The 72,089-nt window shown below is 37.9% G+C and overlaps 4 protein-coding genes across 6 annotated transcripts; 2 read left to right on the top strand and 2 right to left on the bottom strand.

Moving 5' to 3' along the window:
• Window positions 1–4,341: 4,341 nt before the first annotated feature.
• On the top strand, window positions 4,342–20,049 carry LOC105059630 (uncharacterized). 2 transcript variants are annotated; one of them, XM_010943003.2, is made up of 4 exons: window positions 4,342–4,552; window positions 8,745–8,866; window positions 10,603–10,663; window positions 16,586–20,049. In XM_010943003.2, the coding sequence occupies exon 4, from the start codon at window positions 16,642–16,644 to the stop codon at window positions 19,720–19,722; it is 3,081 nt and encodes a 1,026-aa protein (XP_010941305.2). In that variant the 5' UTR covers window positions 4,342–4,552; window positions 8,745–8,866; window positions 10,603–10,663; window positions 16,586–16,641; the 3' UTR covers window positions 19,723–20,049. The 2 variants fall into 2 exon arrangements, with proteins under 2 accessions (XP_010941305.2, XP_019711000.2); XM_019855441.2 differs by lacking the exon at window positions 8,745–8,866.
• Window positions 20,050–22,169: 2,120 nt separating this feature from the next.
• LOC105059629 (uncharacterized) lies at window positions 22,170–34,070 on the top strand. The gene is made up of 8 exons (XM_073249938.1): window positions 22,170–22,473; window positions 22,834–22,946; window positions 27,653–27,724; window positions 30,925–30,960; window positions 31,666–31,711; window positions 32,187–32,274; window positions 32,383–32,440; window positions 33,678–34,070. Exons 1-8 carry the CDS (start codon window positions 22,395–22,397, stop codon window positions 33,726–33,728), a joined length of 543 nt encoding a protein of 180 aa, XP_073106039.1. The 5' UTR covers window positions 22,170–22,394; the 3' UTR covers window positions 33,729–34,070.
• Window positions 34,071–40,527: 6,457 nt separating this feature from the next.
• Window positions 40,528–47,902, bottom strand: LOC105059628 (bifunctional protein FolD 4, chloroplastic). The gene is made up of 5 exons (XM_010943001.4): window positions 47,028–47,902; window positions 45,026–45,351; window positions 43,687–43,923; window positions 43,365–43,532; window positions 40,528–40,913 (listed from the first exon to the last, which is right to left on the bottom strand). The coding sequence occupies exons 1-5, from the start codon at window positions 47,206–47,208 to the stop codon at window positions 40,743–40,745; spliced, it is 1,083 nt and encodes a 360-aa protein (XP_010941303.1). The 5' UTR covers window positions 47,209–47,902; the 3' UTR covers window positions 40,528–40,742.
• A 1,255-nt stretch (window positions 47,903–49,157) lies between these two features.
• LOC105059627 (peptidyl-prolyl cis-trans isomerase CYP21-1) lies at window positions 49,158–59,305 on the bottom strand. Of its 2 annotated transcripts, none has more exons than XM_010942999.3 (7): window positions 59,082–59,305; window positions 58,218–58,296; window positions 56,776–56,823; window positions 53,458–53,481; window positions 53,112–53,294; window positions 49,557–49,632; window positions 49,158–49,480 (listed from the first exon to the last, which is right to left on the bottom strand). In XM_010942999.3, the coding sequence occupies exons 1-7, from the start codon at window positions 59,160–59,162 to the stop codon at window positions 49,318–49,320; spliced, it is 654 nt and encodes a 217-aa protein (XP_010941301.1). In that variant the 5' UTR covers window positions 59,163–59,305; the 3' UTR covers window positions 49,158–49,317. The 2 variants fall into 2 exon arrangements, with proteins under 2 accessions (XP_010941301.1, XP_010941302.1); XM_010943000.3 differs by having other exon boundaries at window positions 58,218–58,293; window positions 59,082–59,304.
• Window positions 59,306–72,089: the final 12,784 nt, after the last annotated feature.

Genomic DNA, 72,089 nt, shown 5'->3' with positions numbered 1-72,089 from the left:
CCTCCTAATAAACTAATGAGAAAAAAATAATTAAAAATTAGATTAACAGAAAAAAGAATATCCTAAGCCAATCTTCTTCCATAGAACTCCACTAATCCAATTGTTCTTTCAATCTTCTAAAATCCATTATATGTACTAGAACAAAAAAATTACCTTTCATATAAATTTCTGGAGCAAAATTATATGCTAGATATTTTTGAGTTGATAAAAGAAATTCACAAAATTTAGATTATTTTCTTTACATTTTAAACGATCCCACTGCGAAGTGGGGGTCCCATACCAGTCCTAACATGAATGAGCATCCGAAGTCTTGGATATGTTACATTCGTAAGTCCAAATAGTGGTCTTCCTTTGTTTTCTTAACTATAAAAAGCCATGTTTAGGCCACCAAACTTCCAACTTACCTACTCATAAATAATTTATTCCTAATAGAGTAAAGACTCTTCTTCACATAAAGAGGCTTATGCTAATGGGTATTTACTCTCCAAAAACCATGAGATATTATATCCTAAATGGGCACACCATGTGGCCATGCTCATTTCTACAAATTACATTCATCAAGCACTCATCTTGATGCATCATTACAGAAATGAGCACTATAATCAGATGCTCTTGTGATGGATGCTGTATCGAAAATAAGTTCACGAGTCGGATTAAAAACGAAAATTATCTTTGGAGTCAGTCAAGACTATAATTTCTCCAAAACTACAGCGCTGTGCCGGTTGCCATCGCACTTTGGACACAACTGTTGTTCAAAATTGGACGGTCACCCTTCGACGCCAAAAAGACTTGCCGTGGAGTCAGACTATTCATTGTATCGAGACGATCCTTCACATCATCCTTAAAGCCTCTTTACCATCAGCATATTCCTCCTCCTGATCCTGATCCGGTTTGGACCAAAGAAAGATTGTGGGTTAGGTGGAATCATTGTTGTGGACAGAAGGTATCCTCGCCGTTCCAGTGGGTGATTTCTATCAAGATATTTCAACAAATAGGCAACTTACAATTTTGAGTTCTTTTTTTTGATTCTCATATATATTCAGTTCTTGAAGTAATTTGAAAAGTGTTAAAATATTTAGATTTCCTAAATCAATGTGTAACAACTGGAAACATCAAGGTGGTGCTAAGAAGTATGATTTACCATGATTTTGGGCACCAAGTATATTTGATATATAGTGACTAAGAGAAAAATCACTTAAAATATCAAAAATTTAGAGTCACCTCCTTGTGTCCTATTTGTTAATTAGTTTTCATATAGTTAGCAATTTTGTGTTTAGTTCTTTTTGCACATAATAAGTGCTTTTTGACTTGCTTCATACATCAAAATAGAAGTAATTCCCCAACATAAAATGGAGATCAAAACCAATGAATGAGCACAAAATGGTAGTTAATCTAAGTCTTGATTTCCCCTCGAAAGATCGTTGATATGAGAATAAAATATCATGGCTTGTTTGTTATTTTTATTGGCTGGTCCAAGAGCTTTGACTATGGTATATGATTTTCTCAATATAAGGTTTGTGTCAATGTGAAATGTTTGTGATAATCTCAATCAAGTTACAAATCATGACTTAAACAAGAATCAACTTTGACTCGAATGCAACCGGTAAACTACCAGGAGTCTGGGACTTCGAGTGGGTTAGGTTAGGTTCGAGTCTAGGTCAAGTAGATTTAATGTGGACCGGATCCAAGATTTCGATCCCCAAAACCAACCCCATCAGTTTGGGGGGTCTAGCTCATATTAACCTCTTTTCAAGTGAAATTTGGATTTGGCTTAGGATAATGAGGCCAGCCATTTTCAACTATTTTCTATCTCTTCTTACTCTAATCAGGACCATTCACGTCAAGCCTAATTTGAGGTATAATTGAGCCAAGACCGATCAAGCTTGGATTTGATCAATCATGGTTTGAAAATAAACTTCATAGCTTAAATTGCAAGATTAAGCTTGATTTATTTAACATTATTTCAAGCTCAATTTAATTTCTTTTATGAGCAAAATACTGAAATTTGTGCTAATTTCAAGTCGAGCCAAACATGGGCCTACTTAACTAGCTCGATAATCCTAAATCAAGTTGAAATTAACTTAAGAATACATCAAGATTAGTTGGAAGATATTTTTTATTTAAAAGAATGCATCAATTAAAACTTCAATCTAGTGACCCATTATATATGAAACATTTAGAGTCTTATCAAGCCAAATTTGATTAAGTTGGGTCAACTTGTGACTTAAAATTAATTTTGAGCTGGTTTTGCTGGTTCAAGTTTACTTTGTTTAGCATCAAACCACGCTTGATTCAAGCTATTCTTGACTTGACCTTTAGCCAAGCTCAAGTTTTGTGGCTTACTTGACATCTCCATATCTAACTATTTGATATTCAAATTGAATGAGGCCGTTGTATACATATGCTTGGAAACTCATGATTGACCGGTGGTTTCTATTTTGAGCATGGGTTTAGTTCAAATTAGTCGGGTATTTGTTAGGTCACAGTTTAGTTAACCGGCATTCGCCCTTACAATCTATCCAACCACTCCTCGATCCAAACACTGAACCTAGACATGGTCTGTAGGGCGAATAAAAATCCAGACTATAGAGTTAACTTAGGTTGCCTAAACTTCTCATAGATATCCAATGGGACTTCAAAGTATATATGTGACGTGAAGTAGCAACTAACTTGATACCATATGGCTCTAATTAGTCGTATTCAGCTTGTGGTCGAGAATGAGTCTCGGTATACTGATAAGATTGTTTCATTGTAAGCATTCCGCATGTGGGTTAATATTGATAAATTTGATTCTTCCTAAGTCCCATCGTAATAGAAGTTTCATGCACTAAATTCAACCCTTTTCGTATTCCGTGGTGGTCGAAGTCTCCCGTGTATTGGGCCACTTGTTTGAAAGCCCTTGCAACTTTTGAAGTCCACTTAGAGCATAATGGTATCAAGTTAGCTGCTAATCTGCATCGAATCTATTCTTTGAACCCATTTTATTATATTTCCTAAAGACAAACTAGCAAGCCCAAGATATTGTTTTATTTAGATGAACAAAAACAATATTAAATGATTCCTCTTCTATGATTCTTATTAACATATATTAAAGTGGATGGCTTCAAACCATTTATAGCAGCCGAAGACAAGCCCGACCCAACCTAGACCCCATGGCATCGTTGGGTGCTAGCATGCAAGTACAATCTGTTGGACCTAGGACAGTTGGACGCGAGCACACCAGTCCACAACGGTATGATAAGCCCCAGGCGCACTTTAATGAGCCCACTGCACGGAAAGCGACGGTACGTACCCGTCTTAGGGGAGACAGCTGAGCGGGCCCCACCGACAGGAATTGACGGCTGACCGAATGGCGTACCCCACCCTCTCGTTCTGGCCGCCGGATCATCGACGCGACGCCCCCTCGCCCATCATTTTCCCGAATCCCGACGCCCCCCACCTCTCGACGTCCCAAGGAATATAATATACTATTATTCTCATCCGCTGGCACACCGAAACCAATCAAACTTACCCCCAGAGACCACTCCCTGCGCGGCCCAAATATCTTACCAAATGTTCCCATTCCTACGCCATCGTAGAATTTGCATGGTCTTAGCTATTGATTTTGCCGCACACAAAAAAGAAGAGTTAAAAAAAAATCTATCCATTTGTAAAATGACACATATTCCAGGATCCCTTAACATATTTGATCTTGAATCTAGGTAAAATATCTAATAAAAATAACTGCATATCATCGACATGCTTTTAGATCAAGGAGTATAATTTGGATCCCTAGATACATATTATTTTGGGGAATGTAATATTTTTTCTTTATAAGATCAGTATTTAAGAAGATTTATATGCAAAATTCACTGTGATATAACAAATTGGTGCAATTTGTGGGGTTTTGCTTCGGAATCGACCAATTGGGGCCCCAGGGGGTTTTGAATCGCCGAAGGGGAAAGAGGGCTAAAAGCGCGAGAGAACCTAACAAAACCGCCCGCTTTTGGGAGTACGGTCCACACTCTTTCTCTCGGTCACCGATTTTCGCAGGAGAGAACCCCGGTCGTCTACGTGGAGTATTCTCATTTGTCGAAACGACGTTTTGCTGTTGTCGACTGACATCGTCGTGGGTGGGGCCTTTTCTCTGAAAGCGCTGGTTGGAGTCAGTTCGCCCTCGTCAGAGCTCCCTGACCGGCTGCAGCCGGTCAGAGACCGGACTTGCCGTTCGTCGGGTTCCGTGCCGAGAGACTGTCACGCGACGTCTGGTCGTGGTGCACGTGCCGCCTGGTGGGCCCCAGAGTTGGAATAAAGTTATTATTATTAAAATTAATGTAAGGCCGAATGAGAGGAAGAGGTGGTACAGGGGAAGGGAGAGAAGAGAGAGGGGTCGCGCTCAGAGCCAGAGCGGGCGCTTAGAAAGCGAGGGTTCTGATAGGGAGGCGAAGGAGAGGGACGGCGAAGAAGGCGCGAGGGATAGGGGAGAGGGGAAGAGAGGGCGGTGGTCAAAAGCGGACTCCTCCGTCAAAGGAGCTTAGGGTTCCGGCTGCGCCGGCGACGATAATCTTCGTCGGTAACGCCCCGCTCCGTTCTGTCGAATTACTCTTTGATTTCTGCTTCTTTTGCTGTGTTTGTTCTTCCGATTTGGTCCGCGTGCTCTTCTTGTTTTCGCTCTGTGGAAAGGTCGGATTTTTTGCGATTTTTGTTGTGGTCTGATGGTTTCGGTTGGTTGATCGGTTTGTGTCATTGGCGCTGGGAGGAGTACGAGGCGTAGGGTTTGGATTTTGATCTTTCTCTAGCGGATTTGTCTTTGCTCCTTTCTTTGATTATTTTTAAGCTAATTTTTCGTGTTTTAATGGCTTCTCATCCTAGTTGAAGATTTTATTTTATTTTTTAAAAATTGTTTTGCTATCTGTCATTTGCCTTCAAATGGGTCCTTTTGGTGATCAGATGAAGTCTGGGTCTATGATTCAGAAGTCTTCTGCAGTTTTTTGTGGTTTCCAGTGCTGCTGTTTGATGTCTGCTTTGGTCTCGTTTTTGTGGTAGATGGATTTTTCTTGAAATGTTGGGGTAATGGATTTTTCTTGAAATGTGTAAGTAGGTTAAATTTTGATATTCTTTTTGCAATTTTTTAAGGGTCTCCAGTGAGGCTGTTTGATGTCTACTTTGTCTTATTGGTTTTCATTCTTGTGGTAGATGGATTTATCTTCAAATTGTGAGTATTATTTATTTTTTAAATCCAGAAGCAGATTGAATTTTGATGTCTGAGCATTTTTTTAGGGTTTTCAGTCATGCTGTCTGATGGCTACTTTATTTCATTGCTCTTGATTTTGTGTTGGGTGGATTATCCTGAAATGTGGCAATACTAGATCTTTTAAATCTAGGAGTATAGAGTGAACTTTAAATATCTATGGGCATTTTAGCTTCCCTCGATTGTTCCATTTATTGTCGATCATCTCCCTGAGATGAGGGCAAGGAACTTACTGTGACACGTGTCCTGAATTGCATGTCTGGTTCCAGAATCTTTTGTCATGAATGTGTGCATGTTGTCTGGGAAATGTTCAATATTTAATCATCGTGAAATTTGTCGGAATGTTAATTTGTGAAATTGTCGTTTTTTTGCTATGTCAAGTAACTTTAGTTACTTATATGTCAGTACTGCATGAACTCTTTAAGAATGATTAGGACTTTGCTCTGTATTTCAATAATTGATGTCTGGTTAAGTTCACACTGGCTGAGCTGATCTTCATAATTTGATGGCATTATGGTGGTATAATTATTGATCAAAGGTTGCTATTGAAATATCTAAGTCGTTATTGGTTAGGAGCAAAAAGGCTATAATCCCTTGTTTTCCAAGGCACAGGTCATCATTGCTTGGCCATTAATGATGCCTGTAACAGTAGGTAGAGCTGATTAGCAATTGTTCAGTTTGGGCTGTGCTATGATCACTGTCATATATATGTTGGATCACTTACCTTTTTTGCCCTTTTTTTTAATTTGTAGTGGTTTCCTTTTTTCTTCAATTGATGGTAGTATACTGCATCCTAATGTATCTTTGACTGTTTTTGGATATAGTTTTCATAATGCTGATGCTCATTATTGACTTAGGCTTGTCTATTGACTGTTGCTAAGTTCATTTTGTAAAAGTTTCTGTGCTAATGATGCCGCTTTCCATTTTCATGCTCTGCAGCACTCTTGTAACAATTGATTTAACTTGAGGATCATAGGTGCATAAATAATTTCAACAAGTTAATTAGCCTAACCTATCAAATCTCAAAGTTCTCACCATATTGGGAATCCTGTGCAGAGATCAGGCAGTCCCTTCAATGGGTTATTTGTCTAGTGTCTTTCACCTCCTTACGTGCCACTCTTGTTTTTGGTAAAGAGCTAGCCATTTTTTTAGACTAAAAAAATAGTACCAAAAGTTTGTTAGCGAGTTTGTTCATTTCATAATCAGTGTTAGCAGATACTTTGTTGGGCAGAACTAAATTTGAATGCCATGGTCCTTCTTAATAATGATGGTTACATTAAGGTAAAGCATAGAATTTCTTTTTCTTTGTCTTTATTTTTTCTAAGAATACTGAGAATTAAAGTATTTGTCCTGAAAAGGTAAACTTATTGTTTCCTATTTAAGAAGACTAAATTTATGTTTTAATACATGATTTTATTGAAGCTTGTGTTGACAATGGATATAGCACTAGGTCAGAGTGAGTGGAAAAGTGATTTGAAGCAATGATTTCGATGGGTAAAAGAAGATTTTTTTAAAATTCCATGTCTGGTTACTGTTGTTGTTAACATTATTATTGGGGATTGAATTTTAATGTAGAAAACTAGAAAAAAAATGCCATATCAATAAATTGAGGTTTCCAGTGAAGAAGTGATATGTAATTACTGAATCTAAACTACAATCTGCAACCTGATATATTACACCTGAATGTAGAGGCACTGGGGAGGATCTAAGTAACTAAATCCAATGATGTTATCTTAAAGAATGGATGTTGAAATGATAAACTATTTTTTTTCCTTTTTCTACAAAGGTAAAAAAAAAGAACCTGATGTGAAGTGCAGATTTTTGAATTCATGGATACAAGATAGGCAGACTAGCAAGAATTACCACTGAAAATCAGAATAAGTGGCAGAGAGCTAAGAAGGCAATAATGAGCTTACCTGTAGTGCTAATGTATCTGCATTTGGCAAGCACTTTGTAGTATGGGAAAAATGAAAATTTGAGTTAGATGGGTGCAATCACAAGCAGCTTTTCATAAAATTGTACTGTAAAATATATTCTGTGAACGTACTAAATTGATTAAAGATGTTGTTCTACACGAGCAAGTTGGGAGCAAAAGCTAAGAAATGCTTTTGTTCAGGTTTTTTCTGTTTTCCTTTTTTTTTGGCGAGGTATTTTTCCTTTTCTGTGTAGCTATAATTTATGTGAAGTTGCATCAGTATTGAGAATGGTGTGTATGGCGTATGATGAAATATTCTCATCCGTTTCCGTAAAAAACAAATCTTGTCATCAGTTGCATGTTTATATAATTCAAAATGGGTTGATGACCTAGTTTAACATCACATGGATTGATAATAAAATTCGATTCAAGGTTAGCACAAAACAATTCTTTTGACGATGGACATATGTGTTTAGATTGTAAAGAGCATAGGATCATGCATCTCTAAGTAGTTGTTCTCATTTTCCATGTTCACATTATATAATGAGTTGGTCTGTGTGTTATATTGGTCCTCATGATAGTGCTTCTGGTTGGGGAACAATACTTAACAGTTAGGGAAGTCACATATACCTGCAACCTCTTATGCTTATATTTGTGTGTTGGAGTAATATTATCTTCAGCATGCTAGGTATTGGATGAAGTTTGCAATAAACTGACTATATAATACTGCATTGTTGTGCATGAGGCAGCAAAAGTGGCCCATTTTCATTGTTTTGTCCGTTCACTAGTAGGGGCCATTGCTTGGTGCAACGGTAAAAGGCTTGGGCTGACAAATGCAATGGCATGGGTTCAAGTCCTGGGCAGCTAGGTCATGAAAAAAAATGCCAAAGGTTAGATCTGTCCCCGATTTGCCCCTTCCAGGATCCTCGATTGCTGGTACCATAACTGGGTGATGTGGTTTCTTCTCCTTGCTAGCATCTGATTCTGGGGTTGGGTCAAAACTGTACACTATTTTGGGTGGGAATTTGGTTTGCTGCTAAGCGTGATATATATCTTGCCATCGATCTTAATTTACTGCAATTTTACACTATGATGTCTTGAAGTACATTGAGGGCTATGTTAACTACTTTTGCTTGTATATCCGTCTTTGAGGGCTTGCAATCCATATGCCCATGTAAACAAGACCGACATACATTCTATGTAAAGCATACAATACCTCATTGGCCTTTACATTTCTTTGCCACTAGCCCAGAAAAAAGGATGGAGAGATAGAACAAATACGCATTTTTTATCTGCAGTTACAGATTGAGCACCATATACCTTCTGGAGAGCTTTTTTTTTTTACATATGCTAATAATAATCTTTTTGTTTGTGAGAGGAAATAAGAAATTAGGAAAGTGAATAATTCTTTTGGTTGTGAATGTGTTTCCTTCTTGATGTCACCAAGGTCCTACTTCTATTAATAGACAGTGTCGATTAATTTATCATGTTTGAGTAAGCAAATTCTTACACATTTAATCTGATGTTTTAATTTAAAATTCAGGGTGATAGTATTTAAATTCCTATTTTGACACCTGGGGGTCATCTGCTGCTATGCAGGTGTTGGCATTTGATGATAGGATAATGGTGCTAATATAAATTTCTGCAAAGTTGACTGCATGACACCATAATTTCTTGCAAACTTTGCAAGTTGCAAAAGAAACGCTACACTAAAATATCAGGTTTTTGCTCTTTTATTCTTGCATCATTTTATTTTATTTTTTTAAATTATTACGAGAAAACCTGAATTTTTTTTTTGAATTTTAAGCTGAAGTAAATTTGAGAAGCAAAAAAGAAATGCAATGTAGATGTGCTTTTATGTCTGCCATATTTCACTTTCACCTCCATATCACACTTTCCTCATATCTTTGAATGTTCTAAACTCTGCAACATGTACACATGCACATCCATCCATTAAATTTGAATTGTGAGAGATATATTCTGTATAAAAAAATATAACTCTTTTTAATTTTTATTTTTCTTATTTTCTAAGGGTGTCTCCATTCATTTGCTCGAGAAGCGAATATCATCAATGATCCAATTTTATCAGCTCATGCCATGTGATAACTTGCTATTTTTGCTTGCCAGTTTTTGGTTAGCTGATCTGCTGTCCTTTGCATGCGTTCTTCACTTCACCTGCCTATTGCTTGCCTTCTTAATAGGGCATCATGTTTAACATGAAGCTCTATCAGGCTATTCTGTTTGTATTCACAAACCTGCAAAATGAGTTTTGAAATAAAAAAGATGACTTACCCAGCTGTCCATGCAATCTCCTTTTCTTCCAAAAGTTAGATTTTGTTTCATAAACCCTGAAGACAAACAACAGTTGTTGTAGGTATGTTTATCTCTAACAACTTCTTTGACAATATTAATGCTACCTGGGCTCTCGCATCACCTCAGAGAATTCAAGTCACAAACGTATCCTCAAGTCAGATACATGTCAGACTTTTAGACATTCTTCAAATTGTTTAGTTATTGCACCATAATAACATTGGAAATAAGCTTTATTTCTTTTTGAGCTTGGACAAGGAAATTCATGTCTCTTGTATTCTTTAGCTAATTTGGAGTTTGAAGGAGGAACATGTGTCTAAACACCTTTACAAATAATATCTTCTGATTTTTCTACTATAATTTTTATTTTAAAACATTATATCTAACTTGTTAATTTTTTGCTGCATATCCTTGCATCTCCTTTTCCTTTTTTAAGTCAGACTCTCAGATACATGTCTGGATTTGGTTCTCCTCTCCATGTCCATGCAAACAATTGTTAACTGTGCAGTAGGTAGTGCTACTACAGTTGTTGCCTTGTAGATTTTTTTGCCCTTGTGATGTTGCAAAAATTGTAACACACTGCTAGTACTTAGTTTGACAGCCATGCTTCTATTTTAGTACATGTATTTGCTACGTATATGAGGATTTTCCTTCCCCTTTGTTATAGAGCTTTAGCAAGTTATAGAATATTTATAATATATAAATTAACTTGACATGTTATCTAGACTCCAAGTTATACTTTTAAGTACATGATGTGAGCTATTATGATCACTCATAATTGCAATTCTTATATTAATTTCCAGTGCAACATTGAGGAAATTATCGGAATATATTGTACGTAAACTCTGATTGATCAATTAATTGGAAGCTTGTCCTATCTGTTCAGTCACTCCACATATTGAACCACATTTTTAATTTGCGTTAATCAAATGAATAAAGTTAAAGATAGTAACTTGTTTCCATAGAAAAAGAGGAAAATGTATGATTAAATTGCTTGCATGTTTGGACTGCTGATCAATAAATGGTCAAATTAGAGGTGAATAACTCAATTCCTTAAGAAGAACAAATGTATAATTAAATTGCAAAAAAGGAAATTGGCTGGCTAGACCTGTTTGCATAGTTTTAATGGTATCTTTTACTTCTCCAGTTTCTACAGAAAAGAAGATTGGAGTCATTGGACGAAGTTTCTTTTCAAGTCTACCTAATGGGTTTGTTCTATCTTCTAAAATTCTATTTTTGAGATATTATCTCATGATTTTTTTTCAGTAATCAATTATTTAATTCTGAATATTAAAAGTACTTTATTTGCTTTCATCAAATAATCAAAATTTAAATTCTTGATTTTGTCAGATCCTACAAGTATCTCATATGTCAGTAGCATGCTTTTGACTTTTAGTTAACTCTTTTTAGGTGTATTGTCATGGTTACTAAGTTTGTTCTCATATAAAACATTAGGAAGACATTAATAACTTTATTGTTCTCTCACATGTGAAGAAATGCTATCTTAAAATGGGTGTTTTGCAGAGAAAAGGCATGTAATGAGGGTGGCAAAATTATTGGACTCCAATTTGAAAATTAGGAGACTTCAGGCCGAACCTATGCGAACAAGCAGTTTGGACCTTACCAAACTAAAACCAGTCAAGAATTAGAATGACTCGAGTGGTCTGGTCGGTTTGGCCCATTTAAAGCCTTCCGAGTGCCTCCATGCCCTCCGAGTCTCTCAAGCAAATCCTTGCTTGTCCTATTGCCATTGGCCTCCTCCATGACCCCTTCATCTTTGCCCACATCGTCGCAGCTGCCCCCCTCTGACCTCCCCCTCACCCACGCCTTCCATGCTGCCTCCCCTTACACCTCCACCTTTGCCTTTGCTGCCCTCATTCATACATACTTTGCCAGCCCTTCCCTATCCCTTACCCTCCATCTCTTCTTTGACATGCTCCACGTCAACCTCTATCCTTGCCATTTTTCCTTCTACTTTCCTCTCATTGCCTTCGCATGCACCCACACTGACCCCTCCCCTACCCGTGCGATCATCCCTACCACGGTCTCTCGCCCTACCCCGCCATCACCACCTCCCTCCTCCATGCCTAAGGCCCTCCCCCTCCCTCTTCTCCCTCCATCTCTCTCTCTCTCTCTCTCTCTTCCTCCCTATGCTTCTCTCTCTCTCTCCCACCCTCCCTCTCCCTGTTTCGGTTTGCCTGGGCATGATGCGGCGTGGACTCATAATATACCGAATTGGTCACCAGCCAATACAACCTTTAGTACTGGATTGACGAACCTTGCTTCAACTTAATTTTATTACCATCAAAATCATTGTTGTGGCTTGCACAATTACCTCCACAGTCATCACCCATACCATCGTCACCACCAAATTGTCATTCTGCAACCATATTAACTATTAAAATCACTATTGCTACTGATACCACCACTAGGATCATCATGGCTATCTTTGTCATCACGATGTTACGACGACTGTTGCTATTGATACCACCGCTAGGATCATCATGGCTACTTTTGTTATTGCCATGTTACCATGACTACAGCTATAATTACCATTGAGACCTTTATAGGTATTATAACATGCCATGCCACCATTAGTGTTGCTGCTGGATTTGTTATTATTATGAGCAAGATTTTACATCTTGGTAGAATGGGGGCATCCTGGCCATCCCATTTTGCTCCTATGAGAAAATGGAATCGGGATAGGGTCAGGACTTCGAAACCCATCCATGCAAGGAAAGAAGAAGAAAGACGGAAGAAAGAAAGAGAGAAGAAAAAGAAAGGAAGGAAAGAAGGAAGAAAGGAAAGAGAAAGAAGAAAAAAGGAAAAAAAGATAGAAAAGAAGGGAAGACGAAAAGAATAAAAAAGGAAAGAAAGGAAGGTGTAAGAAAAAGAAAGAAAAGAAAGAAAGAAAAAAAAGAAAGGAAGAAAGGAGAAAAAAGAAGAGGAGAGAGATGGAGGATATTTATCGGGATGCATGGCTGGGATGATTGTTGGGATGGGATGGGATAGGGAGCATCCCGTTCTATGGAGATACCAGAACATCTCCATTCCATGGGTTTAAAACCTAGGCTATGAGTATTATCATCATTGTTGGTGCCATCACTTTTATCATTGTTAGAGTTCATGTTGATATATTGCTGCCACTATTGTTGCCATACTATAGCGAGTACCATTATTACCAATGCCACTTGCCGTTATTTCATCAATGACTATCATGACTATTGCCAACCAAACGACAAAAGCTTTGCCACCCTAGGTTCGCTGAACTGTGTACAATTTAAGGCGTGCCGAACTATACTGACGGCCTATCGATGTGGTTCAGATGTTCGATTCAGAATATTGGCAAAAATAAAGTCAGGGAGAAGGAAAGAGAGGAAGAGAGAGAGAGGGAGGGAAGGAGAGGGAAAGACCATCGATGGCGTGTCAAGGCTGCTAGAGGGCTGTTGAGGCCTCCGAGGTTTTGCCATCCTCTAAAAGAGGAGATTAGAGAGAGAGATAGAGAGAGAGGGGGAGGGAGGGACATGGAGGGAGAGGAAGGCGGCGGGGAGGTTGCTGGATGACCGAAATCGATCCCATGGCATCACCCTACTGCCTTCCCCTCCCTCGATTTCTCTCCCTCCGCCCCCTTTTCTTTCTCTTTCTAATCTCTATTCTCCTCTCTCAGAGGATGGAGCCCCCGAGGCCTCAGTAGCCTTCTGAGGGCTTTCACATTCCTCCAGTGGCTATAATTCGCGTCTCCGCCAGCCTCTCTTTCCTTCCCTCCCTTCCCCCTCTAGCTCTCTTTTCCTCTCCGATTCTCCCTTCCCTCCCTCCGAGATCTTTCTTGATGTTCTTGCCTTACAAATACTCCTACCATATTTTCTCTCAGGTGCCTATTACTGCACATGAGAAGTCCCTTGAGCCTACCTAATGCCAGCTTGACAACTCATTATTCAACCATGTATGGCACCAATTTCCACAAGTTACATTAATCCCCTCATGCCAGATGGCAAGAGGAACTTTTCTTGTGTGCAAAATGAGTACCCAGATCATTTCTCCAAAACAAATCCTTCTTTGACCATGTGAGCAAGGACCTTGCTGGCTACTGGCACATGTGGGATCCACCCACTTTTAGAAGCCTTTCTACCATTAGGGATGTCGCAGTATCGATATTTTCGCTGTTCCTTTTCGAAATAAGTCTCCTAGCCATGCTAGGAAGCACTAGAGCAGCCATTAATCACAATCAAGGAAACTGATCTTTTCTTTTACTTCCATATTAGCAACTTTGTATCTTGAAGGACCTAATATACTGTGGTGACAGAACTGTTTTGTTATGTCCATTTTGTTGACTGTAAAAATCTAACAAAACTGCAAAAATGCATAAATATTTTTAGGACAGTCATGCTTACCTTGTCTTTGCTTAAGTAAAATCTTCTTCTGAATCCTCAAAGTTATTCTTTCTCAACTGCATAGGTCCACATAAGAATGTGATGCATGTATGGTCCTAGAATGCTAAGCTGGTGACATATGTAGCTGCACAATGCTAAGTGGGCTGCATATGCAGCCACATAGTGCCAATAGACCACCTTTTCAACCTCATATGTGGTATGATCACTTACAGTGACTGCATACAGGCAATATGCTAGGGTCCACATCCTCATATGTAGCTGCATATGCAGCCTCATGCTTCACATTTTAAAACACCTTATATCTGCTTTCACACATTTTCCTTACAAATATTGCCAATTCATTCTTTTATATTTATCTTGATAAAGCTTATTTGCTGATGCATAAGCAATAGTTATCTAATGAAAAACTAATGTGAACCCTAGGATTTGGATTTATGGACTTGAGAACAAGGAAACTGGGTGGACTGGAGCTTCCATGGTTAGGATGAAGGATGACGTAGTTTAGTTTGCCATGTTAGGTTGAATCTGGTGGTCTCCAATCAACAATTTAGTTGCCAATTGAATTGTTTGGAAGAATATGGAAGAGGAAAAGTGCAACATGAAGAGTAGTCCTATGATAGCCTGATGAACATGCGGATATCCTTGACATGTGACTGTGCAGAGCTATTAAAGCATTTTGTTGTATAACTTATAAGAAAGAATGGCATATGAATATTGGTGAACAAAGATATGATGGAAAATAATGATGTGGAAACAATTTTGGGAGCATATGACTGGACTAATATTCTTTCTTATGAATATTGGTGAACAAAGATATGATGGATTTCCTGTAGCATATTTGTAAATAATGATGTTCAAGAGGAAAAAATCACTTTTGGGAGGCAATGAATGGACTAACAGGGATATCTTTTGTAGCATATTTCGAAGTAGTGACATTAGTGTTAATGCAGGGAGTAATATATGATATAAGATGTCAAATGGTGAATGTTGGGATGTGTTTCCATGATAGAAGGAAATTGCAGTGTTTAATGTTCAACAGTACTTAATTTCAACTTGCAAGCTTATGGAGTAGTGGTTTCGTAGACCTGGGTTGGAAGGTGTGTTCACAAGGCTACCCTGGTGCATATTGAATTTTTTTAATCATTTTCAGGATTTCTTCACTCAACTACTTTTAAGGTACTACCTCAGCTGGCCGTGAATCTGAAGCGCTGATTGATTTGGAGACAGCATGGTATGCAAAGAGATGCCATGGTGGAAACAAAAGAAGGGAGACCTGCTCAAGAAGGAGAACCTGCTCAAGTATAAGCTGATCTCATGGGGAATGCATAGAAATGTTAGCCACTATCACAATTATAGAATTGATTGTGGAAATGGAAATGTGATAAGGATATCGATCAATAGATTAAAATAGCGCAATTGGATCAATTTTATCACAGATTAACTACCATAAGACCACAGATAGAATTAATTGTTATGAGATGTCATAATGTGATTATGATTGTGAACTTACCTTGGTGGACCCACCCTTTTGTCTAAGGAGTAGGGTTCCAGGTTTGAGCCTTGGATGGTGCATTCTCTAGTGTTTCTCTCTCATTCTCATGATATGATCATCATTATTGCCCTTGGATCTATTATTTAAACAAGTTGATGGATGAGTTTTTTTAGTGATATTATGGTGCGATGTTGGTGCCTTGTGGTCTTTTATTAAATGCCAATAAACTCTACAATACAATATGAAAATCAAGGATGCTAGATGAGTGAAAACAAGCATGGTAGATATGTGTAGCAGAGGCAAGAATGGTGAGTTGGATGTATGATTGATTTATGGATGATGAATTGAGGAATCAGGAATGAGTACTACAGGAGTGATGGGAGTTGCACCAGTTGAGGAATAAGCATTGGTCAATTGACTATGATTGTTTGGTTATGTTTCATATGGGACAAAATGTGAGGATCTTAGGAAAGGGAGGTGAAATTTGGGGCTGAACGGTCAAGCAAAAAGGGGGGAATGTCTAAAATAACACTAATGGGAATATGAAACATATCAGAAAAAGCTTGCAGTGACAGCAGATGTATGCCTTAGTTGAGATGGTTGAGATTTTTTTTCTGTCGAAGTTGTCCCAGATAGTTGTGATAAAGTTCAGCTGAGGTAGTTAAGGAACATATGAGGAAGAGTTTTCTAAGATTTAGCGCTCTTTGAACGGTATATTCTTGTAATCTTCAATATGCTTCTTGAAATATTTGACACGTGAATGAAAATTATTTGATGCACATCAGAAACATTCATTTTTAACTATTGTGTGATAAAAGCCTAAGTGTTAGTGCATAAATATCAAAAGCTATTAATTATGAACCTTTTAATCAGATTATTGTTATAGTTATCTTTTGCATGAAAGAAAGATTCACCTTCTTTCATGCGAATCTACTGCTGGATCACCCTAGACAGATACCAAAGCTCTCTTAACTCCATCATTCATCCATCAGCACAGCTATCAAAGTGAGCAGTGGATGATCCAACGATGGATTCGTGCGAATGAAGGTGAATCCTTCTTTCATGCAAAAGATACAACCCAAGTCCACAAGAATGCCAGCTAATCTACTGTGTTGCTGACTAAATTTGCTCCCTGGAACTCATTGTTGACACACTTTCGTTTGATTTTTGAAAATTAAAGTAGTTTATGACTTACTGTCATGTTTTTAATGATTAATCAACTGATCAAGCTATGTTATATTTTGCAGAAAAGGAACCACATGAGCTTGACCACTAATTCTTATGAGCATGTCATGAAGGCTGCATGATTGAATGTTCCAGATCCTCATTTGTTTCTTCAACCAACATGACACTTGAAGATTTTTTTACTCTTACTGAGATGAAGGATGGGCTTTCAAACGTTGCTAGGGTTGAAGAGCTAATTTCTATGCTTCAAAAGTTAAAAGATCATATTACAAGTAATGCTGGCGATGCAGCAAGACAATGGTCAACTGTTGCAGGCACCTTAATGGCCACAGGAAACAAGGAATGTCTTGATCACTTTGTTCAGCTAAATGGGCTTTGTTTTCTAAATAAGTGGCTTCAGGAAACTCAAAGGTGCAGTAATGATGCCAGTGACAGTGCTATTGAAGAATTGATAATGAAACTGTTAGCATTGCTTGATAAGCTTCCAATTAACAGTGAAAAATCAAATGATTCTGGAGTTAGGATTACCGTCGAACAGCTTCTTGGTCACAATAACCTTAAAATCAAGGAAAGGGCAAAAATACTGTATGATAAGTGGAAAAATGCAGAAACTACTGAGGGAAGTTGCAGTAACCATGAGAAAGGTGAAAAATGTCAAATTGAACAACCCAAACCTTCAGATAATGCAGAGACTTTTGAACAGGGGATATCCTCCATATGTCTTGCCCTTGATATTTCTGCATGCAAAAATGGAGCTGATGAAGGGAGCTGTAAAGTAGAGTCAGTGGGGAATGAATCCCATCACTCAAATGTTACCAGATGTTCAGGCATTTTACAGAAACCTGATTTCATTAGCAGTGAGAAAACTTGTATTCCAAATCAAACTCTGCCTGCAACCTCTTCAGCTTCTGCTGATGCGAATGCAGCCTTGGGAGATGTGAATTCATCAGGTTCATCACTTATTTCGAACTCTTGTCAGGAAAACTTATCTGCTACGGAAGAATCTTCTGTTTGCCCTGCAGCAGGATTGGCCTCCTCTGGCACATGCAGTTCACTATTTGTTAAGGAAGGAGATGATCAGCGCAATGTATCTGTGTACAGGGATGCTTCTGCTTCTGAAGGTGTTAAAGAGATGGAGGTGACTATAATAGAAAGTAACCTAGCTGAATCTACTCAGAAAGAGATATGCAATGTTCCACCATCTTCCGGTTTATCTGCTTCTGCATCTCAAGTGATTGATGCAACAGCACCCACTCTATCGTGCAATTTAGATTCTAATGAGAATGAAGCTCATCCATCAGAGATTTTGGAGCCTGCACCAAACACTGTAGGTGCTGACTGCAGGATGCCAAAGTGTTTGGGCGACCCGGTTGCACATGTCACAAAAGTTTTTCAAGATCTATCTGGTAAATCATGCATAATTGGAAAGCTAGATGATTCTAAGAATTCTCAACAGAGGGAGGAAGATGTTGAAAGTGACAGTGGCATTAAAGATCTTGGCAGTGAGGTTGATTTGAAGGCAAGCAAAGGTATGATGATTCCCTGTGATTCTTCAGAAGTAAAGGAGACCAAATCAACCCATATGACCAACCAAAAGTCAGATTTGGGTCTTGAATATGAGGAGATTGATGCATTGGAAGTTGCAAGGCGAGTTGCTATAGAAGTGGAAAGGGAGGTTGCTGACTATAGAGAACCTTTTAGCAGCTCTCCTGAGGTCAATTCTGGAGAGACGATGGGTGCCCATAGTCCTGATATTGAAGAAGGAAGGCAGGATGAATCAGTGATTGGCAAACTAAATGGAAATAAATCACCACCTCATGAAAAAGATCATTCTGGTAATGCTTCTTCTCCTAAGGAAGATGGTTCAGGAATTACAGAGAATACTAGCACTGAACCTGAGAAGCCTGAGCAAGATTTGCAATCAAGTAAGTTGAGTTTCTCTGTCCAAGAACCAGATGGTAAGCCTGATGGGGATAGATGCATCTTTGATCTGAATGCAAATATTTCTGCCGAGGAATCTGATTGCTTAACGAAGCCGATCCCTGGGGTGCCAGTCAATGTGTCTGCACCTGTAGCTGTTGTTGCTGCTCCTAAAGGAGCTCCAGGATTGCCAGTTACCCCTCTCCAATTTGGAGGTGAGCTGGGCTGGAAGGGTTCTGCTGCCACTAGTGCTTTTCGACCAGCATCCCCTCGGAGAACTCCAGATGGTGAAAAGACACATTCAAGCCCTAAACAGAAACCAAACTTCCTTGGGATTGATCTTAATGTGGCTGAAAGTGAGGATGATGTAGTTATTGGTGTGAAAAAGTTACCTGCTTCCTCTGGCTTGCCTTCTGGGGATTCTTCTATAGAAGTCAGTTCAAGAAGAGCAGAGAGGCCGATCTTGGATCTTAACCGCCTTGGGGACGAGGATGCATCGACCAATTTATCCTCTTATTGGAAGATCCCTCCCCAGACGGGAGATCAGAGCTTGTCTTCTGCATCCTCATCATCTTCAAGACAGCCCTCCATGAGAGACTTTGACTTGAATGATAACCCATCTTTCCGTGATGGTGGTGGTTTGCCTAACTTCGATAAACCATCTTCTGAGGCTCCTGGCACATATGGAGGATCAAAACCAGATGAACATGTTGTTACGATCATGGGTACAAAAGTGGCTGTTGAAAAGATGGATCATGCCAACCAAGTTCAGCATGCCTTTCTAGGGGCTGGACTGAATATAGAGTCTGGAGTGGCTACTAGACCGGTGCTGCCTTATGGTCACATGCCTCCTCCTGCTTATGGGTATAATGGACTTGGGACAGGACCTACCATGCCTTTTCCAGCAGCATACTATGCACATGAGGGCATTCCTTACATGGTGGATTCTAGGGGAGTTCCTCCAGCACACGTTCTGGGCTTAGCAGGACTGAATGGTGCACCATCAGCAAGGCTGCCTTTTGTCGCAAGTGTAACTAATGCTTCTGTTAGTTCAAATGCGTATGGGGCTTTCCGACCTAGTTTGGATTTGAATTCTGGGATGGCGTCAATGGAGGGTGGGAGCAGGGTAGTTGGGAGCTTCAAGCAGTTCTTTTGGCAAGGGCAAAATGGTTTGGTGGAAGAACAAACAAGGACCATGACACAGCCTTCTAGTTCAGGGACAACATTGAAACGGAAGGAGCCAGACTCTGGGTGGGAGCCATCTCATGCATATGGTTAGAGACAGGTGACATCATGGCAATAGCTGTTTTCTTTTCCTCTTAAATTTCATCTTCTGAGGCAGCTTGGTCATAGGTGTCGTCTTCACTGTTCCTTGAAGGTGGCGGGCCAATTCAACCATATGACAATGATAGATAAAAAGGAATAATTCTGGTTATAGATATTTGATGGAAATTGATTTCTGAAAAAAAATGTAGGTTTAATTATTTAAATGCCTGTTCTTTGTTGTTGATTGATTATAGAGGCAATTTCAGCTGCTGGAAGCTGGATTCATGTATATCTCATAAATATTTTAACATAGCGAAGGGAGTAGATGTCCTTTTTGGAATTTGGTTGTCTGGTGGTGCATGTGATAGTATTTTTTTTTGCCATCATGCATCCTGCTTAGTCTTTTGCTTTCATCAAATGGCTGAATCATCTTTGAAATTATCTTCCTGCAAGAGAGCTCTCCGAAGCTGTTGAATATTTGGATTAAAGCATTGCAGATTTCATTCGATTTTTATACATAGTTTTTTGGTGGTTAGTCCAGTTCAAGCTTTGGAGTATTTGATATACATGTGAATGCCCGTTATTTACTTCTTTGTGCCAAATAATTACAAAAACTGCTTGCTGGTGTGGAATTGGACACCTACTATGGTTGCTCCGTATGCTAAAGGCAGTAATGCCTACCATTTTCCCTTTCCGGAGTGAAGTTGTCTTACAGTCCGGTAGCTTGGGCTAGGCATCCTCTCTCTCTATTAAAAATCTCTCTCTCTCTCTCTCTCTCTCTCTCTCTCTCTCTCTCTCTGTGTGTGTGTGTGTATTTATTTTTTTATGCATGCCATGAACTTATCCCACGATGCTGAGAAAGAAAAAAATATAACTAGAGGTTTGAAACTAAGAACGTAAACAATACGTTAATATGGACTGGGCCTGACAGTGACAGGTTTGTTCCTTTGATGACGAGAAAAACGGGTAAGTTTCAGGTTACCCAATAGCATCTGCCCAGCTAAGCAACTCAGCAGGGAACTCGGGATTCTGGAGAAAAAAGACCACCAGTAGGCAGTTCGTTTGTCGGACTTTTTACGTGGCGCATCGATTTGAGTCAACCATGCAAGACAAGGCCACCAGTGGATCCCCATCTGCCCTTTGGGCCCTTCTTTTATTTTTTATTTTTAATTTTTTGGTAAAGATCCTTTTGTTTTCTTTTACCAAGGTTTAAGATAACAGCCATCTTATAACGACCTTATAATGATATAGACTCTTTTTATATTATCATACGTCGCAATAGAAAAGAATAATAATCCTTAAAATGTTTTATCTAAATTGTCCATTATGAGACGAATAAAAGCCATTATTTCGCTTGTACCTTTTCTTTTAACATCAGCTTTCATTCCGACGAGATGGTATGGTTTGAAGAAATAATATTTTTAATAACCAAAAAAACAAAAATAATACTTTATTAAGTTCATGGTGCTAGGAAAAATAATATTGCTATTTTAATTATTGATTATTTTTCATTGTACTACTATTATAATGGCTATTACAATATCGATTATTAGAATACTTGAATACCAAATCTCGAGGCCATTATAACTATTATAATGATTAATGAGGGTAATAATGGTTTCGGTAGGAGTCAGCTATAATGGAGTAACAATTATTTCTTATTTTTGTGGAAGAATCTACAACCCCTGGATATTATCAAATAAATTTTGACAAATTCATCAAAGAATCTGGCGCACATTATGTAGGGTGTATGGTTTGAGATCATGCTACTACAATCCAAAACAATTTTTTTGTGACACCATTGATCTTCTCACCGAGCTACATGAGCAGGGTTGATTTATGCCACACGAGCTCTTTGAGGAATAGAAATATTGTGAGAGGACGGTATAGATACTGCCATCTCCTGACGTAGCAAATTCCCCCACTGTTAAAGACCTCCATAAATATTTCTCTAATTAAAAAAAATCACAGCCCATCATATATATATATATATATATCCTGTTGTGGTTCTAATAATAACATAAATATATTTTTAATTAAAAAAATTATAGTTCATCATATATATTTTGTTGTGATTCTAATAACATGGAGGTATTAATAATTTTATATTGATTATAAATCAAAAAAGATTCATATTTATATAAAAAAAAATCTGTGATGATGGAGCCCTTATCTACAACATATCCTATCTTACAGAAAAATCACAGCCCATCATACATCCTATCACGTGCATCCAGGATATATTATTCTTAATTGCATATCTTTATTCACCTTCTATTGCTAAAAACACAAAACAGGCAATACTGGATGGGATTTATCAGTAAATCTTCGACCTCCTTTTTTTAATCTTTATTACGGCAATCCGTCCGAGCGGAATATCTATATCCGCTGCGGAATAAAAGCGTCCGGAACTTTCTGCGACTCCGGCCTTTCTCGGACCCGGCATTAATTTCCGCAGGATTTCCTCCCGCAGTCACCGTTGACAATGCATCACGATTCTCAAACCTGTCCGAAGTTAATCCGACGGCTGAAATCACCAAGGTCCAGCATACGCTGTGCTGCAACACCGAAACAACGTTAAAGGGGCGATCAGAGAGAGAGAGAGAGAGAGAGAGAGGGGCACAGAGGCGAAGGCAAGGTGGAGTGGAACGAAAGTGGGGAAGCAGAGAGAGAGAGAGAGAGAGCATGGGGTGGATCGGGGACAGCGTGCAGTCCATCCGATCTCTCCAGATCAGGCAGCTCCTCTCGCAAATCGTAACCCTCGGTTTGTCCATGAATCCCATGATCTCTTCTTCTCCTCCTCCTCCTCCTCCTCCTCTCTCTCTCTCTCTCTCTCTCTCTTTAATGTGCTTTTATGCGCTCTCCGTGCGAAGAGTTTGATGAACTTTTCTTTGGTGGCTTTTTGTTCATCAATCATGATTTGTTCTTAAAAAAATCTCTTTCGGCGTTCTCGTTTTCTTTGGATGATTCCCAAAAACCATTTAAAAAAAAATTTCCCCTCGAAAAAAGAAGGAAACTCTGAAAGCAATTAGTTATCTCCAATAGTTGAATGGCAATCTGATCGCAAAAAGATTGCTTGATATGGTATCGGTGAATCATGAATTCTTTTGATAATTTGGGGCAGGGACAATTGGTGCTTTGGCGCTGATTATATGGAAGGTCTTGATGTGTGTTACTGGGAGCGAATCTCCTGTGGTGGTGGTTCTATCTGGAAGCATGGAGCCGGGGTTTCAGAGGGTGAGTAGTATCAAAAATTGGGAGACGGCTGATGTGGCCAACCGCACTGGGACTGCATTACGGGACTTCACGTCAGATCTTCCTGCTTAGTTTTCAAATATTTTATTTTCTGGTTCCCATAAATGTATTTATGCTCAAATGGTTTAATTTATCTGATCTATCCAAAAAACTAAAAAGGGAGACGGCTCGAAACATATCGTAGATTTAATTACATGTCCCAAAACCAGAATTCGATTTTGTTATATTGTTTTCAGCTACTAAGTAATGAGGTTTGATGGAGAATGGTATAGCTAAAATGTGTTAACTTATTCTGATACGAATATGTGATGAGCTTAGTAATATGCTAGATACTTTTGTGGACTTCTTTATACACCTGGTATGTGTTGTTCAGAAATGACTGCCCAAGATTGGAGCAGCTGTTTGCAACCCAGTTCGATCACGAACTTATAAGCTGGAGTTATTAAGATCATAACTCATAAATATCATAAAGTGGAGGTGTTTCTTTTTAGATCTCATGGAGTTGTCTGGAAAAATTGTTTCTCTCTGACTTTATTATTCATTAGTACAAGGCTTGAGTTCCATATAGCAAGCATTTCTTGTCTCTTTCTTGACTAATCTTTGTATATCTTAGCGTGACTATTCTATATTTGACTTCCTTGCACTCTATGCGCCTTTATGGTGTTTGAAAATATTTGAAAATATTATACTTAAAATGTTGCTTTAGAGTGATTCTAGGACTTTGTCATTGGATACAATACCCAGAATACTTTTTGAAGGCATCTCCATATTATCCATTGTTAAGAAAAATATCTCGAGATTCGATCCACAATAAGTCCAAAATGAGGTTCAAGATGAAAAACAAAATCCAACAAGCTTAAGATCAGCTCAAGCAGAGTCCAAACGGCAAAGATATGTGCGAAGGAAGTTCAGAAAGAACTGGTACAGTCCACGGGCTGTCGGAGGGCCCCACGGGCCAGCACAGGCCGACGGCTGCACGGGCCAGCACAAGCGTGCGCGGGCCAACCGCAGGCACACAGCCCAGCATGGGCACCTAGGCCCATTTATCCTTCGCAGTCCACAGTGGATCGCGCTCTGTCGTGGCTCACAGGCCGCACATAGATCGGTGCAGGATCCGACAGTCCAAAGAGCCATCTATCATGATCAGACAGCCCAGATCACTTTTGGGTTTGATCAAGAGTTAAGGGGCCTGATTGCGCTATCGGACGGCTCTAGTTCGAGCCGATCATGATCGGACTGTCCAGAAAGGTTTTAGGGTTTGATTTGAGCTCGATATAACAGTGAAACACTGTTATGGGATTTTTGGAGGCTATATAACTCGAATTGACGAGCCGTTTGCTGTGTTGGATAGCTGGTGACATCCTGATCGTGCAAAGAGACTTCAAGAGAGGTTTCAGATAGTTTTTGTAAGGATTTTGAGACTTCTTGTTAAGAGATCTTTATACAAAAGTGGAGTGGTGAGTTCTTTTTGTATTTGTTTGAGTTTCTTTCTCTCATAATGAAGCTTGCACATCTCATGGAAGTGGACTTGAGGCCAATCCATGTTATATTGATTTGTTTATGATATTTTTCTCTCTTTCTTCTTTCTTCCTATCCCAATAAGTAGTATTAGAGCACAACAATTGGTATCAGAGTCTGATTACCATCGACAAGTGGTACCAGATGATTCAGACAGAGATGATATTGATCGAGATTGGAGATGGAGAAGATAAGCACAAGCAAGATGGAGATCAATCGATTCGATAGAAAAAGCAATTTCTCCTTATAGCAAGCGAAGGTGAAGGACGTGCTCATCCAACATGGGTTGATTGATACTCTATTGTACAAGAAGGAGCTGGACATCATGGAAGAGAAGATCTGGGAGCGGCTATAGATGCAGACGGTGAGTATCATCCGCTTGTACCTGATGAATGAGGTGGTAATTCATGTACTTGATGAGACTTTTTCGATGGTGTTGTGGTCGAAGCTCGAGGAGTTGTACATGGTGAAGTTCCTCACCAACACTTCCTCTGGAGGCAGTTCTACCAACTGCAAATGGACGAGAGACAGAGCGTGCAGGAGCATCTCAGTCACTTCTAAAAGATTCTCACCGATCTTCTCAATGTAGGTGAGAAAGTTGAGGAGAAAATCAGTGCGTTGGTCTTTCTAGTATCACTTCCTCCTTTGTATGAGTCCTTGGTGACTGCTTTTCTAGTGGAAAAGAGCACTATCAAGATGGACGAGATCAATGCGGTGATTCTCCAAAATGAGATTCTCAGGAGGAAGAATTCAGCTTCAAACTCAGATGGCGGCAGCTCAGCTTTGGCGATTTTTGGAGGAGCAGATGGCAGCAGACGAAGCGGCAGAGGATCGCGAGGAGGACGATCCAAGCCAACACAAGGGACCCCAGCAAGATCAGATGCTATCGGTGTGATGAGTTAGAATATCGTGTCAGAGATTGTCCACAACTCAAAAATCGGACGAGGGCTACTGCAGTGACGGTCAGTAGTGAGTCAGAGGATGATGTCTTAGTAATATCTGATAAAGTATCTACTTCTTTCCAGCAGTGCATTTTAGATTCTGCATGCACCCATCATGTATGTTGCAGAGAGGAGCCATTTGATTTCTTGGAGAGCAGTGAGAGCACTGTTCATCTATCAGATAGATCGAGCTGTATGATCAGAGACATCAGGACGATCAGTTGGAGAACACATGATGGTGCAGTGAGAAGATTGGGGGAGGTCCGATACATATCCAATTTCAGATGGAATCTTATCTCACCGAGCAGACTGGATTCAAACGGCTACAGGTGGGTAGCTGATGATGAAATCCTGAAGATTTTGCGCAGCGACAGAGTGATATTAAAGGAAAAGAAGAGGACGAGAGGACATTATTACTTGGCAGGGAGTCCAATGCGAGGTGGAGCTTCAGGAGTCAAAGGGAGTCCAGTGCGAGGTGGAGCTCCAGGTGATGGATCAGGCACAAAATGCGAGACTCGGAAGGATGAGAGGCGACATTGCAGAGTAAAGTTTCTATTGCTGCAGGAAACTTTTCCGAACAGATCTTTGGTCAGAGTGGACACAGCCAATGACGAAGGTGGGATTGAGTGGTCTGGCTTGACTCCCACGTTTGTCCATCCATGAGACAGCAGGCGTGTCCCAAGGTGTGGAGGCGAGACGGATCACAACTCTCAAAGGCAGATGGAGGCCAAACATAGAGTTGAGATAGAGATTGTTGAGGAAAACACTTTGAGATTCGGTCCATAATAAGCCCAAAACGAGGTTCAAGATGAAAAACGAAATTCAACGAGCTTAAGATTAGTCCAAACGGAGTCCAGACGGTGAAGATATGTGCAAAAAAAGTTTAAGAGGAGCTGGTACAGTGCACAGGCTGTCGGAGGGCCCCACGAGCCAGCGTAGGCCGGCGGCTGCACGAGCTAGTGCAGGCCGACGGCTGCATAGGCCAGCATAGGCGCATGTGGGCACGCACGGGCCGACTGCTGGCATGTGGCCCAGTGCGGGCATGTGGGAGCGTAACCCAGCACATGGCTCCGACCCAGCGCGGGCGTCCAGCCCATTTATCCTTCATGGTCCACAGTGGACCATGCTTTGTCGCAGCTCACAGGCCGTGCATGGACCAGTGCACGATCCGATAGCCCAGAGAGCCACCGGTCGCGATCAAACGGCCCGGATTGCTTTCGGGTTTGAACAGGAGTTAAGGGGGCCTGATTGCGCGATTGGCTAGCTCTAGTTCGAGCCAGTCATAATCGAACGATCTAGAAGGGTTCTAGGATTTGATTTGAGTCAAGTATCCTAGTGAAATACTATTTTAGGATTTTTGGAGGCTATATAATTTCGATTGACGAGCCGTTTATTGCGTTGGATAGCTGGTGACATCCTTATTGTGCAAATAGGCTTCAAGAAAGGTTTCAGAGAATTTTTATGAGGACTTTGGGGCTTCTTGTTGAGAGATCTTTGTGCAAAGGTTGAGTGGTGAGTTCCTTTTGTATTTGTTTGATTTTCTTTTTCTCATAGTGAAGTTTGCACGTCCTGTGAAGATAGGCTTGAGGCCAATCCACGTTATATTGATTTATTTATGGTATATTTTTCTCTCTTTCTTCTTTCTTCCTACTCCAACAAGTTGTATCAGAGCACAACATCCACCTTGATGTAATCTGTTATAGATGTTTTCCTTCCTATGTCTATTCGTTTGCATGATAGGGTTTAAATGACAAGAAACTTTCATGCTTGCTGATTCTTAAAGTTTAGTTTTACTAATCAAGTATCTTAAGAAATGAAAATGAGGTCATATGCTATGGTGAAAAGATAACTTATTATTGGCTTTTCACAAAGTAATTTCATTCTGCATTATTCATTACCAGCTACATTACATCTTAATGGCTGGTATATGCAATGGTGTTCTTTAACTCGTGTTATAAGCTTATCAACCTCCAAACCTCTAAAAGGTTGTTTCTTAATAGTGCAAAACAAATGCTACTGCCAATTTTTTCTATTAGAAGTGAAGTGCGAAAACTGCCACATTTTAGAGCAAGCTTATTTAATTAATTCAAACTCTTGAAAGTTGGCAAGATTAATTTTTATGACGTACTGCAGATTACAGTTTGTATCTTTTGGAGTGTAAATATGTCATGGATCTGTCACATCTTTATCATTAATAGAATAACTATTTGCTATTTACTATTGTTGCAGGGTGATATTCTATTTTTGCAAATGAGTAAGGATCCTATTCGTGCTGGAGAGATAGTTGTGTTTCATGTTGATGTAAGTGTTGTTTTTTTACTAGTTATGGTGAAAGAACATACCTATTTTGTTAAGTCATTCACGAGCCTTTAACCTGTATAGAACTACATTCCCTGTATATTGGAAGATGCTTTATTTGAAACTTGGTGAAGTTACTTCTGCTCTTCCCACATTTGATGAGTTTTATTTTTTTTCTCCATCTATTGTTGTATACTAATTACAGCTTGAGATTTCAAATCTGTTTCTTTCACATGTTTCTGTAGTGATTTTGGCTATTACTTCATAATGGGGCTGCAAATTTCTTGGTTAATCTTCTGTAACAAGATAAACAAGCCAATTACCCTCAGTCTCCTTCCCTCATCCTAATTTACATCCATTCATATCCAAGGGCCTATCCTGCAGCATAGTGAATTTCCTGAAATCCAAAATTAGGTGATGTTACAGGCATTGACTTGTACACTTTTGTTTCATGTCCTTAACGAGAATGTTCGTGAAATGATGAGTTGATTCTACTTTTCCTACCACTTTGCTTTGTTTAATCCCCACTCCTTTTATGAAATATTTGGAATATGACTACACCTTTGCTGGTACACCTCCAATAATTTGTAAAGCATAATTGAGAATCTGCATTGTCAATTATTGGGATTTCATTTTTGGTGTTATTTACATAATAATGTAATAGGAGAGTTAGACTTTGGTGTGATTAAGCAAGCAATTCAGGCACACTGTAGCATATATGTGTGCTTGTGTGTTGCATGAGCTTATGCGTGTGTGTGTGTGTATGTGTCTGTGCACGCACGCGTGTGCATTTGAACCAGTTTGGCAGGATGATGGTAGGTGGATGATTGGTTATGATAAACATTGATAAACGTTATCATCCTTCAGTGGATCTCAAATTGATTTGTATATCCTACTCTTGTGGAGGATAAACCTTATTGGTCAAGGTTACAAAATAGTCAGTGCATGGATTTATAATATTGGGGTTTGTGCTATATAGTATTTGCAAATTACATCAGAGCTATGTGACTTATCTAATATGACTTCTGTCTTGTGAGCGAGAATGTTAGAGGAAGATGTTGATATAGTTGGATGTTGATTTATTTCAAAAAAAATTGATGGTTTTATTTTATTGTTGTCTGTTGACCTTTGGTTTGTATATCCATGGTCACATGAGGAGCAAAACTGTAGTGCAATTAAAATTGAAGGAGGAAAGTATTGACCCTAGAAATTGATAAGAATCACTTACATTGTTTGAGAAGGCCTACTTGCAAACTGAGATGCTTAATATATATGGGTTTGAGGTTCACGACAAATGACATATGAAAAGAAAAGTACAGTTCATAGAGGCTTATGTAGAATATATGTCTTTCACCTTTTCTGAGTCTTCTCTGGGATGCACATCCAACAGGCTTTAGATGTTTCTAGAGCATTTGAAGTGGAACAAAATAGTCTAGATTTTATTTTTCCATGTTGTTCATAGATCAATTGTCAAACTTTGACAAGGAAGGATTTGTAGCCATACACATTTGGCTCTTTTTTTTTTTTAAATAACATTGGTCTTGAATAAAGGGAAAAGTATGCTCTTCTTCTTGCTCCAAAAATCTGTGCATGCATGGAATCTGCAATGTCAGAGCCTCATCTTCCAGAATTTAGTAGGATGTACAACAGAAATGCAAATTCATATCTGTGTTATTTATATGATCTTCTTTTATATTTATGAACATTTTTTTAACAAAAGGAAATCATCAGAAAGCTTAGTCCTTATGGTTTGCCTTGTTGATAGTGACTGTTTTGCCTTGCGTCTCCACCATTTGAAATGTTGAGCTTGAGCCCCCTAACAATCTATCATGTCCTCCCTGAAGCCAGTAGACTCTTATGAAATGTAGCTATATAGTTTTAACAAGCAAGGGTTTCATAGATGGCAATCTATGTAATCTTCATTCCCTCCCAATAACATTACTTTAGCTTTAAGGTTAACCAAACAATTTCAAGAAATCATGGACAACTTACAGTTTCAATTTCATTTTTAGAGCCTTAACCTTTAACTAATATCGATTTTCTAGATAATTGCCTGTCTATGTCCATCACCCAGAATGACAATCTTGTGATTGACAACCAACATTTTCATAGTTGGACGTGCATTTCACCCTACCTCCCACTATATGCTTTCATCATTATTTTTTCTTCAACACAACTTCCTAAATCTCTGCAACTGCTTTGAGAAAGGGCCAGGCATATAAAGGGATATGGAAGCCAAAGACAAAATGAAATCTTTGAGATGTATCTGACAAATGTAAGTTTATCAATGCATGTAGCATAGTAAGATATTTTTCATTAATGGAAAGCTGGAAGGTTTGAGGGAGCTTTAATGAGGTATTTTCATGATATATTTGCATCTTCTGGAGTTCTCCTTGATAAATCATGGTGGAAAGCATTTAAATTTGTTAATGAAGAACCAAGACATCGACCATTGAAAGAAATGTTTGTGCTGGAATGCTTTTTATTAAAAACCTACAAATTGATGTGCTGAATAATGTATGAGAGACATGCTGGAAGCTTTAAAATGGACAATAGATGTGAAAGTCATTTTAAGACCTGTGGAAATGGGTGTGGGTTGCTCCCCCCCACCCCTCCTCAAACTCCCTCTTTAAATCATAGATTCTTAGATTAAAGGTCCTGTACATTTTTTTTCATCATTGGTTCTGAAGTTTGCTGTTTGCACTACGTTGCACTCACATTGCTAAATGCCAACTCATTTCATATGGTAAAAAGGTCACACGGCATCACTGAGTGGGCTGTGCCATATAGTCTGAACATTTATTCTAAGTCAATAATCTTTGCCTTTTGTGTTATTCTGCATATGTTGAAACACAGAATGTGACTTGAGTAGGTTGAATAGTTCCCAACAATAGTTTTTTTTGGAGAAAACAATTTTTTATCTTGTCATTGAGACCATTCATGGAGTAATCACTTGACACATAATTATCAAGTTCCTGAAATATTAAATTTTGTATGCCAGCACTTGAGCATTGTAGATCATTGAGTAGCATAGGACATCAATTTATATGTTATACCCTTTATATTGATTTACTTCAAGTCTCACCTAAATTCGTAGAGCAATCTGCATTTGACAAGTTAAGGTTGCAGTTTTTGTGGATGCTTGTCTATTCTGTGACTTCACTCATGTTGATCTAATAAATTCTAATATATACTTATTTCAGGGACGTGATATTCCAATTGTTCATCGTGTAATCAAGGTCAGCTATTTTCCCTAATTTAGTCTTTCACTTTTTAAATTTGTGCCAAAAGTCCTTTTTTTTTGTGGGGTGGCGGGGGGTTGGGGGGCGGGGGGGGGGGCTTGTATGTTAAGTGATCTACCATGCTTCAATGTGGTAATGTATCATTGGAGATCCAATTTGTGACTAATGAGCTGTTTATGGTTGTAACATGCAACAGCAATATGTTGGACTTACAATATAACAAGTTAAAGATACATATTTTCTTGGGTACTCATCCCACCTGTATGGTACAGTTTCAATATTAATTGAAATAATTAGGGGACACAAAATGAATAAATAGGGATTTAAAGGGTCCCACTCATCTAGCTAGAAATTGTTTTCTTAGCAAGGGTTTTGCTATCTAGTGTTGAATTTGCCTTTGACACACATAGTAGGCAAGTCATAAAAAAGTAAAAGCTTTTCTTCGCATACATAATGATCACCTGGCCTATCGTAGGCTTCCCCATATCCATCTTGCAATTTAGTAGGGCCAGTCCTTTGGACTCATCCATGCTTTACGTAGATATTAGTCAGAGAAATATGTTGATAAAGTTACCTGGTTATTCACATGGGAGACCTGAAGTAGAATAGGTCTTTATAGATGCTCTAGTGTTTGAATAGGAACTGATATTATTTCATTTTCGTTTTCAATCTCTGATCTATTTTCTTTGATTCTGTACATAGGTCCATGAGCAACAGGACACAGGAGAGGTTAATATTCTAACAAAAGGTACAAAATACCAGATTTATCTGTTTCTAGCAACTAATCATATAGCCAAGCTCAATGGATTAGCATTTTCAAGATGGAAAATGCTAATCCTATGCAATACCTCTAGTTTTCTTGAAAATGCTAATCCATGGAGATTGGTTATGCTTAGCTGGAGATAACCTACATGATAACTCAGTAAAATTATTTCTTAGATGGTGTGCAAGTCTATTAAAATTTTGAAAGTGATTTTACATCTGTTAAAATAATTATCTAGTCTGTAGCAAAATAGCAATAAATGGGAAATATTTACATTTCCTTAGAGAATTTTAAATGCAAAAAGTGGAAGAAGTTGAAGTATAGATGTTATGTATTATATTAGTTTCTCCTGCATACCCTTTACTACTGGTGCAATTAGTTTCTTTGGTTCGTAGCTGTTGTTAATGGGTCCTGTTCAAAATGTAGGATGGTGAATACTGATGACTGGTGTAACTTTCAGGTGATAATAACTTCATAGATGACAGACCTCTTTACGCTCAAGGACAGCTCTGGCTTCAGCAGCATCACATCATGGGCCGAGCTGTAGGGTGAGAATGAGTGTCTTCAACCTTAAATTTGTGTCTTTTATCGGGATGGCCACTTTGCTTTTAACCTGCAACATCTCTTATCTAACCTTGATTTCCTGATCTTGACAGGCTTTTCCCATATGTGGGCTGGGTGACCATTATTATGACTGAAAAACCGATCCTCAAGGTATGTTGTCTTGAGAATGGTGACACATAGTTACAAGAATAAAATAAATAATAATGCCAATTTTGAATTCCTTGCACCTGTAGATCCACTTGCAGATGATCTTCTGTTTTTTTTTATTCCCTTCTAGTAGATGATGCTTCTGTTTTTAATTAGCATGAATAATATTCTAACTTCTCCTAAACATTAGCGAGCCAAAACATTTGAGTTAAAATGACGTGTATTTTCACTACCCTCTTTCACTCTCAATTTCTACCATGTGATTCCTGTACCAAGCCTACCAGTAAGATGCATTTTTGTCTATCTACACCATCCTTCCTTTATTTCGCATTCAACATCCTCATCACAGCCGCATATCGTATTTTAAAGTTTTGATGCGTTGTCATTTGTATGCAACATGGAAGCATCATAGCTGTGAGTTAAGGACTTGCGCACTTAGAAACGTGAGTAGGTGCACATCATTCAGTGCAACAATCTATTGCCTTTAGCTCTACTTGTTTTTGATTGTCTCTTTTACTAGGCCATTTCTAGGATTTAGTTTATCTGACAATATCCAGAATTGGATGGATATTGATGTGTGGATTCCAAAACCCCTATATCTAGATACAGAAAATATGGACCTTAGTTGCAGAGAACTTCCATTTAGGGTGCACATCGACATTGGAATCTCCTTGGAAATTCATCCCATGCCTGCTTAAAATTTTTTTGTCAAAAAAATTTTATCAAAGCTGCCTCTAGGTACCCCCATTCTCACACCCACTTCTTGTAACTAAGGTATGGACACAGTGATCAGCATATTTAAATTAATCTTTTTAATCTTTCTAATGCTTGGTGGTTTTAAAATAGTTATATATTAGTTTCATATTGTCTATCTGAAAGACATCTTAGTAGCTTTTCTTTATTCTTTTGTATTTTTGCAATGCATTACTTATTTGCTTGAAAACATTATAGATATATATATTTTTTAAATTTGCTGGAAGAAATCACGGATCCTACAAACACATGCTTTGTATCTTGATATGTATTAAAAAGTTTGAATAGTATTGATACCCTATTAAATTTAAAGCATATATAGGTATCCCAGTATCTGCGCACCTTGTTGATGTTCCACCTACCTCAACATTTTGTTTCTAATAAATATAAATAAGTGTAGATACGAGCTACTGCATTTTAAGGCATATCATAAAAGCAGTTATTTGTTTGATTGGCTGATGTTGTTTTCTATTTGTCTTCCTTGCAGTACTTGCTTATCGGTGGTCTGGGATTGCTCTTTATAACCTCCAAGGATTAGAGATGCTGCAAACGAATCAAGTTGCAGTAAATTTTTCAATAAAAGGGGAAAACAAACCACATACACTGTATGAGCGGTGTTTCCCGTTAGTTAATGAAAAAGAAGTGAGATAATTCAAGTTTTACATGGCTGTATGTGCCCTTTTTGCTCCCTCAGTTTATCCTGATGGTCTCCTTCTCATAATGAATTGTGAGAAAAAATCTTAATGTTCTAATCATGTGGATGGAGTCTTTTATGTACCTGTTCGTGGTGCTGTCACCTGCCAGGAAACCATATGTCAAAATGGCTGATGTTTTATGATAGTGATGTGGAGCATTTACAAAGTGGTTTTTCTTGTCAAAACAGTGAAGGACAGGAAGCTCCAACATCATTTTTTTTTTTTTTTTTTTTTTGGAAGATCTACTCCTATCTTAAAGGTTTATTTTCAGGAGATAAATCAGTGAGAATCTAAATATTATTTCCAATGATGGATTTAATTTTATTGTTTATTATCTTCTATTAGAATGGAGCATCACGCGAATTCATGACCTTTTGACAAAAAGTAGAGTATCTTTTATCAAGAAAGTGTAAAAAAAAAAGCTTTAACTAAAGTATTTTTTAACTTGAGCTTTCTTGCTTCTTTTAAGCTTGAGTACAGAAGTTAATTCTATTGAAGTAGGAATAGATGATGATGATAAATTTGAAAAAGATGAATGATCAATGGGTGATCTAAAAATTTGATTTTTAAAAAAAATATTTTAAAAAAATATTGTATATTTAGATTCAATGATGATATTGTAGAGATTTTAGAATTGACAATAAAAAATTTATAGGTGTTACTATTAAAAGAGTAGCCAACAAAAATAGCATTAACAGTTTTAGATTCTATTTCAACTCTCTGTGATCTAAAAATTTCAATTTTAACCAAACACCTCCAAACACGAGTAACTAAATCTAGATGGATGTCTTTTTTCATAGTTCATAATGTATTTTCTCTCTATTTTTAGATAAAACTCTATTTAAGATAGAGCAAGCTAATAAAAAAGTCTCTTCCCATAAGTTTTGAGGTACATCAGAATTTATAATCATGAGATTTATCATATTTAGTAGGGTTCGATTCTTTCGCTCAATCACACTATTTGTTGAGGTGAACAGTAATTTCATGAATTATCTTATTTTCTTGTAGAATAAGATCAATTCATTTGAAGTATATTCATCTTTTCAATTAGATCTTAGAAATTTAATTTTTTTTCAAATTAATTTTTCTTTGTAAATCTTAAATTTGTTAAGAGTTTCGTTATTAATCTTCAAAAGATTGGTATAACAAAATTTAAAGAAGTCATCAATAAAAGTTATAAAATAGTAACTACCTCCATGGATTGATTTTTTATTGAAATTACAGATATTACTATGAATAAGTTTAAGAATTTAAGTATCTCTAAAAATTATAAGCTTGAAAAATCTTTTAGGTTATTTAGATTGAACATAAATATTACACTCAAAATTGTATTCAACGTTGAATTTTGGAATCAGATTAAGATTTGGATATTTTCTTAATTTATCTAAAATTGATATGACCCAATCTTCCATATCAAGTTTCACAATATTTAGAATTTAACACAAGAGGTGTAGAAAAATTAACTGAATTTTTATTAATTTTGAGAGGATAAATTACATTCAACTTGAATAGTCCCTTTTCGATAAATACATCTTCTCTAGAAATTACAACTTTAATAGACTTTAAGACAACTTTAGAACCTAACTGCATAAGTAGAGAATCATTTAACAATTTTTTTTTTATAATGGCTACATGCGATACATTTCAAAGAGATAATATCTTTCATGAAGTAAATTTCAAATTAATAGTTCCTCTCTCTAGTACTTTGACAGTTGTTCCATCATCCATGGTCGTACATCCTCCACTCGATCCCTAGTATGAGGAAAACCAAGATCTATCAATACAGACATGGATGTTGGCTCTAGTATCTAACCACTATTTTGAATTTAAATAGATTAAATTGACAGGAGTAAAAGAAATCAACCTAAAAGAAGATGATTTTTCTTTGACCATATTAACCTGAAGTTTAGGTTGGTGTTGATTCTTCATATTTTTCTTTTTATAAATAACCTTCTGCTTTTTTCTATAGAAAAACTGAGGTGCAGGATAATTGGCTCGACCACAGATGAAGCAGAACCTCTCGCTATCTTGTTCCTTAGGTCTTTGGACTTGATTGTTGGATCTAGACTTTTGATGTTGGTACCTAGATTTATCTTTTTCTTTAAAGTTCATGCCTTTAGCTTTAAAATTTAGATTTTGACCTCTAAAGTTTTGACCTTTAAGATTCGGATTTGAATTTTCAAATTCAATGATATTGTCATTGACTTTAAACTGGTTTTCTTGAGTTTTCTAAATTTCTCTAAGTCTGAATTGATCTTCTATCCTAATGGATTGATGAACGGACCTAAGAGTGAGAGAAGATAGGAATCTTCTAAGGTCACAGACAAATTGAAACCAATAGAATATAAGTTTATCTATCAAACATGATACATGATAAGTGTCATTAAGAGTAGATCCCTCTCTATAGATCTCTTGAACGATGTTTTGAAACTGATGAATCTGATCATTGATGGATATGTTGTCCATCATTTTAAAATGGTGGAAGTATGAAACGGTGAATCTTATATCCCCCTCATTATCTCGGGTATAGGTTTCTTCTAGAGCTTGCCAAAGTTCTTTCAAGATTTTATATTTCCGATATGTTTCATATAATTTATCTAACAGGCAACTAAGTATTTTAAACCTACTATGATACTCTAGTTCTTCAGAAAATTTAGAATTTGTTATAGAAGAAAATGATTTGAAAGGAAATGATTTTTCTAGAGCAGATAACAAACATAGAGATATTAATTAGGCTTCTAACTATTTTTGCCACCTAAGAAATTCTTTCCCATTGAATCTATCAGGTTTGAGACTAGATAAGTCCTCGAAACCCATGGGAATGTATCGAAAGAGAACTAAAGAGCAAGATTAAGAGAGAGAAGAGCTGCACAAAGAATACATTAAGTTCTTTTAATGATTTCACATCACTGATCTATTTGTAAAGATTTTTTTTATCATTGATTTTTTTGCTGACTTTTTAATAGAAAATAATAAATTTAATTCAGGACTAATGTTATGTTCTATAAATAGAAATTTAAGGTTTTTTTTATTTTTTTAAGAAAAAATAAATTTAAATAGACTAATATACAGAATATTTTAAAAATAAATACTATAGTTACTAGAACTAACTATCCAAAAATGAAATAAATATTATGCTATGATATTTGATATGTTGTTAGTAATTAGATCACAATCGAAATAGGTAATCGCCTTATATTATTGGGAATACATAATGTAGATTTGTTTCCCATGAGAGCCGATTGCAATCCAATTGAACTAATAATTAAAATTAATTATCAAATTAATATTAAAATTAATTAAAAACTTATAGATCGAGAGGGTATAATGCACTATTCTAAAATAATTTTCGATCCTTGAATGGGATTAAAAACAAAAAGACCCCAAGATACAACCAGAAACCTCCTTTCTGGGCATAATCGTGAAAAGGATGACAGAGCTTCAACCTAACAGATGAAAGAACAAAGAAATAGATCAAGAAAAGCTTAGAAGAAAAGGGTTTAGGAGAGAAAAAGAAGATCAAAGAAGAGATTAGAATAGGAGAGAATTGAGATTTTTCTTACATACTCAAAATCCCTACTAAGGGCTTAATTTATAGGCCTAAGAACTAACCATTCGAGCTAGTCCAATGTTAAAAAATATTAAACACATAATGATTAGTTTAATGGATAAAAAAATAGTGGGCAAACGTTAGTCGGATGATTAATATTAAACAATAAGAAATACATCAAGTAGAGCTTAGAAGAAGAGGGTTTAGGAGAGAAGAAGAAGATCAAAGAAATGATTAGAATAAGAGAGGTAAGGGCTTTTTATTGTACACTCAAGCCTCCTACCAAGGGCTCAATTTATAGGCTCAAGAACTCACCATTTAAGCTAATCTAACATTAAAAAATATTAAATACGTAATAACTGATTTAATTAGTAGAAAAGCAGCAGGCAAAATGTTAGTCGGACGATTAACATTAAAGAACGTTAAGAGAGAGTATTTAGCCACAAATAAATAAAAAAATTAGTAATAATTATTAAAAAGAAAACAAATAAAACATATGCATGCACATGTCTAATTTGGCCTAAAATCACTAAACTTTTGACAAAGCCCAAAAGCAGGGTTTTTAATATAAATCCCTTCTCAACTTTTCTTCTATCCAATATGGATTTGATTAGAATTGATTGGAGAGAATTTTGAGTTTTCAGTTTCTTCAAAAATATCAACAGTTATATATTAAACATATCACAAAATTTGAGCTTCTTTAAAGAATAATAATTTTAATTATCAGAACATATGATTGAAAATACTGATACAAAACGAAAAAAAATGTAGCAAACCACTGCACTCACTTATTTTGTTTTTTTTTTTTTTTTTTTTGGGGGGGGGGGTACCATTTCATCCTCTTTCCAAGTATGCTGACTCATGGAGACAAAAGAGGAAGCTCCAAAATTTAGATACAATATTAAAATAAATAAAAATATTTGGTAAAATATGAAATATTGAATTAGTTTGGATAGAAGGCTAGCCTGTGTGACCCATCTACATATTTTTTTTACTACTAAATAAACAAATAAAGTCACTAATTTAGATTAAATCCAAGCAAAATTTGGACATGAGGTTGATAAGATTGTTAGCTTAGCGTCGTAATTTATTTTTTTTATCAGGTTCAAGTTAATTTTGAATGATTAAAGGCCTAAATTGCTGCAGCATATTTGCTTTTAATGACTCTACGTGATGAAAGAGTTGAGCAAAGAAATATGATATTCATATTTGAAACATCAGTTATTTATTTATATAACAAGTAATTTTCACTTAATATGACAATAGCTTCTCATGCGAACTCGAAATCTTGATTATTTTAACCTAACAATTTGTATACAAAGAAAAGAGAAAAACCATAACAACTCAACATGATATGGTATTAAGCGAAAATTTTGAGGTATGCAAAATATCTGTTAAAAATTAATACTAGTAAATGCATTTCCACTATATGTAACATTATTATCATTATTGATTTTGAATATCATCCATATTCAAATTTGACACCATAATCCTTTTAGTTCTGGTTTTAGAATTTCATCTAGATAATTTTCTATTAGATTGGCTTAGTAGATCATAAATATCATTTCCAGCCCTAGCCAACCATATGTGATTGCCTTCTTTAAATTTCTTATTGCTTACATGGGTTGGTAAATATAATCACACTTCAATCTAGTGGTTAGTTTATTTCTTATAGAGCAAGACATAAAATAAGTGTACAAGTTGGAAATTGCTATGGTGCCTTGTATATTTGCTACTTGATAGTTAGGTGTCCTTCTTCCCCTCTCCTCTTCTCATGTCCCCCATGGAGATGCTTAAAGTAGCAATAATGTGGCGACCAAAGTAATATATGGCTATTAACCACATCATCATTCTATCCAATGCCAAACCTAAAAGATGTCAGCGGACCAAATTCACTCAAGCAAAATCAGTTCAAAAAAAAAAATGCAGGTTTTGTTCTTGGAAAGTAACATGCGACCCTGACTTAAATCCACGCAGACCCAAACTGAGTTGAACCACTTGCATTCTCATCCAACAACTTTGACATGCACAAGCTTAACATACCACGATGGGTGTCAGTTCTTCCTGGAATTGGCAACCAAACCCTATTGCATTGATTCCCATGGACAAGAGGGCAAGCATTTAAGAAGACAAGTTTTCTCGTTACATTAGCAATGATATGGATACTTGAAGGTGAAAGAGAATCGGATAATATTCATTCATATTTATTTTCATATTCAAATTTATCCGAATATGAATAAAAATTTAAGCATCCGACTAATATTCAAATCCGTCAAAAAAAAAAATAGATATGAATATGGACAAATAATTGTCCAATCCATATCCAAATATCTAATTTTATTTATCATCTTGTTTAATTTTACATAACACTCATGAATTTTAAAAAAAAATAAATTATCACGTTAACATGCTATGAACTTGATTTATCACTTAATAATATTTTTGGTTTCGTGACCATAAAATATATTTATTTAACTTATATCCATATTTTTAATATCCGATTTGTATCTATATCTATTAAAACAAATACGGATATAAATTTTTATATTCAATTAATATTCATATCTAAATTTATATTTATTAAAATAAAATAAATATGGATCCGTATCCATGCCGGATCCATTTTCAGCCCTACCAATACAGAGAGCCAAGCTTTCTTGCCGGTAAAGATTTTTTATGGTTATAGGAATGTAGGACTAAATCCAGCCTTTTCAAGGAAGGCTGCCCCAATCATGTAATGCATTTCCTCCAGACCTCCATCCATATATTAGAAGTAGGAAATGTTACAGAGGCAAGTACCCTCTTCCCACTCCATGAGCAATTGTTGAACACAACTCAATTCATGCAAAATTTTAAGGGGCCACACAGAACCTTGAAGACTTGTTATTGGCTCAATTAGGACAATTGAACTATCAGATAGCACTTAGATGGTTGATAAAGCCTTAAGAGAGAGAGAGTACACATACACCCTGCATATGTCTGTTTACGATTGCCTCATGATTTGAGTTCGTAAGAGCCTTCTATTTGTGTAGGTGCTTACAAATATGTACCAAAAACTATTGCAGAAACTCTTTAAAAGGGACAAGGAGTAATTCCTCAATCATGCCAAGAGTGCCAAACTGTTATTTAACTGGAATCAATATTCGTTTATTACTTGATTCTATGGGATAAACAACCCATTTCACGGGGACCAAAAACATCCAGATCAACATCACAGGTTCAACTCCAAAGGCACTCAAAATTGTAGGCACAAACTCAGCCAAGATGTATGCATATACATTTGTCAATTTAGACTGAGATTGAAGTATCATTTGAAATCGTGTATCCTTTTTGCTGAGCTGAGTGTGTTGGATAGTAGCATGGCTATGGTCATTGGACCAACACCACCAGGAACTGGTGTAATAGCAGAAGCCACCTTACAGGCCTCTTCATAACAGACATCACCAACCAGTCGATAACCACGAGGGCTTTCAGCATCCTGAAACAAAAAAAGGCTTTAGTCCATGTAGTACAGTATTTTCTTTGTGCAACTGAGAAATGCGAAGACAGGTTGGGAGCAATGGATTTAACGTTTTTCTAAAATAATTGAAGTAGATATTAACAATCAACCACCTTCGAAAGCATGGAGATGTTAAGAGAAATAAAGATTCAAGTAATTTTTGTACTATTTTACCGAACATCTAAAAAAGCAAAAGCTTGATGAGAGGGGAATCCAGAATCTAATTAAGGTTAGCCTTGAGGCACAAGCTTCAAGCAACCTCTTTTTATGAAAGCAATACCTGGCATGTGAAGTGTTTCATGTAAACACTTACGAAATCAACCTTTTCAGGTTGGTAGCAATCATTGCATTATTCAATTGGTCAGAGATCTTTAATCAAATATATCAACAAGTTACCTGATCCAATCTAATAATGTGATAGTGTCTGCATGAACATTTAATTCTCCACAAACTATATCTAAGTCGACGACAACTAAGCAACATAAAAATAAACAATTAATTCTTTCTTCCTTGGTTTTGGAAATGATTGAAATCAGATGCATATGGTCACATAAATTGCATAAAAGATAGTGAATGGCATATACCACAAGCCACAATAGTGACAAGTATGCTCCAACTATAACCTCACCTGTAAGTCTTAAAATGTTTTTTGAGAGTCATGCCTCAAGGCATTAGGCAGGCTTAGGCTCAAATAAGCCTCTGTACACAATGGTTTCCCTTAAAAGTCATCCTTTAAAATAGCACATATATCAGCTGTTTGGTTGTTTTTTTTTTTTTTTTTTTTTGGGGGGGTGGGGTTGTGGGGGGGGGGGGGTGTGGAAATCTAGAGTTGGTAACTACTTATCTGCAATTGGTCATTATACTTAAGCAAGTAAATAATAGCTGTGGATACTTAAGAATATTTAGGTGGGCACAACCTCCCTTACCTAAACACATCACTTCCTGTAGTTTATCATAGATTCTTCACATTCCATCAATCAAAAAATCTGTTGAACTTATCAACTTGAAGCCTTTAGGTCTTTGAGAATTAGCCATACCAAGTTTTATAGATAAGTTCAAGTAGTTCTCGTGTATCAATTAGAAACTTCAATAAATCTTCATCAATTGGAAGATACATACAGAGTATAACATCAAACAAAAATACAATTGATCCTTGATTACTTAGCTCACAGTCAAGGTCTTAATATGCTAACCTTCTAATGATGAGCTCCTCCAAACATGTTATTCACTATTATATAAATCACAGATGTTATGTAATACATCATGTATACATATAATGCAACAAGCCCTCGAAAACAGGCATGGTGGCTGTCATTTGAACCATGGTTTCAGCCGAAACTTATGATCAATAGAAAGTTGGGCTTAAAAAAATAAGCGAGTGGCTGAAATCTGTAGGGGTGAGAAGGGAACCTGAAAGCAATACCATCCAACAGCACATTCTTCTATTCCATACTCAAAAAAAGGTACATTCTCTAGTGATGTCAATGATGTACATGGGCTTCTTTCCAGAGCTTGCCCTCCTTGTGAGGGAACATGATCTTGCAAAAAAAATTAAATCCTTTTCCAAGAACTGACGAGTGCTCTTCATTCCCAACATGAAATCTATGATGAAATATCATACACCATAAGAATGATGTCCGAAAGAAGAAAACTAGAACCACATATTCTTAAAAAGCATTGACCTCAAGTGAGAAAATCTTATGAGAACAGATCAAAAGGCTTCAAAATGAGAACAGCATCAAGAGATACATAGAGAGATGGAGAGAAAGGGTTGGAGAGACAGAGGGTATTGAAGTGGAGAGACACTAAAAATTAGCCCAGAGTAGCAATAGCTGGACCAGCAGAGACCAGGGCAGAACGCATGCATATTCATGGCATGGTAGAGGGTGAGCTTCATTTGATAAAAAGAAGAAGGGTCAAGCCTCTCTTACATATCTGCTGCCCATGAGTATGGCTTCTCAGTTCAGATACGAAAATAGGGAGAAAAAAAACAAGGCTCTGACCATGAAAGCTCTTTTTATACTTATTTACTTGATCTGAGAAATAGTACCTGGACAGCCTTTAATAAATTTTCACTATATAGTTTTTGATTCCATAGGAGAAGTCTGATTCCTATAAAGTACCATGATCTTTTGGCATATGCAAACAGACAATGAAGCCAAAGCTGCTGTACCTACCTTTTTGTCATTCCACTGGAAGTAAATAACTTTGAATTTTGCAGATTAGCAAGAGCTATAGAGTTATGATTAAGATTGCATATATGAGTAAATAATATCAGCAATTTAACCAAAATGATTCACAATTAATCCAGCTATCATATTTCAATTTGCAAGAACAGTAACAATTGAAAACAATTAGAATATATTGTTCCTATTGATTAATTTTAAACAGGAATTATTAGTTAAAGATTTAAGGGAGAGAACCTCTTACATCAACTGGATTGATCCCAACATCTATCACAACTGCGCCAGGCTTTATCCAGCTACCCCTCACCAAATTTGCCACTCCAGCAGCTGAAATGATGATATCTGCCTGTCTTGTGATTTCCTCAGGGTTCCTAGTGTTCGAGTGCACCATGCTAATGGTTGCATTTGCTTTCTGTTGAAAGTTTTAAATGCCAATAATTAAACAAAAAAAAAAGAGGGAGAATACATATAACTCAAGAGGCCTCCTCAATAAACAGCAAAATGGATAATATAAAAGTAAATTGAAAATTGCTATATCAGCAGAACAAAAAAGTAAAGTGTGGTACTTGCAACAATAATGCAGCAGGCATTCCAACAATATTGCTCCGCCCAATTACGACAGCTCTCTTCCCTTTGATCTCAACACCATAAGTATGCAACAACTCCATGCACCCTTTGGGAGTACAGGGAACAAACAAGGGATCTCTACCTTGCATAGCAAGACGGCCAATGTTCAATGGATGGAAACCATCCACATCTTTCTCAATACTAACGGCATTCAAAATTTTCTCCTCATTCATATGCTGTCACATATCAAACAAACATCTGCTTAAGCCACAATGATGCAAAACACAAAACATACATTTAAGAACAACTTGAAGAACAAACTAAGAATCATGGAACACGTGTAATGATTGTGGAAACATGCTGCATGGTGCATACTAACTCATCATCAGTAGTTTTTTTTGCATGAGCAGAAGGACATGCTTTTTTTTAGATGCTATACTACTATCTTAAACAATATGAAGGTACAACCTGATGGCAACAATTTTAGCAAAAAATGTGCATGATAATGGTCATAGCTCTTTAAAATACTTTCTTTCACTGGCCGAGAAATAACAATTATAGTCACACGAAGCCACAGTGTATAAACCTTTCTTAAATAGGTTCAGATTCACATGTGGGGTGAGGGTGTGTGACTAATCATTGGATGTTTTCAATATCCAAGAATTTTCTTCTTACAACCATGTTCAAGCGTCACCAAAAATGTCCATGTTTATGCATCAGATGGGGGTACTTTAGGCTAAATTAATGGTAAAAGGTAACATCAGTAAAAACTAGTTCCTCCACATGAAGACTATCCCTAACAATATGATAATGACAGGGTTATACAAGAAAACTAACATAGTGTGTCACCATGCTATAATTTTAAATACATATGTACAGTATTTGTTAAAATATTCAATGATAATGATAAGCCATAACATCTTTCTGTTTATAACACAAAAGCCTGGAGTCCAGCATGCTGCTGGACTCCGATTTCATCATGCCTAAGATTAATTTTATAATTATCTAAAAGCCCCCATGGCCCCCTCATGTGACTGAATGCTCTATGTGAAGCCAGCACCTTTTCCAACATATTTTAGCAATCAACTTGCAGGCCCCACATCATGCTCTGCTGGCTTCTTGTAGAAATTCCAGCATCATATTTTCTTTCACATACATTACACATGCCAGACACTATATGTTTGATGTAACATGGTACCAGTCTTATTATTCAGTAAATAAAAAAGATTTTATTGAGTCACACAAGAATTAATCATCAACTAAATAGATGGATACATATATGGATATATTGCAAGAACTGATTTTTCACTAATTTAAGCATCAGAAAAAGAAACCTACACGAGGCAGAGGCAACTGAACCAGGATGCCATGAACTGATGGATCATCATTAAAGCGAGCAATGTTCTTAAGCACTTCTTCTTCTGTGCTGTCTTCAGGCAAATTAGCTTCATAAGACTTGATGCCCACAGCTTCACAAGCCTTCTTCTTATTGCGAACATATGTTTGAGAGTCCTTTCTAGAACCTACCAGAATGACTGCCAATCCTGGAACAATGCCAATCCCATCCTTCATCCTCACTATTTCTCCAGCAATTTCATCTTTTATTTGCTTTGCGACTGCCTTGCCATCAATAACCTTAGCAGAAGTTTCAGTAGTCATAGCCACTGTAGACATAAATTAACAAAAATAAGCTAATAAAAATATTTCAATGACAGTGCATCTAACATAAAACAACAAACAAACCTAAAGTAAAGGATGCAGCTTTGAAAAGCAGTCACCTAGAACTCATAACATTTTTTTTTTTTTTGATATAATAAGAACACATAAAGCAAATAATAGCTTTTCCCTTTACTCTATTTTAGAAGAAAAACTACATCAAACCATACGGCCTATGATCATAAAAATGTTTTTTTTACTCTATAAGGTTAGCTTTTGCATACATCATACAAGTGAAAGCATGAGTACTGTACCCACAACCACCACTCCATTCCCTACCTAGATAACTGATCCTATGGCTTTACGTATAGGTGCAATACATGCACGGTAGCTGAGTGTTAGTTGGGATCAGGCCATTCTTGAAATTTCATGTCAGCATCTGATGCTGCCACTTTTCAAGAAGTGTCAGTTGGGAGGCATCCCCAAGACGAACTTCTATTCATTAGTCAATAGAGGCCTATGGAAGCAAGAAGCGGAGATCGAAAGGACATAGAGAGTACACCTTGTCAAAGGAGGATGGACTACTCGAGGACGTAGCGAATTAAGGGAAGGGGTTTTTATTGATAAAAAAGAAGAATCTACTTCAACTGATAACCTCTAGGCATGGCCATACATAACATAGAAATTATACTTGGAAAGGGTGGACAATTAGCTAAAGCAGCAGGTGCTGTAGCAAAACTGATTACAAAAGAGGGTAAATCAGCTCGTCCTCGCAAAACTTTTCAAAAATTCATGGATTTTAAGTTCATGGGAGGTAGTATAGAATCTATAGCAGGCGAGAAATCATCCGTTTGATCGAATATGCTACTAATCGATTTCTACCTATCATTATTGTATGTGCTTCTAGAGGAGCACACATGCAAAAAGGAAGTTTGAGTTTGATGCAAATGGCTAAAATATCTTCCGCTTTACATAATTATCAATCAAATAAAAAATTATTCTACGTATCAATTCTTACATCTCCTACAACCGGTGGAGTAACAGCCAGTTTTGGTATGAGAAACCTGGACACCATGTCCCAACAGATTTAAAACCTTGATCATAATACAACCAATAATTAGAATTTTCATCAGTCAAGGATTAGAGTTTGTGAGAAAAGGATGACCACCCCACACAATTTTGCCCAAAAAGAAATTAAGATTCTTTTGTGGTTGCATGTCTCCGATGTCCTGTTGAAATTGCATCAGACCAAGTGTTTCTCACCTTTGCCTCTTAAACATTTTTAAAAAGTTTTACCACACAACTAAAATAACGACTACCAGTAATAAATATACGTTTTTTGGTAGGACGGATTTATTATAAACTCCGGCATAGATACATACAGGAAAGTCAGAGGACAAGAACAAAAGTTTTTCTTCGTGGTGATCTACAATTCAACCAATCAATCAAAAGTAGGCTTAGCAATCTCATGAAAACGAGATTATTATCAACAAAATATACCGGAATTTATTTCTCAAATCTCCATGCAACCAGCAACTTTGGTAGAAAAGAGAAGGAAAAGGAAAAGCCCATGCGGGCAAATGAAAAAGGTGGCAGCTTTATCACCGTTCCAACAGCGGATCACAATCTATTCAATATCTAAACTGAATCAAAGTAAAATCTAGAAGGGCATGAAACGTATTACCTGCTGCGGAGGCCGATAAGCTCCGACGTGGAGAGACAGTAGATCGAATCGCACTCAGGTCCAAGGGCCTCCACGCGATCGAAATCGAGCGCTGGAATTGGGACGTCCGACTTCGGACGCTCAAGGGAAGAAGCCGAGCTGCCGCCGGCGAAGAGCTGTCCGAAAACACGGACGACGCCATATTCCGGCGCCCCAAGACAGAAGAGACAAAAGGAAAGGAGGACTCTAGGGTTAGGGTTTTGATCGAGACAGCAAGGCAGAAGAGATAGGAGGCCCTGCTAGGTTTCCCGAGGGGGGAGAGAACGGCCGAGACGGGCGCCAACTTGAGCGTTTCGCTCCCGTTTCCCAGGCCACAGGCCGCTGCTCTGGTCACTTCACGTATATAGTATTTCTGAAGTCCACTGAACACCGGAGTCTACCAGCATCGGACTGAGCAACTCAATCACAACCGTTTGATTAGATCTGGACGAGGAAGAAAGAATTTCACTTGGATTCGAACCGTTCAAATCGGTGAAGTCCACGAACCGGAATGGAACAGGACGAGCCGGGGGCGGTTAAGATAAACCGGGGGTTCGGATCGAACCGGACGGGCCAGAGCGAGGGGGAGAAGGCGGCGGCGGCGGCGGCGGCGGCGGTGAGGGGAGGCCGGGAGAAAGATGGGGAGAAGGCGTAACTCTCACTGTCTCTCCCGGCGGTTAGATCAAAAAGGGATGGGAGATGTGGGGATACAGTGCTCCCCCATTTTAGGTCCGTGGATGCTGGCCGGCATGGTGGAGATTACCATCAGAAAGGAGGTAAACAGCGTTTAAAACTCCCTCCACGTCGCTGGTAGAGAGGTGGGGACGGGGTGGGGGTTGTAGCGGCGGTGGGTACGGAGGGAGGGGGAACAGTGGCGGTGGAGATGGGAATTGGTTGGGGAGGAGGACGAGGAGGAATGGGCGGCGACTGGGGCGTCGGAGAGGGGAGGGATGGGAGGCGGGCTGCTGGGTTAGGGAATGGGCCTTGGGGTCGGATAAAGGTAGGAGTAATCCCGGCGGCCATTGCTGTGGGCGGATGCTGGTGTGAGGGCGAAAATATGACACACATTTTTAGATGGACAAGCATCAAGACATAACTGGTATTTTTATTTTTAAATATATTTTTTATTATTTTAAAAATAATAAAAATAATAAATTTTTATTTTTAATATTTTTAAAAATAATAAACTCAGATTTTAACTATTACCATCAATACCATTTTATTGATTCTTTTATCATTACCATCGTCATCATTGTTAACACTACTATATCTTTAAAATTAATAATTACACCATCGCTGATACTATCATTGTAATCACCTCCATAATATCATCGTCATTTCCGCAATATCATTATTAGACTCACCACTAATACAACTGCAATCTTCACTATTTTTATTATAATTAATATTTTCTAACGGTGGTCACCATATTTATTTTATTCAAACATATTTGTTTCTCAAAATGAAAAAAAAATATTTTTTTTATTTTTAATTAAAAAAAAGGAAACTAAAGATGATGCTGAACAGCACCTAATTTTTTTTTATTTAATAAACAAAATATTTTTTTTTTTTTTGAGACAACCCACAAGCAAGAATAACAGAATAAAGAAACACGAATAACAGAATAAAGAAACACGAGCCTTTGGACATAACGGTCAATGAGAGAGATGGTGGACTCCGACTTCCATTGGAGGCGCTCAGACAATCTGGCAAACTTTCGCATGTTCTAACAAACACAAGATACAACTAGCGCCCACCTAATCACCAGAAAAATAAAGGTCTTTATCAGCTTTGCCTGTTGCCCTTAATTCTCTTAACAACAATCATATCCTCCTCCTTTATATAAATACAGGTGTGGTGTGGTACAACTTATGAAGTCAGATCTGAACTTGATGTAACACCCACAGTATACACTCCTCTCGCAACTGTAGCAATTACAAGGCTACAATCAGCAGTGATTAACATAGAACGGAAGGGGAAAACGAGAAAAAACTAATGATTTAATGCCAAAAATTCATCGGAATGGGGAAAATGTGATTGAAAAATATAAGCAGGGTATAATGCATCACAAACCACTGATGAGACAGAAAAAAAAACTGTAATGCCAACTACTTAGCAGGGAAAACCTTCCATTTTTTGATTCAGATTTATGTTCTTTTAATTGGTACAAGGTCATACAGGTTAAGCGAAAACCGGGCCTCAAGGAGCCTGCCAAACTCATACTATTACAGAATCAGCTTTACATTGCTACGAAATGACAGCTGCTAATTGGTCAGCTTTCCTCATCCCATTTGCTTCTGGGTATCTCCCCACAGTCAACAATGATGACCTTCTTCCTTGGTTTCCCACTGTACGTTCCTGCTCCCCCCTCAATTGCGTAGACCGTATCCATACCTTGAATTACCTTACCAAAGGCAACATGTTCTCCATCCAACCTAGTTCACAAATGTAGCAGATGTATCAAATTACTAGGCAATCCTAGCTATCACATGGTTTGGGTTCAGCATTTACCAGCTTGCTTTAATAGTGGTTATAAAGAACTGGGATCCATTCGAATCTGGCCCAGAGTTCACCATGGAGACAATACCTGAAAGTAGGATTCATGTAGCCAAGGAATTTAGAAGCAAAATTGCCAAAGATAAATTTAAGTGCAATGTACATATAACATACCAGGCTATACCAGCATTACAAGAACACAAATAGCATTATGAATTTTCTAGAATTTGTGCAAACAAACTGAGAATGCCACAACAGCCATCCTTAAGTAGAATACAGATAAAATTTAAATGGCTAAGCTTTATGCTTTTAGTAACGGTCATATTCCACCAATCAACAAAACACAGCCTACACAGCATATCCAGACGACCTCAAACAACTTTTTGTTATTTACTGCTTCTAACTTCGAACCTCTCAGTCAAATATAGAGCAAAAGTTGCATATGCCCATGCTATCTCAAACAACTTTGGATTAGTGCTCCTCGCTCCTAAATTTCCTCTACTAAATGCTTACAACTCTATTCCCTCAATCTTTGCCAAACATCAACTTTTAGGGGCATTTTGCTTGTGGTTTCAATATTTAGTCCCTTTAAGGTTGCAATCCCATTACTTTTATCGAGTTCTTATCATCTTTTCTTCTATCAGTATAGTTGAATTGTCATGGTATCATACTCAATGATGTACCACATATCATTTAATCTGGTCTGCTACCAGCATATCAAGAATTGAATTATGCATCTAAAAATTTACTGGGCACACTAGATGGAAGACTACTTTTTTGGGTTAGCAGTATTGACTTCTTTGAATTCTGTTACTTGATCTTTGTCTTCCAGATTCAAATCACCTTGATATGATTTGGGCTGCAGCTTTGCTTTATTTAGCCTAATATTCAAAGCCTTAGATGCAAATAAGAATGTCAAAATTTATGGTACCCTCATATGTAACTTGCATTCCGACACCCTTTAAAGGGTGGGTTTAACTATATTTCTATCAAAAAAAAAAAAAAAAAAAATCCTAAGTGTTTCACAACAAGTAAGAGTTTAAAGTTTAAACCAATCAGCAACAAGATTTGCCATTCATGTACTGGAAACAAGCAAGTTAATGAAGTTAGAATGAAAGGCATTTACCACTGATTAAATAATGTCTCATCATTGGCCATAGAGAGGAAAGTGAAACAATTTCTAAATGAAACACTAAGAATCTAGACTTGTTTTGGTTTTACAAAAATGACAATATCAAATTCAAACAGAACAATCTGAAGCAAAGTGAAGAACTTGAAAGAAATATTACTGACAGAAAAAGATGAAAAGTGAATGTGTTTATCATTCAAGGTGACATTAATATTCAAAGATAGAAAAACAATGTAATAACTCTTTCAAATGAAGTCATTTATGCGGATTAATAATGTACTACTGCTATTTTTAACTTTATGCAACTATGTGCAGATAGTGACGTCATGTAATGCAACCCTATGTCATGCCCATGCCCTAACATGTAGTGATAATGGTCCTGAGATTACATGATTAACATCAAATAATGCAAATCTATACTGAAATCATGACAATGTGCTATTGTTTAATAATTAATGCAAGCAAACTGTAAATTATGCTTGCCTTACAGAAAAATACTAGAGAATGATGCAACAAAAAAACAAAGAAAATCCTTAAAAACCATTAAAAAATCCAATATCTTCTTCTTCTTCATCAGGGCATGAAGCCAATATGTACATTTACAAGACCTACCCAAGAACATGCCATCACACAAGGATCAGGCAGGTAGCGGGTTCAATTTATACAGAAATACTATACATGAGATCAATTTGATTGCAACAATTAACAGTGTTAATTCGGATATACAAGAGGAGCCACCCTCAAACCTCACCAAAAGTTTTCAGAATAATAACATCAGATGTTAGTATTTATTATTTTGTTATTGACCACAATAAGGCCTTTGTTTCTGAAATTATACACATATAGGTGAGCTATAATACATAATGGATGGAAAATAAGGAGTTTACACACCCTATTAAATTTAAAGACAATGGTTGCAAAATGGAAACTAAACCATTGGATATGACCTACCAGATCTAAAATATCTATAAAAAACCTTATATTTCAGAGGTTTAGGAAGAGCCCCTGCCAATTCATCTCCCCAAATCAAAACACTATGTCATGCCATTAGAACTTTTTATTTGGGATTACTTGATGAAATGACAAGAGGTCTCCAAAGCATATGTCTTTTTGTTTATTTACAAGCATTCTAGACCTTGCATATCATATTAAATGGTTTAAATTCTATTCTGCAATTCCTATCTTTGAAACTGATAGTGTGTGCAAACTTCTTCATTATAAACACAACCCCTGCCCCACCCCCATAGATGCATATATAACATATCCATATATAATACACTATATACTTAACAAAGGCCTTGCTGTTATGAATAACAAGATAAATTTTCTTGTTTCAATATGTGTAGTGTATGTGTATAAGCAAACCCTACTACAGCATTTTAAACAACATATAAGCCATCTCACATCACCAGAATGTCCACAGAGAAGCACCCAGGCCCCCTTTACCAAAATCTCTCTTCATCACGGTCGCTTGTGTCTTCACCTGTTTATCTTTGCCCCCAACAAAACCCCAAAAAAAAAGGGACCCTCCAGGAATCTTTATCTTGTATCTTTGACATACCAGCTTTGTTTCTTAACGAATTGGTGATATCCTTCCCATCTTTTACATCAAGAGAAAAAGGTAATGAGATGAATGTGATCCATTGAAGTGCAGTAGTATGCCCCTGTATCTACTAATGGTTTGTCGATCCTGTTGCATGGTACATACCACTACATACAGTTGTTACGTTAATTTTTTCAAACCTTTATACTCAACTCAACGAAGACTTAATCTCACTAGTTGGGTCGGTTACATGAAACCTTTTCCTCCATTCTACTTTGCTTAGGGCCACACTTTTTCAAAGATGTAAGGATATCAAGTCTTTCCTTCCTTACTACTTCATTCCATGAGATTTATGGTCTACCTCTACCCCTCTTTCTTTCTACATATATTAAATTGCTCCTTCATACTGGTGCATCCCTCAACCTACATAGTACATGTCCAAATCACTTAAGTCATTCTTCTCTTAATTTGTCCTCAATTGGTGCTATATCCATATTTTTATGAATGGCTTCATTTCCTATTCTATCTTTTCTTGTATTCACACATCTATCCCAACATTCTCATTTCAGGCACATTTATCTAGTGTATTTTTTTTGTCCCAAATCTTGATGTGACAATAATAGCAACTTTTGCAATTAAAACTCATGGCACTACAAATTATGGACAATAATCAAATAAAAGTTATACCCTATGATTGCATTCTAGAAGAGGTAATCAATTATACTATGACTTGCACTAATGCATATATTTTACCTCCACAAATGAAAAAGAAGTAGATATGTAAGAAAAATTAGGAAAAATGTTTTTCAAATTAGAAAATTAAAAGCTGAGCTAGAAGTGCAACCAAAAACATTCCAAGCCCAAGAATGAACAAGAAACATGAATGTAATATCTCAACCTGCATGTGAATGCTTTATGGTGAAGTTCTCATCAGGAAAGGTGCTACCATATATAGATTCACTACCCTTGCCATCCCCATGAATGATATCACCACCTTGAATCACAAAACCAGATATTATGCGGTGAAATGGTGTTCCCTTGTAGTGAAGATTCTTTCCACTGGCTCCCTTGCCCTTCTCACCTGCAGACAGAACACGGCATCAAATGGATCTCTGGTGAGTGTTAGTTTGATGCACATACTCAAAATTCTTTTGCAGTTTGAAGTGTAGAATGTTGTGAGACAATCGAAAACATTTAACAATTCAGAAACACAAACATTGAAAAGCAAATGATAAGTAAATTACCTGTGCAAAGGGCCCTGAAATTTTCTGTATGACAAAAAATATTAGATATCAAGTCAGAAGCAAGTCATTAAAAAATTCATAGAGTTACAGATGAAAGCATGTAAATAACTGTTGAGAAGCAATGATTGGATGAAGTAAATAGGTTGATTATCTGCTTAAGACAGGATTAGGAACCAAATACAAGCAAAGGACCACTACAAAAATAGAGGGGGAAAAAGAAAAGAAATATAAACAAACTACAGCAGTGATGGCAGCAACAACATATGGTTAACAAACAAGTAAGACAGATAAATTTTAAGAAATATTAGTATCCAAATATGAAATGCATATCTCTTTGTAAATGGAGTACTAAAGAAACACAATATAGTTACTCCTGGGAAAGAAGATGCCAACAACAGCACCAATACTAACACCAACAAACTCCCAAAGCAAGAGTTCAAAATGCTACAGTGATTAGTCAATTACAATCAAACATAAATTTTGTACAGGGGCCTTTATTTCAAAATAATAAAACCATCATTTCTTTTTTAACCTCATAACCATAACCATCTGAGAGTATTTGAGATTGGCTTTCAAAATTCAGTTTCTTCAAATCTTTTTTGACAACTTAAATCCTCACATTGAGGCTTTTCATCTTCTACTTAGACAGTTCGATGAAGATATCTGAGATCATCTCCTTAACACAGTCACAAGTCCAGCATTCGGGAATAATTCAGCAAGGTTGAAAATTTCAGAATTCGGAAAAAATATGGTAAAAAGAGAAAAGACTGGTAGAAATTTGGGAAATCAAATTAATAAATAAAATATTTTAGAAATGTACTCAGATATAGAAACTTAACAAAAATTAAAAATTACAATTTTCAATGATTTCATAAACATTTTTCATTGAATACATCTTTATATATATATATATATACATCTTTATATATATATATATATATATATATATATATATATATATATATATATCGAATTTATAAAGGCAGAAAAAAGGAGGGACCAGAAGGTTTGTTCAGGAAATGAGAGTTATGAGCATTAAGTTCCCCTTGTTAATTGTTTTAGAAGATTAGAGCATGGGGGCCTAAAAATCCTTTAATCCTTTTAACATCCCATGTTTATCATGTCTCACCAGTCACAATACTGAAGATCCAGCCCCTTATGCTCTTATTTCCTTTGTGTTTCTCAAAAAGTGTTATGGAAACTCCTTCCGTTTCGATTTCTACCCTGATTTTTTTAAAATTCCCATTTCCCTAATACAGCATGTCTTTTCTACCCATGCGTGAGATGGTGAACCAAAGTCCAACCTAATTGTTATCTTGCGATTTATTTGCAAGATTCACGAATTATACAAATTACTCATGATCCATTCATGAAGAAGTGAATAATTTGAAGAATGATTCAGATGAGCTTCATATCACAACCAGTTCATGCATTTTTGAAAAATTCACCAAATATTGTGATCATGCTCCTCAATGGGATTCCTCAAATATCACTGTACATGCTTATACCATCAAGTCAAGTTCTCCATCACCTTATCCTCATCAATGTAAACCCATAAACCCCTAAACTATCCACTCCTCAATCTGTCCTAGTTTTACCACTAGTTGAGCCATGTGTTCTTGTCTTAGCACATTCATCTTTATTGCTAGGGCCTTCCATATACCCCAACATTCTGATTTACACAAATTTACCATTAAGGTGCCAAGGCATGTAAGATGCCTTGGTTCACATAACAAGTCTCTATTCCATCCACCAAGCTCTATCTCTATCAAATGTCTTCATCTACTTCTCCATCATTGTACCAATAGCTAGCATTACAAAACTAATCACATTTTGACAGGACATCATTTTCATGTCTACTTCCATTGAAGTTGTATGCATAGTCCATGCTTGTTGTGTGGTTTTTATGCTCCTATCCTCTCAACATTTCTTCCATTATTCCATTTTAGCATTAAATATATGTTGTTCCCAGCAAACAAAACCATTTTAATGGCAAGTAACACATACCAATCTTTTATATAGTAAAGTAAGTTCATATGTGACTGTTGCAAAGAGATATATAGTTACCGTTAATCCTTGCTGTGAACCTACCAATGTAGTATGCCTGTCCCACCATGACTACTTATGATGCTTGTCACTATCTCAATATCAATGCATCATTTCTTTATGGCTTTCTTCCTATCCAATAACCTCTAGTGTATATTTTCTCCTATTCTTCCTCCAAATATATGGACATATTGTGCAGTTTTTTTCCTCTTTTTCTATATATCTGCTTGGAGCTTCTTTTGCTGACCTGTTTGGCATTTAAAAAAGAAAAAGGTAAAAATACTCTAGTCTTGTAGTTATTTTCTTTTCTTTTCTTACTCTACCACACTTTCTCATAGCTTCATAGTGTGGCTCGTGAGCTTAATTTTGAAATTTTTAACACTCAATGCAATTTTTTCTAATAAATAGTGTCAAATGTATAGAATAAACCCATCAACTTTGTTGAGACAATGCAATGATCACCATTGACCTATTATTTTCACCAGTTGCAGCAATCCAAGTTCTTGATGGGATAGTCGACTAACATACATACAAATATTTGGATACAAATAATGTATTCTCTCTCATCAAACAGCTAAAGTATTAAAACCCGATGGAAAAGGAATACTGACTATGATGATTAGGCATCTACATATATTAAAGACAAGATAAAAGCAAATACACATCTAAAATCATAACCCATCAAACTTACAAATACTGAAAATACCAAGAGCTCTATAGTAGAAATAAAGTACACTCAAATAAGCCATGGGAAAAGTAAGGCATCTTTTAGGATAAAGAAGTTGACCACCCTAACCTGATGCTAGTATAGTGATTGATACCATAATTGGATACAACTAAGAATCAGATCTAAATGTTTCCGAAACCTTCTTGTGATATCTATTTAATATCCAGTTCTACTCTCATAATTATCACCAGTAAAGTATACAAACCAATTGGCCAACTCTATTCAGCTTATAAGCCTAGAGAAAGTATTGTCAGATAGAGGTGCACCTTTGACAAAAGAGAGAGCATATAGTGGTAATTAGTACACAGATGGAAGAAACCAACCAAAAGGTGATCCTGTAATATCTAGAAATGATGATTAAGTTTCACTAGTCTAGATACAGCAATCCACTTCAGCAATTGTTGACAACCCTTCTAAAAATACAGCGAACACCATATAATGCATTTCATATGAAATCATTAAAGGATCTGGAAGACAATGTCAACATGCATTTGATATGAGGAGCTATGTAAATCATAGTATAAAGCAGTCAGACTAAAGCATACCAACAGTTTTTGGCACCACTTTTCCATATAGTCCAACGACAATTCTACCTGCAAGAAAAATTAGACAGCAAAAAAAAAAAAAAAAGATGAAGGAACATGAAAAAGTTACACCTTTTCCTACATCTTCTATCAAAATATGTAAATTGTTCATGATGTGATACAGAAATATATATATTCAACTGAATTTTCAGAAAGCAATGCTAGGTTCAGTAATACTAGACTTGATGACTTTCAACAAAATTCTACAACTACTGTTCTCCACAAAAAAGGAGTTCACCATGTTACAAATTACTTGTATATTAGCAGCTAATTTTTTGCAAAAGTTAACATGAAAAGGTTCACCTTCTAATTATCGAATTTTTCTAATTTTCCTCACTAACAACCAATCATACATTCTGATCATTGCATTCCTAAATTTTGTTAGCTGAAAAACTCTAGCATCTGTACTGTGCACAACAGCCTATGGAATTTAACTACAAGTAGTGAAAATAAGATGATTTCGCTAAATAATGTAGTGCATCTTGTTATGATGTATGGCATGATGACAGTAAATCCTAAAATACCTACTAATGGTACGATGTATCCATTTACCCATCCTGAATTCACTGATTTTGAATACAATTTCTGATTTTTCCATTGACTAGCACTTGAAAGATTTTAAAATAAAGGAGTGTGTCAATTTGAGGGTTGTCCATTTCATCGGCCAAAAATATCAGGCACAGATGCTATAATCATCAACTCCCCAAGGGGTCTAGATGCTTAAGAATTTTTGACACAATACTGTCCATTTAACTACAATAGGTTGATCAACTAACAGACATAACATAACATGCACACTTACACAGAATACATCACACATATGTAAATATGAATAATATCTATGTGCAAGTATTTACTTAGCTGGCTGTAGACAACACCATGTCCTCCAAAATGTTGTCTCAATTGATGCATGAATGCATGCGAAAAAATAGAGAAGAAACCCCATTTCTTTCTGACCTCCACTTGGAAACCAATTTTCAACAATACCAAAATCTGCAGATTAATTGAAGGCACAAACATTTTGATCATTCTTTCTTTCTTTCTTTTTGTACTGGACTCTTTTTTATTTTCTGTATTTTTATGAATATTTATTTTTCTTGATAAAACTTTTTTTGTTTAATGTGTACGTTGAACATTCCATCTTTCTAGTCTCACTAAAAAAGATTACTATTAGTGTGGGAGCACATACCAGTGGATGCATGTAAGTGTGCGTGTGCATAAATACAATGATACAAATCAAAATATATTGAGAACTGAATATAGGAACAAGGTATGTTACCACATTGAACCAAGACAGCCATTTTATGAACATTTGAAAACTTATATAAGCCAGAAAAAAATTCAACTTACGAGCACCAAACTGTTAATATAAATTTAGATCCAACACTCTCTAGGGGATTTACCTGTACGCTGACCATCAATATCAACTTCGAAGTAAACTCTATGAGTTATTTCAGGCTCTTTTTCCACTCTAATGTCCTGCTGTAAATAAAATAATATATATATATTTTCCATAAGATAAGAGGAGAAAATTGTCCTTTCTTTGTCAGGTAAACAGGTAAAAATACTAAAAATAGATTAAAAACGTAACAGATTAATGGTTTTGGTGAAAGTTGCTAGGATCAAGGTAAAAGGGGTGATACTAAAAAAAATTAACAAAAAGCAAGCCAGAGAAATGAGATACTGGAGAGAAGTCATTTGTTTACCACCAAATTCTCTGGCAGAAGCAACAGCTGTTGGTTTCAAGAACAGTAATCATTTGTTTACCACCAAGAACAGTAATCATTGCACAAAAATCCCCCCCACCAAGCAAAATCAAACAACACTGCAAATCTCGAGCATTTATAGCATATGCAACAAATACAGTATCATTTAACACTACCCAAGCTCAAATCAGCAAACAAAGACCCACGTCAAGGAACTCATTTCAAGTCTCAACCTAAACACCATGATTCTTGTAGAAAATCACAAGATCAATCACATTCATATGGAAACCCTTGAGACATTAATAATTCTCCTTAACTGATGACCCAAGTAACAATATCGCTACCAAAAATCAAAACCCACATCAAGAAACTATCCTTTTTCCCTCCAAGATCAAATGAAAACCCCACCAATCTGACAATTCCTCCTTCCTCGGAGAATCATCAACAAATTAAAGAAATGAACCGGTTATAAATGGGATCTGGAAACCAAAAAGAGATCAGAGATTAAGAAATTGAGAACGGAGAACGAAAGGATCGGGGAAAAGGTTTGGAGAGGGAGACCTGGACCGGTCTGTGGGAGATAGAGAAGGCGAGAAAGACGATGGCGAGGACGACGAATGCGATGAGGGCTTTCTGAAGCATCGCGACCTTCTCCTTTCCACTCCCCCTCACTCTTTCCTCTACTTTCCTCCCTCCCTCTCTCTCGCCACCATCACCCCAGTGATCACCTTCGAGCCTCGGGTGTGATAAATTTCCGGAATAGATCGCGTGAGATTAGCGAGTAAGAAGAAAATTAAAGAATCCAAAATATAGATTGAGATTGGAATATGGTTGTAGGATCCATTAGGAACCCGAACCCGAATTGGTCCCAACCTTTTCCGAGCCATTCAACATCTTGATGCAGGTGAGATATATCAAAACCTAGAATTTATCCATACCCACTATAAGGTATGGATCCGCTATCTCAGGTACATCGTTAAGAAATAATAACTCTATATCGGATAGGTAAAAAACTCTTATGTATTTAAATTTTTTTAGATTTATCCACGTCCGAATCTGTTTGGACGGTTGGACTGAAAATTTTATTAGACAATAAATTAAATTAAACTTATAATTAATAAGCAAATTATCTTTTACTATACAAAAGTTTCATGAAGTATGGTTTCATTTTCTTGTTATTTTTTCATCCCAAAAATGTGTTTCCATCTTTTTCACTATAAACAGATTAGAGATAAAACTAAAACCCTAATTTTATATAAATAAAAAAAAAATATCTGATTAAAATTATAGTATTGAATAAGTGAAAATTAAAAAAAAAAAAATCTTCGCCTCTACAAATAAGGAAAACTTTTTAAAAAAGAGGTCAGTTGCAAACAAAAAAAAAAGTGACACCAAAAGACCTTATGATTAGAATAAATAAAAAATAAAAATATCAATTATAAAAAAATAAAAAAATATAATAAATACATCCTTTCTTATGTATATTTCCTTCTTCGAATGTAAGTTGTTTTGCTTTGCAAGTGTCTCAACTGAACAGGTATGCCATGGTTGGTCTTGATAACTAATTGGATAGTCATGCATACAAACAAATGATGGAGTCGCATCCAGCAATCAAACTTGATACATTTGATACATGTCCTTTAGTTTGGATCAGGTGAGCTAACCATTGGCCTAAAAGCATTCATAAAATTTGTGTTATTTGCACCTAGCTTCTCAGCAATCTCCTTGAAACCAAATTTATCATCGACACGGGAATTTTAACCAAATTAATTAATTCTTTTTTTTTCCAAGTACAAAAGTAGATTGATTGTTTGAGTTTGAAAGACTACTTTCAATCTTTTATGGCTGACATTAACTTTCAAACTCTTGTGATTTTTTTGCTGATGGTGGTTTATTTCTTGCTTTTCGCTCCACATGAGAGATTCCTTCCTCTAATTGAAAATGCTTGCTTCTTCCTTCTTTTTTTTTTTTTTGTCTCACTAAAAGATTGGTAGGAAATGTCAGTTGCAAAGGGGACGGATGATTGTTCAGCTATAACTGATTCTTTGTTGTAATCCTATCAATGAAAAATAAAAGTAGTTATTGAAGTGTTTCTGCATATTATCAAAATTCTTCAAGCAGCAGCTACTAAAAATTCAAAAGAATATCCACATGAATATTTTTTGCTTGCCTCAATCTTGAGTGTTTCATCATTTTTTCAATATTATCTTTTTTTTTATTAGGATTTGATATCTCGAGATTTGGTTCACATTGAGCCCACAGCGAGATCCGTGATGAAAAACGGAGTCCAACGAGATTAAGATCACCTCAAACAGAGTTCAGATGACCAGATACGAGCAATTGAAGTCAGTACGAAATTCGGAGTGGTGGAGGACCGCCGGCAGCAGGCCGGCAGAGCGGCGGCGATGAAGCCGCGCACGGCAAGGCACGGCCCAGGCGCGGCAATGTGGGGGTCTGGTGCGCAGGGTGCGGCCCAAGCCTGGGTGCGCGGGGTGCGGCCCAAGCCCGGGTGTGCGGGCCAGCCCAGGCCTGGCCAGCCCACACGCGCCCCTGGGAGCCCACAGCCCGGTCCACCATGGATTGGGCAGTACATAGAGAGGTCCGTGGACAATGTGGGCATTTTTCATGCGTTCCTCGCGGTCTACGGTACTGTTCCATGGATCGAAGTGCGATCGGAGGGCGTGGGTTGATCCCGGTCTCGATCCAACGACTTGGGAAGCTTATTTGGGCTTGATTAGGAGTCTTTGACCTAATCTAATCAGGTTTAAGGCCTTTAAAAGGCCTTGATGCTCAACAAAGAAGTGTGGTGGCTCGATTTTTTTCTGATGGCGTGGAAGGCTTCATGCGGTAACCCAGAGAACAGAACCCACGAATAGAGAGAGCACGCAATGCTGAGAAGAGAAGGAGCAGGGAGGCTCCTGGATAGCAGACAACAGTCGCTTCAGGGATTTACGGGGGCCTTCCTAGAGAGAGAGCTTTTATGAGTGAGAACTTTTTGTGAGAGAAAAATTAGATGTACGAGGATTGAGGGTGAGATCTCCTCTTATAATATTTTTTTCTCATAGTGAAGTTTGCATGCCCTGTGGAAGCGAGCCCTTTTTGACTGATCTACGTATTTGATTATTTTTTTTTATTTCTTCTTTCTTCCTGCTGCATCGTGTGGTATCGAAAAGGTCTTGGAAGGTGGTGTCCTGGCCAGACATCCACCCAACAAGTGGTATCAGAGTCAAGCGGTAAAAGACGCAGATTGCGGCGATAGTGAGCAAGACTGAAAATGGAGAAGACAAGATCAATCAAGTTGGAGATCAACAAGTTTGATAGAAAGAATAATTTCTCCTTGTGGCAAGCAAGGATGAAGGACGTGCTCATCCAATAAGGGTTGATTGATGCTCTCTTGTGCGAGGAGAAGCCGACCATCATGGAGGTATGGGATTGAAAATGGCTACAGATACAGGCAGTGAGTACCATTCGCATGTACCTAGCGGATGAGGTGGTGATCCATGTACTTAGCAAGACTTCTCTGACAGTGTTGTGGTCGAAGCTAGAGGAGTTGTACATAGCAAAGTCTCTTACCAACACTCTTTTCCTCTGGAGGCAGTTTTACCAGCTGCGGATGACTGAGGAATAGAGCATGCAGGAGTATCTCAGCCACTTCTAGAAGATCCTCACTGACCTTCTCAGCGTTGGTGAGAATGTTGAGGAGAAGACCAAGACGCTGATTTTGCTAGCGTCACTTTTCTCTTCATACGAGTTCTTGGTGACTTCTCTTCTAGTGAGGAAGAGCACCATGAAGATGGATGAGGTCACCACGGTGATACTCCAAAACGAGATTCTCAAGAGGAAGAATCCGACTTCGAACTCAGGTGGCGATAGCTCAGCTTTGGTGGCTTCTGGAGGAGTAGGAAGCGGTAGACGGAGTGATTGAAGATCGCGACGAGGACGATCCTAGTCCAGGAGGGACTTGAGCAAGACCAGATGTTATCGATGTGACAAGTTGAGACATCTAGCTAGAGATTTCTCTCAACTCAAAGATCGGAGGATAACTGCTGTAGCGACGACCAGTAGCTATTCAGAGGGAGATGTCTTGGAGATATCTGACGAGGTATCTACTTCTTTTCAGTAGTGGATTTTAGATTCTACATGCACCTATCATGTATGTTGCAGAGAGAAGCAATTTGACTACTTGAAAAATAGTGAGGGCACTGTTTATCTGTCGGATAGATCATGCTGTGCGATCAGAGGCATCGGGATGGTCAATTGAAGGACACATTATGGTACAGTGAGGAGATTGGGAGAAGTACGATACATATCCGATTTCAGACAGAATCTTATCTCACTGAGTAGACTGGATTTGAAAGGCTACAGAACGGTAGCTGGTGGAGGAATCCTGAAGGTGCTACGTGGCGATAGGATTGTACTGGAGGGGAAGAAGGGGAGGAGAGGATATTATTACCTAACGGGGAGTCCAGTGCGATGTGGAGCTTCGGGAGCCAGGTGGAGCGCAGAGCGAGGTGGAGCTCCAGGTGGAGGTGGATCGAGCATGAGACAGGAGACTCGAGAAGACGAGAAGCGATGTCGTAAGGTGAGATTTTTATTACTGCAGGATGATGCCTCGAGCAAGTCTCAGGTCAGGAGGAGCACAGCATACGACGGAGATGAGATCGAGTGGCCTGGCTCGACTCCCATATTTGCCCATCCATGATCAGTAGGCGATTGTCCCAGGGCATGGAGATGAGGAGATATAGAAGCTCTCAGGTCAGGAGGAGGCCAAATATCGAATCGAGATGGAGATTGTTAAGATTTAATGCTTCAAGATTCGATCTATATTGAGCCCACAGTGAGGTCCGCGATGAAAAATGGAGTCCAACGAGACTAAGATCACCTCAAACGAAGTCCGGATGGTCAAGATACGAGCAATTGAAGTCGGCACGGAACTCAAAGTGACGGAGGACCATCGGCGAAGCAGCAGTGGTGCGGCCGCGCATGGCGGGGCGCAGCCCAGGTGCGGCAGCACGTGGGTCGGGCGCGCGAGGCACGCGAGCCGGCCCAGTTACAGGCGTGTGGGGTGCGGCCCAGGCCCAGGCACGCAGGCCGGTCCAAGCCCACGCACGTCCCTGGGAGCCCACAGCCCGGTCCACCATGGACCGAGCGGTGTACAGAGAGGTCCGTGGACCGCGTGGGCATTTTTCACGTGTTTCTCGCGATCCATGGTACTGTTTCATGGACCGACGCATGATCGGAGGGCATGGGTTGATCCCGATCTCGATCCAACGGCTTGGGAAGCGTATTGGGGCTTGATTAGGAGTCTTTAACCTAATCTAATCATATTTAAGGCCTTTAAAAGGCCCTGATGCTCAACAGAAAAGTGTGGTGGCTCGATTTTTTGTTGGTGGCACGGAAGGCTTCGTGCGGTAATCCAGAGAACAGAATCCACGAAAAGAGAGAGCACGCGACGCTGAGAAGAGAAGGAGTAAAGAGGCTCCTGGACAGCGGACAGCAGTCGCTTCAAAGATTCAGGGGGTCTTCCTAGAGAGAGAGCTTTTAGAGGGAGAACTTCTTGTGAGAGAGAAATTGGGTGTACGAAGGTTGAAGGTGAGATCTCCTCTTGTAATATTTCTTTTCTCATGGTGAAGTTTGCATGCCCCGTGGAGGCAAGCTCTTTTTTGACTGATCCACGTATTTAATTATTTTTATTTTATTTTTTCTTTCTTCCAGCTGTATCGTGCGGTATCGAAAAGATCCTGAAAGGTGGTGTCCTGGCCAGACATCCACCTAACACTTTTAACAGATCAATCAAAAAAGAGACCCTAAAGAGCACCTTGAAATGATGGGTATCTGTTCATGCATTTCATACCTATCATATAACATCAGCTCATCAGATGTAATCAACCATCCTAAGGCACAACTTAAATTGAACTATAAAGAGCTTTCCATTTCGTCCCACTTATTTTGTTAAAATTTTAATCTTTTTCCTCAGAGTTTCTTTTGAGTTCCAGTGCAATGTTTGTGATTGATCGATATATGCGTAAAGAACCATTGATGCTGCCATTTTTCAGTCCAAGAAAATTTTTGTTTTCCCATCTACATCTCCTTTTCCACCACATTTGCTTTCATACTTTTTCTCTGAAAAGAAAAGCTTAATCTTGTACAGAATGCGGGTCCATTCCAAGGCTCAGAAAAGAATTTATCACATAATTCATGTCCTGCAAGAGGGTGATATGCAACAATGATTGTGCCTACTATTTCTTCTCTTGATCTGGTTCAAAAATGTTGACTCATGTTGTAAAATTTGTTACTTGCTGCAGTTTAGGTTGGAATTTTGGTAGCATGCATTTTCATTCAGAAATTTAGTTTCAATTTTTCTGATCCAAATGTGGATTTTTGTACAGCTTTTTAAATTTTGCTTTAGCTTTGGATTTCCAATAATTAATATCTAGAGGCAAGTTTGAAGTGAGACATCGACCTCGTTGTAGCCTAAGCAACCCTGAGTCTAGCAGATTAAGCTCTGCCAGGCTTATTGCCTGTCAGGTAAAATCTAGTTTCCAATCTCTGCATCTGCTTTACATATTGCCTCCAATTTGACAAGGTTACTCTTGTGGATTTGTTGCATGAGCATCTATAGTGACCTGGACCTTGTTCATTAACAAGTGGACGAATTGATGATGAGATGTTTAATTTGGCTATTTTTTGGTTGTATGATAGAGATGATCATGAGTCGGGCCTCGTGCCTAAATTACCTTCTTTTTTAGTTAGGCTTCAAGACCAGCCTATTTAAAATTTGACATTTTCTTCGCCCAAGTCTAGCCCATGATCAGCTCTATTTCAGAGGTATGCGGCCTATTAATTTGATCATTCCATGCTGATTCACATTCATAATATCTTCCTTCTTTCATTTACGATTATATTTCTGAATGTTATAGCAGAACAAGAAGCAACTTATTAGCAAACAGGAATTGAATTGCCTCCTCAAGTTTTTCCAATCAACATTTTGCATTTAATGTGCCAGATTCAGTTCTAGTGCATAGCTACATCTACCAAGAAATGGAGGGATTGGTTTGCAGTTCTCACCTCCTCTCTGTGCTAACTCTCCTAGAATCACTTGTTCACCTTTGCAAGGTCTCCAAGATAATAGGTCATTGTAAGTAATATGAAGGTTGCAAACAGTAGTTTCTGTAAGACTTCAAACAAATTAAGATCCTGAAGCTTCTTAATAGAGCTTGAATTTAATGAATGTATCCTTAATATTGAATTTAATGAATTTGTTCTAATTCAAATAGGGAGGTGAATACAGCCTTAGTCATACTTTGGACCTGGTCATGGTGCTGAATATTGGTAATCTCCATGTGTTTTCTTATTAGCTATTAGAGCTTGCTCCAATGACTAAAGAGATTCTTGACAACCAGTGAAGGAGATGGTTTAACTAATTCTTAATTCTGTCCCTTTTGATCCTTGATTTGTCTTATCTCAATATCATGCCATGAACCATTGCTTTCTAGATCGGTTGTCAGAGAGAAGCTTCCTGGAGGTGGCTGCATGGGGATGTGGAGGCTAGTACTTAACTCGCAAAGATTTCACAAGAGCGGAGGGCAAGAAACACTTTGAGAATCTTGAATATAATTTATACATCCCTTGGAAATCTTCGTTGATGATAAGTTATTACTGACAATTACTATCGGTAGCAATTAATGAACTGAGAGCTCCAAATCTTTCGTCTCCTGATTTGAAGGAATTCGATCTCTTATGCATTTTACTTTGCATATTGTTGCTAAACTTGATGATGGACAACCAAAAAGCTGTTGGATGGATGAAGTAAAATGGAGAATGTGCAGTTGAAGTCTACTCTCCAGAAGATTTAGCATGAGATCAGACAGCTTTGGCTGCCGATCGTCGGACTTATGAATGTCATAGGATGTGGATTCCTGTGCTTGAAAGGAGCTATATGATCCATCCCATGGTCGTTAAGTCAAATTTGGCATCGGAAGAAAGCAGGTTTAAGAACATAGCATGCAGTGTATTTATATATTATTGATCAGTCAGAGTTATTCAGGAACACAGGGTTTATCAATAAGCAGAATTTCTGTAGTCGGCCCCAGAAATTTGCTGAAGTATCTGCGAGGCAATTGCGCAGCCATTACTTTTTCCAAATGAAACAGCCTGTGGGCCTTTGGAAATAGAAAGGCTCCTCTTCCGTCGAAGAAGAAGAAAAGAAGCCTCGTAGAATAAGAAGCAGAAGCAGCCTTTGGCCAGCTCACGTTTGGTGATTCTTATTTGTTTGACCGGTGGCACGTTGCAGCACGTTTCAGATAAAAAGTATCTCATATATCTCAGTTGATTTGAAGCTTTCAAATTGTTTGTGTTTATGGTGGAGATGTAGCTATAAGAAATCTCCAATTCAGAGTTTTTTCCCGAGAAAATGATAACAAAATAATCTAAAATTGTCTGGAGGATGACCTTTTTAGCTTTTATTATGCTAGAAATACTCTATCGATGCCATGTTTTTGCCATCATTACAAAGAATGTTTTCAGGTCCATTGGCTGGTTGTTGGAATCCAAACCTCTGAGACCTGATGGAGAATTTAGGTTGTGCTAGAGGTAAAAGATGGATGTCAGATGCCATCTTGTCCAATTGGGTTAAGTACTCTTTTCTAGCTACTCCTTTTTCTCTGATGTACTCTTTTTTTTCTTGTAATCTTCCTTTGCAAAACACTAGATATGTTCATTGATTCCATGTCACAACAAGGGCATGGCAACTGGATGACATAAGTTATTCCCTGGCCTCTCGAATCAACCATGTGATGAGCAATATGAAAATATTGATGCATGGAGAAAAATTACGTACGTTTCTCTTTATGATACAACAAGATTCTTCTTGTTTCACATCTTTGGCGAACATGATTTCTTGTCTTTAGCTTCTCTGTTTATTTATCTTTGTCAAGAGGCCCATAGATAATAAGCTATATGATAGATGGAGCACATTGTGTGGGAGAAATTTATATGTTGCTCCCATTATATTAATGAAGTTATAGCTTCAAGCTTCCAGGCTATAATTTTTCACATTTTAGTCTTTAAAATATTGGTAAAACTAAATAATCTCCACATCTCAAACAACTGGCTGTAAAGCTAAAGGGGCTGTTTGGTTGGCAGTGGATCATACTAAAAGAGATATCTAATACTAAAAGAGATATCTATAAGGATATGATCCTACCCAAAATCCTCTAAGATATGGATCAACTACCTTGTTATGTCAGTAATTTTATTCTTGGTGTAATGTTTATGTATCTAGACTCACTTACACTGCGGAAAGCACCACATGCTGCTTACCACACGTATGTATTGTTGATATTTAGCGCCTCAAGATTCGGTCCACATTGAGCCCACAATGAGGTCCAAGATGAAAAATGAAATCCAACGAGCCCAAGAACAATCTAAACGGAGTCCAGACGGAAGAAATACGTGCGAAAAAGAGCGGCACGGTGTAAGAGACGGCGGCGGCCGGCAGCGGGCCAGTGGAGACCGGTGGAGCACCGTCGGGCTGAAGACGATCATAATCGGATGATTGAAGATGATTCCAAGTTTGATCAGGCATGATCAAAGACTGTTTTGCACGATCGGACGGCTTTGGTGCGAGCCGATCATGATCGGATGGCCACAGATGGTTCTAGGTTTGATTGGGACTCTGTTTCCTATTAAAACAGTGTTTTTATAATTCTGGAGCATATATAGCTCCGATTGACGAACCGTTTGTTGTGTTGGAGAGCTGGTGACGTCCTGAAGGTGCAAAAGGGCTTCAACAGAAGTTTCAGAGAGCTTTTGTATTAGTTTTGAGATTTTTTTGTGAGAAACTTTTGTACAAGGGTTGAGTGGTGAGTTTTTTTTGTATTGATTTTACTTTATTCTCTCATAGTGAAGTTTGTATATCCCGTGGAGGTAGGCTTGAGATCGATTCATGTATTTGTATTATGTTTCTTATTTTGTTTCTTCTTTCTTCCTCCTGCACCTTATAGTACCGGATCCTGATGGCCAACAATTGGTATCAGAGCAAGATGGTGCCAGATTATAAGTTACAGTGATGGTAAACGAGATAGAAGATGGAGAAGACAAGCACAATCAAAGTAGAGATCAATAGGTTTGATGGAAAGAGCAATTTCTCCTTATGGCAGGCAAGGGTGAAAGACGTGCTCATCCAGCAAAGATTGATCGATGCTCTCTTGTGCGAGGAGAAGCCAATCATCATAGAGGTGCAGGATTGGAGGCGGCTCCAGATGCAGATGGTGAGTACGATCCACTTGTACCTAGTGGATGAGGTGGTGATTCATGTGCTTGACGAGACTTCTCCAATGATGCTGTGGTCGAAGCTTGAAGAGTTGTATATGGCGAAGTCTCTCACCAACACTCTCTTTCTCTGGAGGTAGTTCTATTAGTTGCAGATGACTGAGGGACAGAACGTGCAGGAGTATCTCAGCTACTTCCAGAAGATCCTCACCGTCCTTCTCAGTGTTGGCAAGAAAGTTGAGGAGAAGCCAGGGCACTGGTCTTGCTAGCATCGCTTCTCTTTTTGTATGAGTCCTTGATGACTGCTCTTCTAGTAGAGAAGAGCATCATCAAGATGGACGAGGTTACCACGATAATTCTCCAGAATGAGGTTCTCAGAAGGGAGAATCCAGCTTCAAGCTCAGGCTGCAGCTCAGCTTTGGTGGTTTTTGAAGGAGTAGGAGGCGGCAGATAGGATGATAGGAGATCGCAGTGAGGGTGGTCCAAATCCAGGATGAGAGACTTGAGCAAGATCAGATGTTACTGTTGTGACAAATTGGGGCATCTAGCCATAGATTGCTCTCAACTCAGGGATCGGACAAGGGCTATTGTAGCGACAGTCAGTAACGACTTAGAGGGTGATGTCCTAGAGATATCTGATGAGGTATCTACTTCTTCCCAGTAGTAAATTTTAAATTCTGCATACACCTATCATGTATGTTGTAGAGAGGAGCAGTTTGACTCCATGGAGAGCAGTGAGGGTGCTGTTTATCTGTTGGATGGATCGAGCTGTACGATCAGAGACATCGAGATGGTCAACTGGAGAACACATGATGGTGTAGTGAGGAGATTGGGGGAGGTTCGATATATACACGATTTCAGACGAAATCTTATCTCACTGAGTAGACTGGATTCGAGAGGCTACAGGACGATAGCTGGTAGAGAAATTATGAAGGTGTTGTGCGGTGATAGGATTATTTTGGAGAGAAAGAAGAGGACAAGAGGACATAACTACCTGATAGGGAGCTCAGTGCGAGGTGGAGCTTCAAGAGTCAGGAGGAGCCCAAAACAAGGTGGAGGTGGATCGGGCATGAAATGCGAGACTTGAGAGGACGAGAGGCAACATCACAGGGTGAGATTCCTATTGCTGCAGGATAATACTCCGAGCAGATCTTTGGTTAGAGTGGACACGGCCCATGACGGAGGTGGGATTGAGCGGCCTGGCTCGACTCCCATATTTGCCCATCCATGAGACAGCAGACATGCCCCAAGACGTGGGGGTGAAATGGATCACAGATTCTCAGAGACAGGTGGAGGTCAAATATGGAGTTGAGATAGAGATTGTTGAGATTTGATGCCTCAAGATTCAGTCCACATTGAGCCTACAGCGAGGATCAGGATGAAAAACGAAATCCAACGAGCTCAAGAACAGCCCAAATGGAGTCCAGACAGAGGAGATACGTAAGAAAGAAGACGGCACGATGCACGAGGCGGCAGCGGACCGGCGGAGACTGGTAGAGCACCGTAGGGCCCGACGAAGATGCACGTGTGGCCCAGCGCATGGGCGGGCCCATCGTGGGCGCACGCGGCCCAGGTGCGGGCGGGCCCAGCACGAGTGCACACATGGGCCGGCCCAGCGCATGAGGGGCACCCAGGCCCAGTGCTCGCGCAGTCCACTATGGACCGCAGGGCACTGACGGTCCATGGGAGCCGCATGGACTAAAGTCGCAGTCCATGCGTGGTTTAGGCTGCTTTCTGCACAATCAGAGGGCTCAGATCACAGCCGATCATGATCGGATGGCTGAGAACGATTTCGAGTTTAATCAGGTATGATCAGAGACTGCTTTGTATGATCGGACGATTCTGGTTGGAGCTGGTCACGATCGGACGGCCACGGATGATTATTGACTTAATTGAAACTCTGTTTCCTACTGAAACAACGTTTTTGTGATTCTGGAGCTTATATAGCTCCGATTGACAAATCGTTTACTGTGTCGGAGAGCTGGCGACGTTTTGGAGGTGTAGAAAGGTTTCAATAGAGATTTTAGAGAGCTTTTGTGAGAGTTTTGAGACTTTTTTATGAGTAACCTTTGTACAAGGGTTGAGTGGTGAATTCCTCTCATATTGGTTTTATTTTATTCTCTCATAGTGAAGTTTGTACACCTATGAAGATAGATTTAAGATCAATCCATGTATTTGTATTGTGTTTTTTATTTTATTTCTTCTTTCTTTCTTCTGCATCTTATGGTACCGGATCCTGGTGGTGCAACATATATCACTCATATGCTTTACAAATAATTGCTCTGCTGTTGGGAGCCATGCATGAAATCACGTGCCAACTTACATCATGGATGCATCATGCATGCATGGACAGAGAAAATCACTTTCATATTACACGGATTAGAAAAGGAAAAAAAAAATAACTTGGGTTTGTTAGAGGAAGTATGGCAACAAAGATACGAAACTATACCACCGGCAAAAGATCAATAAAATCCAACCAAAAGATGTACAGACTTTGATATCATCCCTCATACCCAATATATTCAATTAAAAGAGAGTTAATACTATCAAATGAAGCTAAGCCTCATCTATTAAATGCCACTTAGAACTTATTTCAAATACTTTAATTGATTGCTCAGAATGCCAGACATCTCTTCTATGGACACAGGACTTCTATAGTTCCACCAAGATTACACTATAAACACTTCGAAAAAAAGACTGAGGCTTATTCACATGGTAGTTTTAGTAGAAGATAATAAGCATGTACAAGAAGATGCTTGATATGAATAGATCAAGTGTCTTCTTTGTGTGTAGGATTTGTGCCCCAAACATAGAGTTCATGGCTACAGGAGTGAGTTAACCATGAGAACAATCATTGATCATGGTCATGAAGACAGTAGGCCTACTTGCAGACCAATCAACCAAGCTTGAATTGCACTTATGAAACCATTACATGCTCCTCATTTTGTATACAAATTTTGCATGCACCAATAACTAATGCACATTTCTACCAATTTCTCTATTCTTAGAAGCCATAAGATCATGTTTCATCTAGCACAGTGGGTGTTTGCAAATAGAGATGAGCAATATCACATTGAGTGGGGATTTTCTTAGTACAAAAGGTTCCTTTCATTCATAAGAGAGCTGATGCAAAGTAAATATATTAAATGTAAGCACAATGTAATTTCTCCAGCTATGTTACAAATTCAGATACATGCACATTTGCAGTGGGTACCATCATTAGCCTAGATTGTACATTAGACCCTGCCTTCAAATTAAACCAAAGCTCGCACTATCAAGTTAAGTTAAGCTAGATCT

Source organism: Elaeis guineensis, chromosome 16, assembly GCF_000442705.2.
Source record: "Elaeis guineensis isolate ETL-2024a chromosome 16, EG11, whole genome shotgun sequence".
NCBI lineage: Eukaryota > Viridiplantae > Streptophyta > Magnoliopsida > Arecales > Arecaceae > Elaeis > Elaeis guineensis.
This window is presented reverse-complemented; position numbering and strand designations above follow the sequence as displayed.

What these genes read in the sequence shown, in the direction of transcription:
- LOC105059627 (XM_010942999.3), bottom strand. Translation starts at nt 59,162, where the DNA reads ATGCTTCAGAAAGCCCTCATCGCATTCGTCGTCCTCGCCATCGTCTTT. An exon ending in AGTGGTGCCAAAAACTGTTG is followed by an intron (nt 53,482 to 56,775) that starts GTATGCTTTAGT and finishes TTTGTCATACAG; the next exon opens with AAAATTTCAGGGCCCTTTGC. An exon ending in CATAAAGCATTCACATGCAG is followed by an intron (nt 49,633 to 53,111) that starts GTTGAGATATTA and finishes TCCTACTTTCAG; the next exon opens with GTATTGTCTCCATGGTGAAC.
- LOC105059628 (XM_010943001.4), bottom strand. Translation starts at nt 47,208, where the DNA reads ATGGCGTCGTCCGTGTTTTCGGACAGCTCTTCGCCGGCGGCAGCTCGG. An exon ending in CTTATCGGCCTCCGCAGCAG is followed by an intron (nt 45,352 to 47,027) that starts GTAATACGTTTC and finishes TTATGTCTACAG; the next exon opens with TGGCTATGACTACTGAAACT. An exon ending in TTCAGTTGCCTCTGCCTCGT is followed by an intron (nt 43,924 to 45,025) that starts GTAGGTTTCTTT and finishes GATATGTGACAG; the next exon opens with CATATGAATGAGGAGAAAAT.
- LOC105059629 (XM_073249938.1), top strand. Translation starts at nt 22,395, where the DNA reads ATGGGGTGGATCGGGGACAGCGTGCAGTCCATCCGATCTCTCCAGATC. An exon ending in CTCGCAAATCGTAACCCTCG is followed by an intron (nt 22,474 to 22,833) that starts GTTTGTCCATGA and finishes AATTTGGGGCAG; the next exon opens with GGACAATTGGTGCTTTGGCG. An exon ending in TGGAGCCGGGGTTTCAGAGG is followed by an intron (nt 22,947 to 27,652) that starts GTGAGTAGTATC and finishes CTATTGTTGCAG; the next exon opens with GGTGATATTCTATTTTTGCA.
- LOC105059630 (XM_019855441.2), top strand. Translation starts at nt 16,642, where the DNA reads ATGATTGAATGTTCCAGATCCTCATTTGTTTCTTCAACCAACATGACA.